Genomic DNA, 72,089 nt, shown 5'->3' on the forward strand with positions numbered 1-72,089 from the left:
TCAAGACCTGAGCCAAAGGTAACTGCTTAACAACTGAGTCACACAGGAGCCCGTAAAGCAACTTTTTATTTATAAATAGACAACCTGCAAATTCTTGCTAATAGTGATATAACTCCAAATAACCTATGAGTCAAAAAAGAAATAAAAATACCATTTTAAAGGTATTTTAAGTAGGTAATGAATGCATGTAGAAGTAAAACTTTTGAAATAAAGATAAAGCAGTGCATAAAAGAATATTTATAGCATTAAGTGGTATCTATTAGAAGAGATTAAAGGCCAAAAAGCTTTTATCTCCAAAACCAAAAGAAAAGAAAAGAAAAAATAAGGAAAGAAAAGAAAAGTAAGATGAGAAGTAAGATAATATTAAAGAAATATCAATCAATAAAATAAAAAATGAGCATGCAACAGCAAAAATTGGCAAAGCCAAGTGAGTTCATTGAAAAGCTTGAACGACAGATAAAAGAAAATCTGATTTCAAGAAAGAACAGACGTTAGGGTTCTGGAAGAGAAACAGTGATATGGACAGAGACTTGAGACAAAATGTCTAAGAAGTATCAGGGTAAAAAAGAGGTATAGGTATGTAAATTATAACAAGAGGATGGTCTGTATGATCTACCAAAATTTTGGGAATGGTGATGATAAATAAATAAAGCAACTTTGGTAAAAACTTTACAAAAGAAAAGAAATATAAAAACTAGAAAAATCAAAAATAAACCTAGGAAAATCTACTAGTAATTAAATTAATTTAATTATTTAATGGAAATCTTGAAAAAGAACACATTTAAGAAAATGTTTAGTAGGCTTCTGTAGTGAACATTTTGAAAACGTTATTGGAAGGAATTTGAACATGACCTAAATATATGAGTGATATATCATGTTCATGAGTCAAAGAACTAATATTTAAATGTCAGTTATCTCCCGATTGACAGATTCAATGTGATGCCAACGAATACACCAGCACTAGTATGTGCATTATAAATTTTTGTGTGCGTATTTCAAAATTGATGAGATCATGGGAATGCAATGGAAAAACATAACTGTAGTAAATTGTTTTCTAAGATAAGTATTTCAGTTCTTTCGCTCTTCATTTGATAAGTGGCTTTGTCCTTTTCTTACTCAATATAGCAGATCTGTTTTCCTTCCTCTTAACTTTGATCTATCTTCTTTATTTCCTTTGAGCAATAAAAAGAGATTGAAGTAAGAAACTCAGATTTAAGGAACCTCAAAGCTCCCACTTTTGTCCTCATGGAATGCTGCCCTAAATTTGTCACACTATGAAGAACTCCACAATAAATGAGAGGCTCAGCTGTACTAGCCATTCCCACTGAGTGCAGCACCTCATCTATCCAATAGAGTAATTTAGCCCAAACAAAACCAGCTGAGAAATACTTCAGGCAATACACAGAATCACAAGAAATAATTCATTGCTCTTTTAAGCAGCTGAATAAGAAAGACATGAAAAAGGAATTCATGCTTATAGTTGTATACCACTAAGTTTCTGAGTGATTTATTGTGTGTCATTACTTTGAATGTATCTGATTATACAGAAGTTGTCACAAATGCAATAAATATCGAAACTTATGTGATATTGGCATAAAACCAGTGTAAGGGGACACCTGGGTGGCTTAGTCAGTTGAGTGTCCAACTCTTGGTTTTGGCTCAAATCATGATCTCATGGGTCATGGAATCAGCCTCACCTCGGGCTCCACACTCAGTAGGGAGTCTGCTTGAAGATTCTCCTCCTCTACGCCTCTCATGCTTTCTCTCAAGTAAATAAAAATCTTTCAATAAATAAATAAATAACCAGTGGTGGGCAACAAGACAACTGTTTTAGAAATTTACAAAATGGGGAAAAAAGAAATTTAGAAAATGGTTCTCTGTGTTACGTAGTTGCAAAATATTTAGTAAAACTGTCAGCTACCTTAACTTGGAAGAAAATAACGTCTATCTAAAAACTCTTAGTTCCGTAGGAAAAAATTCATGATGATGTTGAAATATGAGTTGATTGCTAACTGATGGTAGGTGGTGGTATGATACTATAAGAAAGACATGATACCATTGTGTCAGCAGAATTTAGACAGAATATAAACAGGTCATAAATTTCAGGGTTGAAAAGAAGGTGCTTTTCACTAATTCAAAGGTGTGACCATTGTAACAGGAAAAATGTCGAATGCAAGGTGCTGCGGTAAAATAATGGCCTCAGAGTAAAGACCTAGTTAATCCATTTAGAAGTATTCTGAAAAGATCAAAATTATATCTACTAAATCTTTTTAATTGGAAATAAAATGCTCCTGGAAGATTAAGGTCATGATCCCACAGAAGCCTGATTTATTTCAGGTACCATAGTTAGAAAGTTGTGTTTCATATGAATTGTGGTTGGGACTATTTGTACATATAAACTGACTGTAATGAAATACATGGAATATTCACAATTTGTTTGAGATACTGATATAGCAAATCACCTCTGTCCCGGAATATAAGAAACCAAGGTTGTTTGAGGTTAAAAACAAAACAAAGACAATTCTGGAGCTCCAAATTTTTAGAGACAGGAAGCCATCCGAAAAAGCTGTTAAGCTACAGAACAAGTAGGGAGGGGGTGCTGTTTTCCAATGCTCTATTGTGAAGAGAATTGATGGAAAAGAGACCCCCCACACAATGTCCACATAGCAGAATCAAGAACTATAGAAACAACAGATGAAACATTGATATCTCGGAAGCAGAACTAAGGAATTGGAACTAAACCGAATTTCATATATGCTGTGGACTACTGACTGTTCTCTGCCATCTATTCTTTATCTTATAAATGAAAATATTTACCCCTGTTACCCTATTTTTCTTCTCTCATTATATAATTGGTACATGGGAAAGAGATAGCCCGTCTTTGTAGTTTGTGACTGGATGATATATTGGCGGTGTGTTTGTTAAGTACAAAAAATATATGTCAGAGGAAATGACATGATAAAGTAGTTCATCAGGATGAAAAAATAGAGTGTAAATAGTGATTTGTCATTAAGTTAATTGTTGTTAAGTCTCATCAAGGAGGAAAGTGAAGGCATAGGAGTAGATGCTTCATGACAGAAGAAATGTGATGTCACTGTGTTCAAGGTCTTAATAACGTCAAAGAAAAACTACAAGAATAGTGCTGGTACATTTGAGCTGCAGGGCTAGGAGATTGATATCTGAAAGTGAGATTTTTCTTTTAATGAGTGTATAGTAATGACAATGATATGACCATCAAGAATATAGCCATTGAGGGGTGGTGCATGGGTGGTGCATGGGTGGCTCAGTCAGTTAAGCATCGGACTCTCGATCTCAGCTCAAGCCTTGATCTCAGGGTCGTGAGTTCATGCTCCATGTTGGGCTCCATGCTGGGTGTGAAGCCTACTTAAAAAATAAAAAACAAATTAAAACCAAACCAAAAAAAACATAAAAAATATAACCACAGAAGAGGCTGAGTATGACTGAGTTAAAAAATATAATTAGAACCAAGTGCCTGACTTGTCCAGTGTAAATACTAAAGCCCCAGAAATGGTGAAGCATATGAATGTGGAAAGAAGGCAGAGAAAAATTGCTAATTATCTAGGAGTAAGGCAATGACCACATGGCCATGCTATCCCTGCAGATGGCAGCAACTCTAAGACAACGTAGATAATAAAGTGTGATGGCATGAAGGTGGATGAGGAAATATTTTGGGAAAAGAAATGGGGAGCGATACCTATTTTATCTCTGGGCTCTGAGTATGTGAAACTTTAGAGGGAATATAAATTCCTTCATTATAGTGTTAATAAATATTTGTTACTATTTTTGTCATTACTATTTCAGTTGTTCCTTGTTCTCTGTACTTAACACTACCTGACGTTATTGAAGAGAAACCACAGTGATACTGTTTTCTTTCATGCTGAATTTGTGTCCACAAACCTTAATAGGCATCCGCATTAGTTTCCTAGAGCTGCATAACAAGTTACTACCAAGAGGATGTCTTAAAACAAAAGAAATATGATTCCCTCACAATTCTGGAGGCCAGGAGTCTGAAATCAAATTGTCCTCAAGGCTGATTCCTTCGGGCAGCTCTAGGAGAAGAATTTTCTCCTGCTTGTCCCCTAGATTCTGGTGCTTGCTTCAAGTCCTTGGAGTTTCTTGACCTGTAGATAGATCCCTGCAATCTCTGTCTCCAACTTTGCATTGTCTTCTCTGTGTTTCTGTGTGTCCTTTTCTGTCTCTTCTAAGGAGACTTCCATTGCATTTAGAACCAACGCGAAACCAGAGCAATCTTATCTCAATCTTTATACTAACTCATATAGTGATCCAAAGACACTATTTCCAAATATAGTCACATTCTGAGGTTCTGAGTAGATATGAATTTTTGGAAAACACTATTCGCTGCATGCGGTCTGCGCGCTCACTTAGACAACCATGCTTGGTACCTTCATAACTCATCAGTTACTGTGTGCTATCGTGTAGCAGGTGGTAAGCTCAGCAGGGGCAATTGCAGTGCTGCCAGAATAACTGAAAGTATTTTTTTTTCACTCTAGAATGTACTTTATTAGCTGCTATCCATAAAGTTTTCTGATTAACTTTAGTAAATAAATTTTTTAAACATGTAGCATTATATACTTTCGGAAAATGCCTTTCTTCTAAATGAATTGAGATGTTCAGTGGAGAATGAGACTACCCTGATATGAGAAAACATATTGAATCTATTACAAATAGATGGGTATTCTAAGTAACTATACTAAGTATGACTGAGTTCAAAGTAATTCTAAGAAGTAAAAGAAAAAATAAAATAAATAAAAGAGAGGCAAGGCAAGCCATGGATGGTTCTGAGGGTGTTACAGAAAATGGTGAAAAACACTGAAATTTTATATTCTTATAACAGGAAGGGTATTTTATGATAAGTCTGGGAAGAAATAATTCATTATAAGATAGTCATCACCAAAAGTGTAAGACACAGCTGAATATGCCTGGCAAAAATATCAAAATTAGGAAAATTGTTTCTAGACCAGTAGGAGAAGAAAGATCAGTAAGCAACAGAAAAAAAAAAAAAAAAAGTAACAGCTGGATAGATAAATACCAATAAATTTTCATTCTTTACTTGAAAAAGGATATTTCAGAATGTGTGTAGATTATGAATTTAATTTTTAATGAATGTTGAGATAACGGATTTTGTGTTAGGTAAGTTGTTCAAATTTAAGATTTTTCCCAAATGGAAAATATGGCTACCACTATTTACTAGGAGACAACTAATAAAGGTAAGACATAACTACAGTGACCCTCTCTTCCGGAAAATGTGGGAAGTTGTTTGAGAAAAGATTTTTGTGGAATATCAACAAATTCAGGCTTGATGATATAAACTGGATCAAACACCCAGGAAATTTCTATTATTGTGAGGGAAGTGTGATTTGTCATTTGTCTAATTCAGTAGTGAGTCAATGCTTTGTGTGTACCAGCCTCAACAAGTTGTAATAAAGCTTTTAACTGTTTCCTGTGACTACTTGAAGCTCCTATTGTAACTTTAGGATATCTATCTGACTGTTTAAAGTCTCTTCTCTAGTTTGTATTGAAATAAAAAATGTTATAGGGAATATGAAAAGCATAAGCACCTCAAATAATTACCTTTAGCAAAAATAATTACTGTATAAAGTCTGCTAATACAGTTTTTAGAGCACACAAAGATACATCAGGCTATGCCTGGGTGATTCAGTTGGTTAAGCATCTGCTTCAGCTCAGGTCATGATCTCAGGGGTCCTGGGATGGAGTGCCACCTAGAGCTCCATGCTCAGTGGGGACTCTGCTTCTCACTCCCCTTCTGCCCCTCCCCACTGCTTCTGCTCTCTCTCTAAAAAATAAATAAATAAAATTTTAAAAAGAAAGAAATAGATATGTTAAGATATCTTGGGTTGAAATGTGGCTGAGTAAAACCATTAAAGACCAGGCGTTCAGTGGGAGATTTCATAGTACTGACATATTCTAATATATAGATAATATGTTACAGAGTTAGCAGAAAAGCAAGAAACACTGAGAGGCCAAAAATTATAAAATGCTTTTATTTATATAGGAAAATAGCAAGTGTGCAATATTTGTTCATGCAAATGAAGACAATAACATTATAGAAATTAATTTAGCCAATAAGAATTTTTAAAGTAATCCACAAACTAATATTACTTCACTGCTGAAAGAATAAAAAACAAAGTATTATGTTGGTTCATTATAAGTTTTAAAAAAATGCTATACAGTCAATCTACAGGTGCATTGAGAAATGTCTGAAAGTTGTTTTTTAAAATTTATATCAAGATACTGACAGAAATGACTACAATTCACTTTTATTTATCAGAATATTAATATGTCATTGTGAGGAATTTGCCACTGTTGAAACATCAAGTCCCCAGTGATATTTTATATTTCAAAGATGTTCTGCTAGATAGTTAAGACAATATTTAAGACAATGGATGAAATAAGTTGGTTTTGAATACTACTGAATTTTTTACTGAAGAATCCATCCATTGCTTTTTTTTTTCAAATGAACATGATATATCAAATTGAGGGCATACCCTGTTTCTTTTCTTCCTGTCTGTGAAAAAAATAAATAAACTCTTTATTTGTTTTTGTTGTTGTTGTTGTTGTTGTTTTTACAGTAAATACTTTGGAACGACTGATAATAAAATTCTTTAAATTTGGATGAAATAAAATATATTCTTACTTGTATCTATATATAGAACATATATACATATATACATATATATGAACATATATACATATATTCAAATTGGAAAATATCAGGCAATGTTTTTGTTTATAAAAAAAAATAAAAAAGCTTCATCATCCTAGTTAGTGATTGGAATATACAGAAAAATACCCAAAAGTATCACATGCCTTATGAGTCTGTGTATTTATAAAAAAAATTTCAAACTTTTTCAATTATGATATTAAAATTTATATAAAAATCTCATGTTTTTCCTGTCAAATATATGAAATAATGTTTATAACAGAATGGAATATACTTTTGAAACAAAATATATCCAGGCCAGTCAGTAATGAATATTAATTTCCTAATAAGTAGAAATAAAATGAATTATTCAAGAATTTAATAACTACTTAAGGTGTTCAACACTGAATTATATATGGAGTGGAATTCAGAAGAATACCCAAAATATGATGCTCATCTTAAGTTTATAAACTAATTATCAATTTAGGACTGGAAATATGAAGAGTGAAATATATAAAACAACATCAAGTTGCATACTACTGGCTATCAGTGCACTGAGAGATTGGAGAAATAGAATAACAAGGAAAGAAATGGTCAATGGTTTATCTCCACAAAAGTGGAATAAGTCAGGAGTGCATTCTAAGTAAGTTGCATTTTATGTTACTTATTCTACTGAAATTTGGCTAGAAAAGGACCAATCAATAAAAGTTTTTAAATATCAATGGAACAAAATAGAGAACCCAGAAATGGACCCTCAACACTACTAATCATCAACAAAGCAGGAAAGAATACCCAATTAAAGAAAGATAGTCTCTTCAACAAATGGTGCAGAGAACATTGGACAATCATAATGAAACTGGACCTCTCTCTTACACCATACAGAAAAATAAACTCAAAATGGTTGAAAAACCTAAATGTGAGACAGTAATCCATCAAAATCCTAGAGGAGAACACAGGCAGCAACTTCTGTGACCTGGGTCGCAACAACTTTTTGCTAGACACTTCTCCAGGGACAAGAGAAACAAAAACAAAAATGAACTATTGGGACTTCATCAAGATAAAAAGCTTTTGAACAGCAAAGGAAACAGCCAACAAAACTTAAAGGCAACCTATGGAATGGGAGAAGATATTTACAAATGACTTATCAGATAAAGAGCTAGTACCCAAAATCTCTAAAAACTTGGAAACTCAACATCCAAATAACAAACAAACAAACAAACAAAAACCCCAGTCAAGAAATGGACAGAAGACATGAACAGACATTTCTCCAGAGAAGACATACAAATGGCCAACAGCCATTAAAAAAAATGCTCATCACTTGACATCGGCGAAATACAAATCAAAACCACAATAATATACCACCTCACACTAGTCAGAATGGCTAAAATCAACAACTCAGGAAACAATAGATGTTGGAAAGGATGCAGAGTAAGGGGAACCTTTTTACACTGTTGGTGGAAATGCAAACTGGTACAGCCACTCTGGAAAGGAGGTTCCCCAAAAAGTTAAAAATAGTTTCCAATGACCCAGCAATTATACTACTAGGTATTTACCCAAAGGATACAAAAATACAGATTTAAAGGGGGCACATCCACCCCAGTGTTTATAGCAGTAATGTCCACAATAGCCAAAACTTGGAAACCACCCAGATGTCTATCCACAGATGAATCAGTAAAGGAGAGATCGTATATACGTACAATGGTATATTACTTAACCATCAATAAGAATGAAATCTTTCCATCTGCAAGGACATGGATGGAACTAGAGGGTATTACGCTAAGTGAAATAAGTCTGTCAGGGAGACAAATACCATATGATTTCACTCATGTGGAATTTAGGAAACAAAACTGATGAACATAGTAGAAAGGAAGGAAAAATAAAATAAGATGAAAATTGAGAGGGAGGCAAACCATAAGAGATGCTGAACTCTAGGAAACAAACTAAGGGTTGCTGGAGGGGAACTGGATGGGAGAAAGGGATAATTGAGAGACAGGCACAATTGGGAGGAAGAATACTTGATATAATAAATAGTAAGCATTATATACAACTGATGAATCACTAAATTCTACCTTTGAAACTAATAATAATAAAAGATTTTATATATGGGAACAACCCAAAAGTCCAGCAACAAATAAATGAAAGAAGAAAGGTAGTGTATACATACATGGGATATTATTTAGCCTTGAAAAAGATGGATGTCTTATCATTTGTGTCAACATAAAAGAACATAAGGGATATTACACTAAGTGAAATAAGCCAGTCACAGAAGGACAAATACCACATGATTCCACTTACATGACATATCAAATACTAAAACTTATAGACAAAGACCATAAAATGGTCTCTGTTAGGAGCTAGGAGAATAGGAGAATGAGGGAGAATGAGGAATTATTGCTCAATGGATATAAAAGTCCAGTTATGCAAAACAAGTATGTTCTAGTTATCTGCTGTATATCATAGTACATATATTCAACAACCATATTATGCACACTAAAATATGTTGAGGTCAGTTCTCATTTTAAGTGTTCTAACCACAAAAACAAGCAAACAAACAAACAAAAAAAAAAACACAAAGAAATTTTGGAGGTGGTTGGTATGTTTAGTACCTTGATTATGGAAATGTATGCATGTGTTGAAACTCACTAGTATGTATGCATTAAATACATGTATTTTTGTTGTTTTTTTAAAACTAAAATGAATACAATAATTACTGAATGAGCCAAATAAAATTCAAATCAATTGAAAATAAGACTATACTAGGAGCACCTGGGTGACTCAGTCAGTTAACATCTGCCTTTAGCTCTGATCATGATCCTGGATCCTGGGATTAAGCCCCGCATCAAGCTTCCCACTCAGGGAGGAGCCTGATTCTCCCTCTCCCCATTGCTCATGCTCTCTCTTAAATAAGCAAATAAAATCTTAAAAAAAAAAAAAGACTATGCTATCACTTACCATATTTGATGAAAGTAAATCCAGTTCTGAAAAATCAAAAGTACAGAGTAAAGAGGGCTGACATAAGTGGTTAGCAATTGAGTAGCATCTAGGTTCATATTTCCTGAGGATTTTATTCCTTCCTGGTAGCTACCTAGTTCACACAACTTAACAGCCGTTGGAAGAAGAAAGGGGAAACAGCCTTAATGCTTCCAATCAAACAAGGAAAGTCATGCCATAATAGAGACATTCCAGAGCACTTATGTTAAGAAAGTGATAAACACTAGCCAGGATAAATAGGGAGTGAGAGAAGGCACCGCTCTTAACTACCACAAACAGTAGTTGTCCCCCGCAAATGTTAACACTCACTGAAAACCAACTACTGTATATGCCATATCAAATCCAATGGCTTTTTCTCAGAGAGAAACATCCCTTTATCTCTTACGTAGTCATGGACCTTCCGATGGCTCCCAACTTTCTCACAAATCTGTCCACTGGTATACTTTATAGGACTCTACTAGCATTTATTTTATTTATTTTACTTTTATTTTTAAGTAATCTCTACACCTAACATGTGGCTCAAATTCACAACCCCAAGATCAAGTGTTTCATGCCCACTGACTGAGCCAGCCAGATGCCCTGGAATTCACTAACATTAATACAGTGTATGAGGATGTAGAACGAAGAAACCTTATTGTCACTATGACATCTATTCATGAAATTCTATGTATAAATCATTTCTCTTTAGTGTGATATGAGGGGGGAATATAACAATTGATTCCAATTAAATATTTGACTTAATGTTTGAAAATCTGAAACTTTCAAGATGTTTTTAATACTTCTGTCTCAATTTTTAATCCAAATTTTTATCTTATTGAAACAATGAAGGGGGAAATTGACATAGAGCAAGTGGAATGCACTATGAGAAATTATGGAATCTGGCAGATTACATCAGCATTCTTTTTGCCAGAATAATCTTCTACTGGTATCATGGCTAATAGACAGTAGCAGGTCTTCAATAATTAAACTTCAAATATTTCATATATTCAATAATTATACTTCAATTGAGAATGATCCCAGCAAGAAAGAGAGATCACCAGTGATTCATACAAAGATACTTTGATAAAGGAACTACTCCCTGATGGATGTGACTTCCTAATGTAGGTTATAAACACCCCTTGCAAATAACTTGGATCTAGTAAAAATGATTTTTTTTTTTTAAGTTTAGAACCCAGAGCTTTGGTATCTATTATAACTAAGTCTAGAACAGGTGTTTCAAATATCTTCACCAGAATAACCTATGGACCATTAAAATAATCCATACATACATGTGGCCAATCACAGAGTAAATTTGAATATCTGCTATGATCAGCCCTTATGCAAATCCAGGGTTGGAAATTCATGTTCTAGGAAATGTTTATGCCAAAAGCAAGGAGAAACCAGGCCCTGAATTATTCTTTCCAGATATAGAAAAAAAAAAAAAAAAAGAAGACAAAGCATCAAACCAGAAATATAATTTATTTCATTATCCTTTTAAAATATAAGCATCTCTTAGTATAATATTAATAATAATCCATATATAAATTTATTCATTAACATTTGTAATTATCAAATATATGCTGTTTGTTTTACAGTGGACATATAAAAGTTTAAGAAATTCTTCCTGTTTTTAAGAAATTCACAGTTTAGCAGAAAGATTATTAAATGCTATCTATATAAATTAGTTTGTGGGGTAGCATGATAACACCTAGTAAGTTACACTAAAATATTCCAAATCATAATGGCATAGTATTTGGGCATGTATTCTACTTGTCCTTACAAATAAGAATAAGTCAGATACAGAAAATTTTAGAGTATCATTATCTTTTTTTCAACTACCTAAATAATATTTGAAAATGGAGTCTATTATTTTACCTTTCTGGAAAAACAAAAACATTGCATTCTAAAGAATTTTGACCCATTAAATGTCCTTTCTGATAAGAAGTCCTTCTGTCTCTGACATTTTATTCTTTCTCTTTTCAAAAATATTCAGTCCTTATCTTTAATGTGTTTTTATCCATATTCCCACGTTTGAAATGGTTAACTGAGTTGATTAGAATTTGACCTCCAGTTTAATGGAAAATTATGTTCATATCTGAGGCAGAGTCAGTCAAATTCAAATGCAGTGAAAAAGGTACTGTCAGTCTGAATACATGACATAGCACTAATGACCTAAAGAGTTGCTTACCCTCTGCAGTATACAAAGGACAAAATCACAGGAACTATAAAACTAATTTCAGGAAAGAAGCAAGTTTCCAATAAAGGTCTGAAGACCAAACCACTTTGCTATATGGCATCATTAAACGTAATGTGCATGGATGCGGAATCACTTACTTCAAATTATTTTAGTAGCAGGTTGATGGCTATCCTCTTAACCTGTGGCTTCATAATGAGGATCTTCTCACCTTTAAAATAATCTTGAACCAATAAACACATCTGCAGATAATAGCATTTGAAAGGTAAGGTAAGAACATTTCTGGGATCGTGAAGGTTTAATTGAGGAGTTCTGCCATTAAATTCCTATTACTGTGCAATGGGGCTTTACAAACCACCTAGAAGAAAATGAGTCATTTCAAGGTAATGAGATAGTACGTTCCATGGTTCTTATCAATATTAATATTATGAATTTTGAAAATAAACATTTAATTATATAGACATCTAGAAGAAGAAAATAGATTTTATTTATTTTTTTAAATTTTATTATGTTATGTTAGTCACCATACAATATATCATTAGTTTTTGATGTCGTGTTCCATGATTCATTGTTTGCATATAACACTCAGTGCTCAAAAACAAAACAAAACAAAACAAAACAAAAAAAACAAAAAACACTCAGTGCTCCATGCAATATTTGCCCTCTTTAATACCCATCACTGGGCTAACACATTCCCCCACCCCCCCTCCCCTCCGAAACCCTCAGTTTATTTCCCGTTGTCCATAATCTGTAATGGTTAGTCTCCCCCTCTGATTTCCCTCCTTCATTTTTCCCTTCCTTCTCCTAATGTTCTCCACTCTATTCCTTATGTTCCACATATAAGTGAAACCATATGATAATTGTCTTTCTCTGCTTGACTTATTTCACTTAGCATAATCCCCTCCAGTTCCACCCATAATGATGTAAATGGGTATACATCTTTTCTGATGGCTGAATAATATTCCATTGTATATATGGACCACTCTTCTTTATCCATCCATCTGATATCTTGGCTCCTTCCACAGATCCTAGAGGAGAAAATAGGCAGTAACCCCTTCGACATCATCCACAGCAACTTCTTTTAAGACATGTCTCCAAAGGCAAGGGAAACAAAAGCAAAAATGAACTTTTGGGATTTCATCAAGATAAAAACCTTCTGCACAGCAAAGGAAACAATCAACAAAACAAAGAGGCAATCCATGGAATGGGAGAAGATATTAGCAAATGACACCACAGATAAAGGGCTGGTATCCAAGATCTATAAAGAACTTTTCAAACTCAACACCCCGAAAAACAAATAATCAAGTCATAAAATGGGCAGAAGACATGAACAGGCAGTTCTCCAAAAAAGACATATGAATGGCTAACAGACACATGAAAAAATGTTCACATGATTAACCATCAGGGAAATTCAAATCCAAACCACTGTGAGATACCACCTTACACCAATAGAAGGCAAAAATTGACAAGGCAAGAAACAACAAATGCTAGAGAGGATGTGGAGAAAGGGAACCCTCTTAAACTGTTGGTGGGAAGGCAAATTGGTACAGTCACTTTGGAAAACAGTGTGGAAGTTCCTCAAAAATTGAAAAAGTTAGTTACTCTATGAATACCCCACCAGCAATTGCACTATTGGGTATTTACCCCAAAGATACAGATGTAGTGAAAAGAAGGGCCACACGCATCCCAATGGTCATAGCAGCAATGTCCACAGTAGTCAAACATAGATTTTGTTAACAGAGTAATATATACTATATATTCAAAGATTGCTTTTATATGGCAATTTTTAAAAACTTCTTATCTGTATAAGCTTCTGGCTTAATGACTAATAACTCCAACTGATTAGAGAAAAACAACTGAAAGTGTTTCAAACATATCTCCAAGTACACAATTTTTGATATTATTTTTCTATCTTTTTTAATCTCCAGTGGGTAGAAAAATGCACTTCTAGGCAAAAATCCACATCCTAATTCCTGAACCCCGAGGATAATTTATACAGCAAAAGTCACTTTGAAAATGTGATTAAGTTAAGTGACATCTAATGGGGAGATGATTCTGGATTATCTATCTGAGCCAAATGTGTCCTTATAAGAAGAAAGCAGTAGGATTGGAGAAACAGATATAACAAAGAAAGTAGAGGTCAAGGCAATGTGGAGCTTCAAGCAAAGGAATGAAGGTAGCCTGGAAAACTAAAAAAATGTAAGGAAACAGATTCTCCCCAGAGGCTCTAGAAAGAATGTAGTCCCTGATGACCCATGTAGACTACTAACCTTCACAACTGTAAGATAGTAAATTTGTGTTGTTTTGGAATGCCAAGTTTGTGGTAATGGGTTACAAGAGCAGTAGGAAACTAATACAGAATCAGAGAAGCAAAATATGTGGCTGTGTATACATTTATATATGTGTGTATATGTATATAAAATATTTTATACAGAGTATTATATTTATAAATTACTATTTATATAGCATGTCTACAAAGTAATATATACTATGTGTGTATACCTATATGCATTAAATGTGTACATAATACATGAATTACTATGTACACATATAAATGTCTTAAATATTTAAGATATTATTATAATGATTGGGATGCCTGGGTGGCTCAGTTGGTTGGATGACTGCCTTCAGCTCAGGTCATGATCCTGGGAGTCACGGGATCGAGTCCCGCATCAGGCTCCCAGCTCCGGGGGGGGGGTCTGCTTCTCTCTCTGACCTTCTCCTCGCTCATGCTCTCTCTCACTGTCTCTCTATCAAATAAATAAATAAAATCTTTAAAAAAAAGATATTATAATGAAAATATTTTATATTCTAAGTGTGTACAAATGATAGGCTCTACCTTATATGTATTGATTTTGTTTACAAATTTTAATGTGTGTATTGATACCTTTACTTATAAGCAACAGCAGTTTAGGAGTCTAATATTACTTCTACAATGATATACGTACAGAGTCCCACACTGATATGTAAGAAACTCCTTTCATTCTGTTGATGAGGAAAAAGGAATTTGTCCTCTTCCGGCCTTTCCTTCCTGACCCAGTTGGAGTGGACAATTCCTCAGGTTCAAATCTTGCCTGAGCAATGTTTCACGGAATAGAACTGGGAAAATGAGCTGAGTCACAGAGGCTGTTTTCAGATGGAAAACAAGAGGAGCCTAAACAATGAGAAAAAGGTTTAAAGTGTAGAGTTTGGAAGCTATGGGATTTGACTCTTTGTAGTTCTCAGTCATTCCCTTTTGACCTGCTTACCATTTATATTTTCAGCCATGTTTTTCTTGTAGACACCTCACTTCATTAATTATACCCCTTTTTCTCGATTTTTTTTCAATTTTACTATGTCAAGCAAGACAATGACTATATTAGTTATATTATTGCTTGACTCCATTTGGGCTGCTATAACAGAATAACATTGACTAGGTGATTCATAAATGACAAATATTAATTTATCACAATTCTGGTGGCTGGGAGGTTCAAGATCAAAGCAGTGGCTGATTCAGTGACTACTGAGAACTCACTTCTGCTTCATTTACAACTGTCTTCTCACTCTGCCCTCATGTGGCAGAAGAGGAGAGGATGCTCTCCGAGGTCTCTTTAATAAGGCTCTAATCTATTCCTGAGGACTCCAACCTCATGACCTAATCACCTCCAAATGCCATCACATTAGGTGTTTGTATTTAACATGCAAATATTTGGAAAACACATTCAGTCTATAGCCATTATTCAATTGTGAGTCTTTCCCTAAGAACATATGACCATTCTTCATTCTCCACTGCTAACTTTCTTTTTCTTTTCTTCCACTGCCAACTTTCTAGAAAGAATTGAATGTACTCCATTTTCATTTTGATTTTTGTCTAGTACTTTCCACTATAACGAACAAATCTTTAAAAGAAAGCTAAAAACTTTCCAAGTGTCAAATTTAAGGGGGATATTCTTTCCTTTCTGCTTCAAGCATTTCTCATAGCTTTCTTTTAGAAAATCTTTTTACATCTGCCAAAGGCTTCTCTTACAGTTTTTCTCTATTATTCCTTATAATTTTCATTTCAAGTTATTTCCCGACTCTTATTAGTCCACCATCCAATTAAATAATTATATGCTTCTCATGGTTCAAATCTTGGATCCTTCCTCTTCTTCATATATCCAACATTGAGAGATCTGTGTCTCTACATGCTTATGCATTCCCTAAACTTTGTCTGTAGCTAAGATCCCACTTTATATTCCAGACTAGGTTTTCCAAATGTCTACCTGACATTCCGCTCAAGACTTGAGAAACATGATGAAATTTAATCTTATTAAACTTCTAACAATGTTCTTTTCTATTGTATTTCTTTTTTTTTAAGATTTATTTATTTATTTGACAGAGATCACAAGTAGGCAGAGAGGCAGACAGAGAGAGAGGGGGGCAAGCAGGCTCCCCGCTGAGCAGAGAGCCCAATTCGGGGCTCGATCCCAGGACCTGAGCCGAAGGCAGAGGCTTAACCCACTGAGCCACCCAGGTGCCCCTCTATTATATTTCTCTATTGTATTTCTTATTTGGATTATTTTTTTCTATTTACTTAATGGCCATTCTAAAGAAACTATTAAGACTCTACATGTCGCCTACACCTCAAAAATCTAATCTGTTACAAAACCATAATATCGATTCTTTCCTCTCAATTTGCCCTTCCATTGCCTAAGTTTAATATATGGTTTTTTTCCTTTGGAATTCTCTCTTCCAGCTATGAACTTTTTGGTATGCTCTTTTCCTAATTACTCCTTGACTATCTAGCTACTTACTTTTGTTAAAGACTGAACTCATAAGAAACACTTGGGCTGATCATTCTGTATTTCTAAAACAGGCAGATCCTTCTGAGAAATTGTATTCTTTAGTCCATTAATGTATTGCTTTAAAACACTTAGACTAGTAATTTTTTTTGTTGGTTGATTGGTTGATATGATTTGAATATGTATTTCATGTAGGAGAATGAAAAACATAAAGCTTAGAAGGCTGAAGTTTCTGATTATGAAGAAAAGTTGAGTAATAAACTAAATCATTTGAATTTTATACTGAAGGTCACAGTATTTAATGAATGACCCCAAATATGAGAATGACGTGTTTGGATCTGCATTGTGAAATATTGTACTTCTTTGAGAGAAATGTATAAACTGAATCATTCATAGGTGTACCTAAAAAGTATTATACTAAGTGAAATAAGTCAGAATGAGAAAGATAAATACCATACAAATTCATTCATATGTGAAATCTAAAAACCAAACAAACAAAAATGAACCCAAAGCAGAATCAGAGCTTTAAATACAGAGAACATTTGTCAACATAGGTTGACAGAAGGAAGGGAGGTGGGAAGATGAACAAAATGGGTAAAGCAGAGTGGGAGATGAAGTTTTCCAGTTATAGAATGAATAAGTCATGGGATTCAAAGGTATAGCATAAGGAATATAGTCAAAAATATTGTAATAGTGCTGCATGGTGAAATACGGTAACGACACTTATGAGCATAGATAATATAGAAAGATGTTAAATCACTGTGCTGTACACCTGAAACTAATGTAGTATTGTAGGCCAACTATGTCCAAATTAAAAAAAAAAAAAAAGATTTAAAAAAAAAGAAATAAAAGGGATGACATGTTAAAAGTTCATAGAGAAAATTCAAAGATATCACTTAGGAGATAATTCTTGACATCTGTATCAAAGTTTTAGATACACTAGAGTAATGGATATTGGACATATCCACATCTTTAATGCTGAAGAAAAGGGAAAAAAAATGTAACTGTCAACCTACAACTTAGATCCTCTTAAAATTATAGTGAAATAAAGATAGTTCAGCTAAGAAAAAGTTAAGAAAATTCATCAATAGCAGATTTGTACTACTAGAAATGTTACCGAAAATATTTCAAGATGAAGAGAGGTAATGAATATAAATAAACACTTGGAACTACACAAGGAATAAAAATACCAGAAATGAAAAAAATATGTAAATAAATATAAACAATTTTTCAACTTTTAAAATTTCTTTAAAAGACAAATAACAGGTGTAATGTTATAAAATATGAAGAGGTAAAGTGAATAGGAACAACTTATAGCAAAATGGAAGAATCTTGTTTTAAATTCTTGCAATACAGGGACACCTGGCTGACTTAGGCAGCTAAGCGTCTGCCTTTGGCTCAGGTTCTGATCCCAGGATCAAGCCCTACATAGGGCTCCCTGCTCAGTGGGTAACCTGCTTCTCCTTCTCCCCAACGCCTACTCATGTTTTCTCTCACTATCCCTCTTTCTCCCTCCCTCTCTCTCAAATAAATAAATAAAATATTTTAAACAAGCAAGCAAACAAATAAACAAATAAATAAATAAATAAATTCTTAGAGTATAGATGAAGAGATAAAATACTAAGTCAGGGCAGAGTGTGACAAATTAAGGCTGCATATTTTAATACATGATGTGATCAATCAATAGATAAATATGTTCAAATAAAACAAACATACAAAACTAAAAGTTAAATGCATATAACATAAGGAAAAAATGGAATAACAATATTTGATTGGTTCAAAAGGAAGTAGGCAAAAGAGAAAAAGAAACAAATACAGAAGGGATAAATAGAAAACATATAGTGGGACACCAGGATGGCTCAGTCAGTTGGGCTATTGGCTCTTAGTTACAGCTCAGGTCATGTTCTCAAGGGTGGTGATCTTGTGGATGGTGAGATCTGTGATCAAGCCTGTGATCTCAGATCAGGCTTTGCAGTCAGTGGGACATCTGCCAATCCCTCCACTCATGCAAAGGTAAAATGACAGACTTAAGCACAACCATATTAAATACTATATAAAAACTAAATGGAAAAATACTCCAATTAAAATCAGAGTTTCTTTGGGACGCCTGGGTGGCTCAGTTGGTTAAGCGGCTGCCTTCGGCTCAGGTCATGATCCCAGAGTCCTGGGATCGAGTCCCACATCGGGCTCCTTGCTTGGCGGGGAGCCTGCTTCTCCCTCTGCCTCTGCCTGCCATTCTGTCTGTCTGTGCTTGCTCTCTCTCCCTCTCTCTCTGACAAATAAATAAAAAATCTTTAAAAAAAAAAAATCAGAGTTTCTTCAATTGGATTATTTGTTAAAAATGGATAAACAGTTTTTATCTAGAAAAAAAGGCACTGTTTTTCAGTTAAGTATTATCTAAAAATGAACGTTCAGTATCCCACATTAAGATATTAGAAACTCAAGGGTTTTTTTTGTTGTTGTTTTGTTTTGTTTGTTTGTTTTACAAAGAAGAAGGAAGGAAAATCTCCCTTTCTGGTCTAAAGACTCGGGTTAAAAGGGTTAAAATATTGTATCATGCAAACACTACTGATGAGAAAGCTTGAGTGACTATATTAACAATAAACAAAAATAGGCATCTAGACAAAGAATGTCACCAGAGAGAAAGGGAGCATATAATTATGGTAGATGTTTCATAAAAAAATCCATTAGCACCATAATGTGGGGGCGCCTGGGTGGCTCAGTGGGTTAAAGCCTCTGCCTTTGGCTCAGGTCATGATCCCAGGGTCCTGGGACTGAGACCCCAATAGGGGGTCTCTACTCAGCAGGGAGCCTGTTTCCCCCTCTCTCTCTGCCTGTCTCTCTGCCTGCTTGTGATCTCTCTCTGTCAAATAAATAAATAAAATAAAATAAAATAAACCATAATGTGTTGGCTCCTAATAACAGTGCCAATTTACAAAGAACTGGTACATTCAAGGATTATAGGATTTAGTTAGGAACTTTCACTATTTAAATAGAAAAAGATTACAAGGCTTCTGGTAACACAAGTTCTAGTTTTATTGTTGTGCATTATTTGAAATTATAGTATGAAGCACTATTATGATTTCAGAAGACCGTGTCTTGTGGTACTTGTGGCAGCCCTTGAAAAAATTAGTGTTGACCTCCCAGTGCCAGGAAGAGAGCTCTGGTAGCATGTGATGTCTCTAGAATCCTTTGCAGTGAATTATTAATTTTGGGTTGAACAGAGAGTATCTCAATATCTTATAATGGTTTACAGTGCTATTGTTGTAAGATGCATAATCTATTTTTTTTCTTTTATTGAGCATCTTACTCCCTAAATATATAAATTCAGATTAAGTGCTATAGGTAAAAAATGTTAGTAACATGATCCAGATGGTCCAATGGTTCTGTGGCTCTCTGCTTTCTATTTCCGTGGTGAGACTTGAGCAGTAGCATTGTATTGATGCTCTAATTAAGGTTTATATTTAATCACTTAATTTCCTATATTGGAAACATACTTTTGCTATTTCCCCTAGCTTTTTATCACTGCTGCACTAATAACTGTATCCCAAAAAAGCCAGCTTAACATCTTTATTGATCTATGTAATTAGCACTGAAATCACATTATAGAAAATCTTTTAAGACTCAGGTTGCATCATGCATAAAGAACTATTTTTTACTTATTGCTTTTTTAAGCAATTAGCTTTGTGACCACTGTGCTATTTCCCCACAGTATAACAAATATAAAAATGATGCAAAGAATTTATTACCTCTTTTGGACAAGATTGAAATAGTTTACAGTGTTTATAAATGATTTGCAAGAAATTTTACAGTAATGAAAGTCATAAATTATATTCCGATTCCATGTCTACAATGTTGAGGAACAATGATAATCACCATTTTTGTTCTTCTTTCAGCTTTTGATAAAGAACCATATAGTGTTCAATGTACATACCCTCAAGTGATTTAGAAAGCAATAATGCACAGCAATAATTAAAACACCATAAAGTGCAGCCTTCCAAACAAACAAATGCCAGTGTTTTATTAGGGAGTTTTGTAAAGAGTATAAAGGTCTTTGGATCATTATCACAAATGCCAGTCCAGGTTGAATCAACATGTAAATGAGATTGCAAATCTCTGTAGGATGTTCAGTGCATTGATGCCCATCCGAGGTTTTAATATTAGAGAATTATAAATAGAAACTGATGAGCCTCACATATTACTGAAAGTAATTTCAAGCCCTTTGCAAAAATAAGATAAAATTTCATTTGAGGAAGTTATCAGGAAGCAGAGCATAGCTAAAAAAACTCATTGGCCTGCTCCATCATGGAATCAGTAATAGGTTTTGTAATTTACTAGAAAGACTTTTGCCTTATTCAAATGTCTTCCAATAGTTTCAAAGGCTCGAATGAAAGTAAAACTCCCTCTTGTATAAATTATCCCTTCCATATGTTTCCTAATCCCTCAGTGTAATTTTAGAGGTCAAATCACCAATTTGGGAAGTTTTCATATAGTGAGAAGTAGATCCAATAGCTAGAGAAAGTGGTTATTTTTTTAAAGATTTTGATTATTTATTTGAGATCACAAGTAGGCAGAGAGGCAGGCAGAGAGAGAGGAAGAAGCAGGCTTCCTGCTGAGCTGAGAGCCTGATGCAGGGCTCCATCCCAGGACCCTGAGATCATGACCTGAGCCAAAGGCAGAGGCTTAACCCACTGAGCCACCCAGGCACCCCAAGAAAGTAGCTACTTACATGGAGATATTTTCACATGTAAATGAGATTCACTGGAAAATATTTAAATTAGTGAAAATAAGCCATTAGAAAATTGCAGAATCTAACCTAATCATAGAAAGGCATTTGATTAAATGGCTATGTTACAAACAATCTGTTAAAAATAACTGTATAATAGAAAAATATGCAAAATATGGGAATTTTCATTTTATAAGTGAAATTATGTCATGATCAGGATTTTTACAGTTGAAAAAGACCAAACTCAATTTCAGCTGCTCTTAACTGAGAGAGGATTTATTTGAAACATAATGAAAATAATAGATACATTAAACAATCAAAAATATTCATCTGATAAGTATAAATAAAAACAGTTTTAAAAATCAAGTTTTCCTCCTTTTTTAGCAAACGGATTTTATTTAGCACAAGTTGTACATAGTGACAATTTTTTTCAAGTGTTGATTGACACTTAGTATTTTAAGTGAAACTCCAGCATTTTTATGTCATTTTATATTACCAGTTAACCAATAATAAGTTATAATAAGTGATCATAAGTTAACCAATTTTATACATATCTTGTGAATATAAAAAAAAAAGGATTTGCAACTATTTTTAAAACTATGTATTAACCTCTTTCCAGGAGCTCTGCCTTATAAGACAATTAAATAAGAAAGCCAGAAATTTGCACTCATTATTTTTCATAACCTCATGAAAGGGAAGATAAAAGGAAGGAAATATTGGCTAATAGAACAAGAAAAAAAAACCTACATAGAGAAAAGAACATATTCTGGTAATTTTACACTTAGGCATATCCTTGATAACCACTTTTGGTGCAGTCTTCAATAAAGGAAATTATTAGACATTTGATTTCCTCAATTTCTCTAATGGTAACAATAATTTTAATACTACATCACTCTTGTTCTAAATAATTTATTAAAACAGCCAGCCATTGACTGGATTTTACCCTTCACTCCAGAACCATTTGATTCAATCCTGACTTACAGTAATCTGCCCTGAAAAGCATTTTTTCACTCTGATTCTTGTCCTTAAGATGTTCTTCTGAGGAAAAAAAAAAAATACCCTTATGAGCCAAAAATGTGTTTTAGATGTAGTTTGTTTTCCTAATTTTTGAAAACTAAATGGGAGTGTTATATGTAAATGCCACCTAAATGTAAGTTACAAAAAGCAAGCAGGTTTCCCTGTTATAGATTTGCAAGATTTTCTGCATTTTCTCTTTCTTTCTTTCCCCTCTCTTCCTCCCTCTTTCCTCCTTTGTTCTTTCTCACTTATTTTTTTCTCTCTTTCTTCCTGTAGACCTAAACAACCTTATCTTATCTTCCTGCAGGCTAAGCAATCTCTTTCCATCTTGATTAAATAAATATACTTGATTATAGAGTTATTCTATAAGAACAAAATTTTTATTTAGGTTAACTATAAATTAATTTTAATTTATATTTTAAAGATCCTAATTTTCTTTTTTAAGTATTGAAATCTCTTTTAAAAAGAGACTTAATTATTTGAGAAATAATTTGAAATATAATCTATAGGTAAAAACTTATGTGCAAGTATTGATAAGGGAAAAACTGTACTCCAAGATGGCTGACCAAATCAAGGGAATTCCAGTCCCTCTCTTAAAGCACTTCAGGGTTCCTCTTTCCTACCCTGTTCTCACTCATGCCAAGTATGTAGAAGTAGAAGGGTATAAATTCTCCTCCCTGCCTGTGCTTGGAGCTCAGACCTTTGAAGAACAGCTTCCTCAGAGCCCACCTGTATTAAATAAACCTCCAATCCTCCTAAGTCTCTAAATGCCTCTTGGTTCTTCCATCAGGATCCAGTCCAGTTTCCGTAACAGTATAGTTGATTCTCGATACAGAAAAATAATTTACAAAGTTATTAATAAATCACTGAGGATCTGTCAGTGTAAGTTGATATCATAATCTTAATCATAGACAAATATCCAGTGATTCTAACCAATCTTTTGGGATTTTTGACCAAAGATTGATGAAACAAACATTCAGTTCTCTGAATTATCTAGGTTGTCTTGTCAAATCATGCAAGTATATCATATAATCTCATGCCTTTTATTCACTTAGTTTTATATATACTAAGGAAAGATTATTCTACATGAACACATTTTTCTTAAAGCACGTTTTTTTTGAAACATAACAAAAGTGTAGAAGATATGTTTTCCATTCAAATTGGAAATAAAATAAATATCATTGGATAAATCAGAGATCTGAAAGAATTGTTATTATTAATTAAATTCAAGTATCTCAAGAGAAAATACAGTGTGTGTGTGTGTGTGTGTGTTTAGGGAAGAGTGATAACTTATTATTTTTTAAAACTATCTCACATTAAATGCAAGTAAATAACTCACAAATGGTTCCCAAAGAATCACACTTTTTTTTTTTTAAAGATTTATTTATTTATTTATTTGACAGACAGAGATCACAAGTAGGCAGAGAAGCAGGTAGAGAGAAAGGAGGAAGTAGCCTCCCTGCTGAGCAGATAGTCCGATGCGGGGATGGATCCCAGGACCCTGAGATCATGACCTGAGCCAAAGGCAGAGGCTTTAACCCACTGAGCCACCCAGGCGCCCCAGAATCACACTCTTTAGAGTACCTAAACACTCACAATATTCAACAATAAAGTTTTATTTTGTTTTAATTAATTAATTTTTTATTTGATAGAGACACAGAGAGAGAGAGCAAACAAGTAGGGGGAGAGGCAGGCAGAGGGAGAGGGAAAAACAGACTCCTCGCTGAGCAGAGGCGGGATCGCAGCGCTGGAGCTGAAGGCAGACGCTCAACCCACTGAGCCACCCTTGTGCCCTAATACTTTTATTGTTAATCAAAATTTCTTCATTGTGTTCAACTCACTGTTTACAAAGCCACAGGGGAAAAATCATAAAGGAGAAGAGATTATTATTTAATAATTTTCTTTAATTAAGGCTTACTCTTTAGAATTTTGACTCTGCTTACAGCAGTCTTATCTAATGTGTATTAATTTAAGCTGATTCCTATTTTATATATGTATATATACAAATAAGTAAAAATATATAGCCAAGATAAGTAGCTAAGAATGATTCCATGAGAAATTCATATTGAAATTTTTTTTTTAAAGATTTTATTTATTTGACAAAGAGATCACAAGTAGGCAGAGAGGCAGGCAGAGAGAAGAAGGGGAAGCAGGCTCCCTGCTGAGCAGAGAGCCAGATGTGGGGCTCGATCCCAGGACCCTGACTGAGATCATGACCTGAGCTGAAGGCAGAGGCTTAATCCACTGAGCCACCCAGGTGCCCCCATATTGAAATTTTTTTTAAAGCCCTTCCTAATTAAGCATGACTTTTTGGTTGCAAAGTACATTTTAATTGCAGCCTATATTATGTCATCAAAGGTAATTTGCTGATTTCTACAATCTATCTGCTTTTGCAATCTGGCAAAAGCCATTTCAAAGGAATGGTAGAGATCCTGAGCCCTCACAAGATGGCAGTAGTGTAACATTAATGTTAATAATGATTATCATTCATAAAACAAAACGGGTTTTCAAATAGTAAAAATACTTTGAAATACTAACCATGGGAGTCAGGCCTGAATATAGAAAATGATCAGAAAAGTGGAATTTGATATAAACATAATATATTAAGCCTCGGAGAAGCAGCTTAAATGTAATGATTCTTTCTTGTACCAATTTATTTTTTACTGATTTGTTTTTTCATGAGGAGGTAATACCAAAGAGTGCTCCTTCTCATCCTTCTTACTGCAAGCAGGTTAAAAGAGAGTAAATTCTGGAATCTATTTTCACAATTTATTTTTTCGTAATTCTAACAGTCATGGTCAATTCTGTATTTAAAAAACACATAAAAATATATATACTTTGTTTTCAAATTTTGATAGCTTGTAAGAATATGAGAAATCATACATATTGATATCAGATAGACCCATATAAAAATAGTGGCTCCTCACTTTAGGAGTGTTACTTAAAATTCTCTTAGTTTCCACATTCATAGTATGAAAGTTAAAGTACCTACCTTTCAGAACAACCTTGAGAAACAAATGACACATGACTGTTACACTGTCATTGCCTTTAACACTTGATGAGAGTTTACAGAACATATTAAATTGATGCATTTCCTATCAGCCTCAAGTCTTTTTAGCAAATATTATTACATTTCTATATACTTCTGTGGCAAAAATTTACTACATTGTTCCCCTGGGACAACCCCACTCTTTGTGTGGTTACCATTTCTCCAATTTATTCCTCTATTCCCTCTGAGTTATTGGTCTAGTCAGATAGGCTCCAATATGTTGTTATCACAAAGCCTTCCAAGATTGGCTTCTTGTCAATTCTTTACTATTTATCTGCACTTATCTTCTCATTCCTGTTGACCGCTTGTTACTCTGAGCAACATTGCTGACTTTCTTTCTCCTTTTCCATTACATTTAGTCAATCACAGATTTTGAGGGGAAAAAAAAAACAAGGTTCTATTTTGATATTTATTATCAAACTGTCCTATTCACATACATGTCCATGTTGACAAAAATTAAGGAAAGAATTTTGTGTATTCCTGTTCTTATACACATGTTCATATAAAATATCTAGTGTACTTACGTAATGCTGGACTTAGAGGCATATTTTTCTATCTAGTTGGAAAAAAACCCAAGTATTGTTAAATATCAGTTATTGAGGTGTGACCAATATACAAAAAAAATACACATAGAAAAATAATTCAGTTCAATTAAATATCATAAAATGAATGTATGTGTAACAAATACCAAAATCAAGAAATAAAAAATCAACCCACAAACACGCTTTGTGCTTAAAGCAATTTTTATACCTTTCTTCTCCCCCAAAATAATCCCTACTGATTTTTCAAGCTGTAGATTAGTTTTTCCTGTTTGTGAACTTCATATAAATGGAATCATACCTTACTTAAGCTTTTATATCTGGTTCTTTTTAGTCAATATTATGTTCAGGTGATTCATCTTGATTTTGTATAGCTACAGTCCATTCCATTTCATTGGTGTATAATAGTGTATTAAACGAAGAGACCACAATATGATATCCATTCTACAGAAATTTAGGTTGTTTCAAGTTTGGGGCTATTATGAATAATGTTGCTATGAAAAATCTTATAATTACTTTTGTGAATTTCTGTGTGTTCACCTAGGGGTGAAATTGCTATATTCATAGCATATTGCATATGTTCAGTTCAGTTAGAAAATATTAAGATTCCTCCAGTGTTGCAATATCAACTTGTGTTCTTGCAAGCAGTCTATGATAGTACAAATTGCCCGACAGATAGCATTTTTAATTTTAGACATTTGGATGACTATGTAGCCTCATCCTTTTGGAGTTTTTTAGAACATTTTTTGGAGTTTTTAGAACATTTTTTATAAAAAATATTCAAATATTCAAAAAACTAGGAAGAACTATACAGTTAATTCTCATGGAGTCACTACATAAATCCTACAAATAGAATTTTACAGTATTTGCTTCAAAACATATCTATTCCTGTAGCTATCTATCAGCACATCTTAAATTTTTAATGACTTTCAAAGTAAGTTACAAATACCAATATACAACCCCTAAACACTTTGGCAATGGTTTTCATAAGCTAGGTTTGCTATTTGTATGTTCTTTAAGGAGAGAAAAGTAAAAATAAATGAAATCCTTAATTCTTAAGTTCATGGATGAGTTGACAATGAAGGAATTATATAAGTCAAAATACGATAAAGATATAGAAGAGTACAGTCACTCCAGAATGTTCTCTCATACCTCTTCCCAATAATTCCTAGTCCTACACCCTCCCATAAGAGGCAAACATTGGCTTGCTACTAGAGAATTTCAAATAAATGGAGTCATACTCAATACTTTCTTTGTTTATGACTTATTTTCCTTAACAAAGTATTTGTAAGAGTTTTACTGAGCTCTTTCTGAGAGTTTAACTAAGATAAAGAAATTGCACATAACTTGATAAGTTTGACATATCTTAGTCCCCTTTTGCAATGCTCCCCCTTGCCTATTCCAAATCCCCATCTCCATAGACTGTGTGTTCATGGTCTAGAATTTCATGAAAAGGAGATCATACAGCATGAACTACTTTTTGGTCAGACATCTTTCACTCATCATAATAATTCTGAGATTCATGGGATGCCTGGGTGGCTCAGTGGGTTAAAGCCTCTGCCTTCAGCTCAGGTCATGATCCCAGGGTCCTGGGATTGAGCCCCACATCGGGCTCTCTGCTCAGCAGAGAGCCTGCTTCCCTTCCTCCCTCTCTATCTGCCTCTCTGCCTAATTGTGATCTCTCTCTGTCAAATAAATAAATAAAATCTTTTAAAAAATAATTCTGATATTCATTCATGTTGGCATCTGTATAAAATTCATTCATATTCATTGATGACAAATATGCCATTGTATATATGTGCCACCATATATATATTTGTTTACCTATTATAGTTGACATTTCCAGTTTTTTCTCTATTATGAATAAAGCTGCTAAGAATATATACTTTTATTTTTGTTGAATAAATATCTGGTTATGAAATGATTGAGTCATATGGTAGATGCGAGTTTAAGTAAGAACCTACTGAATTGTTTTTCAAAAGGGTTCTAGAATTTTCAAAAAGGTTCTGGCAGTGCTGGAGACTCTAGTGCTCCGCACTCCCACCAACACATGCTGTAATCAGTCATGTTTTAATTTTAATCCTCCTAAAAGATGTAGTAAGAACTAATTGTGGCTTTATTTCATTTTTCTAATGGTTAATAGTGTTGAGTACGTTTTCATGTGTTTAGTTGCTATTTTTTGTTTGTTTGTTTTGTTTAAGATTGTATTTATTTATTTGAGAAAGAGCGAGAGCAGAAGCAGAGTGAGGGTCAGAGGGAGAAGCAGACTCCCTGCTGAGCAGGGATTCCCAACGCAGGACTCCATCGCAGGACTCTAGGATCATGACCTGAGTTGAAGGCAGACACCCAACCTACTGAGCCATCCAGGCATCCATCTTGCTGGCCATGAAGAGCCTGAGTCCTTTGCATTCTTTCCTCCAGACTGGAGCTAAGATCAGCGTTCACAGCTGACATCCGTGTTGAATTGCTCATATCAAATTCATCACTTTCTATGGAACTTTCATCCTCATCTTGTGATTTAGCAGCTGCGGTTCCTGTGCTTCATATAGGCCATGGTAATCTGCATGTTGTAGTCAATCATGCTGGTCACCAACCAAAGTGGGAGGTTTTCCATTATCTTTGTGATCTGTTCCATCTGGGTTTAAATGCATTCTTTTCTGGCACTCTGAGCAGCTCATTAGAACCCGTTTTAAAACGGTTGCAGTTTTAAAACTAGTTTAGTGAAGTATGATTGACATGTTAAAACCTTGTACATATTTATGCATACAACTCGATGATTCTGGGGTTAAATATACTCTATGAAAACATTGCCACCACCAAGGCCATAAACCTATTCATCACTTCCCAAAGATGCCTCCCATCCCTTTTATTATTATTATTATTACTATCATTATTAATGTGTGTGGTAAGAACACTTAAAATAAGATCTACCTTCTTAGCATATTTTAAGTATACAATGTAATATTAACTATAAGCAATGTGCTATATAGTAGATCTCCAGGACTTATTTTTCATAACTCTGTACCCTTTAACAATCTCACCCACATTTTCTTCTCTCCCCAGCCCCTGGTGAACACCATTCTATTCTCTGTTTCTATGAGTCTGACTATGAGAGCATACAATATTTCTCTTTCTCTGTCTGGCTTATTTAACTTAACATAATGTCTTCAGACCCATCCATGTTGTTGCAAATAGCAGAATTTCTTTTGTTTTTAAGGCTTAATAATATTCCATTGTATGTATATCCTACATTTGCTTTTATAAATATATATTATATACATAATATATATTTTATATTCAAATCATGTGCCCATTTCTTAAAATTTTGTTTCTTTTGGTTAAGATTCTATTTTCTTTTTGTTAAGTTTTAAAATGTTCTTTATTTATTCTAGATATAAATTGTTTGCCACATATGCAAGTAGTAAATATATTATCTGTCTGTTCATCCTTGATCTGTTTTTCTATTTTCATGTCATACCATACTACATTTATTATATTTATAATAACTTTGCAGTCAGATAGTATAACTCTATATTATTTCGTCTTCATTTGGAATATGAATTGGTTGTTCTAAACTTTTCAATATTCATGTAAATTTTAGAATAAACTTTTTAGTTTCTACAAAATGAAAGAAGCCAGATTTTTCTTAAATATTAGGAATTTCAGATTTTTCCCAATATTAGGTATTTTTGATGTTAATATAAATGCTATTTTTATTTATTTATTTTTATTTTTAGAGGATATATATATATAGAGAGATATTATTTATTTATTTAAGATATAGAATGAGTGAGAGTGAGAGTACAAGTGGAGAGATAGACGGAGAGGGAGATGGAGAAGCAGATTCCCCACTGAGCAGGGAGCCCAACATGGGGCTCTCTCCCAGGACCCTGGGATCATAACCTGAGCCAAAGGCAGACACTTAATTGACCAAGCCACTCAGGTGCCACATAAATGCTATTTTTAAATCTCAACCTCCAGTGTTTACTACTAGTATATCAATACATAATTTATTCTTATACATTGATATTATACCTTATAACTTTGCCAAATTTATTAAATATTTTTTGCAGATTTTTTTGTCAATTTCATTGGATCGTCTATAGAGATAATTCTGCAATCTGTAAATATAGTTTTCTTATTTTTTTCTGATCAAGATAATCTTTATTTTTTTGTCCTTGTTTCATTGCAATGGTTAGAACCACCAGTATAATACAGAAAAGAAATATTAATAGTGGTTATGCATGATTTGTTTCTGTTCTTAGGTGAAAAACATTTAGCTTTCATCTTAAAGTACAATGTTAATAATTGGTTTCCATACCTTCCAGAAATTTACTTCTATTCCACGTTTGCTAAGAGGTTTTTATTTTATTTTTTTTTAAATCACGATACATATAGGATCAATTATATGTACAAAGATGAATATGAATATTCTTTTTAGTCTTCTACATTTATGAAATAACACCCACTTAGTAAATAGTTGATTTTTGTACTTATGTTTTATAATATCAATGTGAACACTGAATTAATGGACACTAAACACTGCTTCTATGGAAAATGCAAAATTAGGTTCCTGTAAACCTCTGATCACAACTATTCATTAAATGATCAATATATAACCGTGGTTTATGTACACTTATGCTTAAAGACTATTTAATACATATTGTTGATATATTAACATTGAATTCATGACTAACAGCATTATAACTCACCTGATGAAATCATAATACATGCATATTTTCCATCACAACCTTCTTGCAGTTAACAACACAAAACAACACTTCAGTACCACACTCGGAGTCATTTTAAACAGCAAAATCACCAACAGAAATGTCAAAAATGTGACACAAATAGACCAAGAAAAGGATACTTGTTTACAAGATAAGAGCTTAAACAAGAACACAGGGCATTGCTTTATTTTATCTCATTGGGAATATGACTGTCCTTTGAGTCAAATTTCTGGCAACTCTGTCCGTGTCGGGAAGTGAATGCGGAAGTACTCCAAGTATAGGTTAGGGGGTTAGAAATAAAATTTAGCCAATAAGCAAAATAGTAAATTAAAAGTTCATGAACAATGAGAACCAACTGCATTTATTTTTTGTTGTTGGAGTTTGCTAATTTTAGAAAAAAAAATTTTAATTTTATTTATTTGACAGAGAGAGAGATCACAAGTAGGCAGAGAGGCAGGCAGAGAGAGAGGGGGAAGCAGGTTCCCCACTGAGCAGAGAGCCCGATGTGGGTCTCGGTCCCAGGACCCTGAGATCATGACCTGAGCCAAAGGCAGAGGCTTTAACCCACTGAGCCACCCAGGCGCCCCTATAGGAAGTTTTTTAAGGATGAATTCAATATTCCTCGTAAACCATTGTCTATGCAGTTTATTTGTTTTGAATGAGTTTTGGTAGTTTATATATTTCAGTACTATTACCATTTTCTATAAATTGTTAAATTTACAAAATTTTCATATTTTCTTCTTATTCCTTTCATATCTGTAGAATCTGTAATAACAGCTTTCTCATTTCTACAATTGGCAATTTTTGTTCTCTCTCTTTTCCTTATCAGCCTAAGGAAGGAGAGGTTAATAAATTTTACTAATTTTCTCAAATTACAGGCTTTATTTTTCAAATTGACTTTCTTCATTATTTCTATCTTATTGGTTGCCACTCTGTTTTTTAAATCCCCCCCCCCTTTTTTTTTTCTTTTTGGTGACTTTGGGTTTCTATTTTTCTTAAGGTAGAAACTAAGGTTGTTTCTTTGAGACTGTTCTTTTCTAATGCAGGCATTTATATTATAAATTATCCTGAAGGTACCAGTTTAGCAGTTTCCCATTAATTTTGGTATGTTTTTGGTATGTTTTATTTTCATTTTCATTCTGTTCAAGGTACCTTTTGAATTTTCTCTTTGAATTTCTTCTTAGATGCATAGTGTTATGGGCTGAATTGTATCCCCCTCTTCCTGCCTCCGAAATTCATGTATTGAAACTCTCACTCCCAGCACTCCAGACTGTGACTGTGTTTGGAGATGGAGCTTTCAAAGTGTTTACATGCAAATGAGATCCTATCTGTGGGCTCTTTTATAATCTGATGGTTGTCCTAATAAGAGAAGTAATTATGGACACACAAGTTATACCAGGAATACACATGCACTTATCTCTTGGAAATATGAGTATCAGGTGAGTCAATTTTTTGCCACTTGGCACCTGAAAAGGCCATGTCAGAACACAGCAGAAAGGTGGTGTTCTGCAAGCCAAGAGAGTCCTCAGAAGAAGCCAAACCTGCCAATGCCTTGATCTTGGATTTCTAGGCTCCAAAACTAAAGAAAAAAAAAATTCTGTTCTTTAAGCCACACGGTTTTGGGTATTATGTTATGGCAACCCTAGCCCAGGATATTTAGAAATGTGTTTCGTTTCCAAATTTGGGAATTCTGCTGCTAACTTGTTATTAGTGTCTCATTTAAGTCCACTGTGGTCAGAGAACATACTTTGTATGACTTAAATCTTACTCTGGTAATTGACAGCAGTTTCACTCTACAGCATGTGGTCTATCTTAGTAGCAATTGTTCAATATTGGGTAGAACAGAATATATTTCCATGCATTTTATGTTGAGTATTCTATAAATTCAGTCAAGTCACGTTGGTCGAAAGTGTTGCTCAGTGTCCTATGTATTTGCTGAAACTCTACTTGTTCTATTAATTTTTGATATAGATGTTAAAATCTCTGACTACGGATTTGTCTATGTTTTCATATAGTTCTTTCAGTTAATGCTTCACATACTTCGAAATTCTGTTACAGACGCAGAGTCTTTTGGGATTATTAGTCTTTAGGATTATTAGGGTCTCCTGATAAGTTGTGCCCCCTTTTATGGATTTATTATAGACAGATTTAATATATTTAATATAGATATTAAACAGGTTAGCTATAGCTTTTACTCTGGGATCTGACGCTGGGCCTTCAAGTCAGCAGGGCAAATAGTAGAGCAAGAAATAGGGACATAAATAAAGTGGGGCAAGCAACACCAAACTGGAACCTATGAAGACGAGCTGGACCCTGTTGGGTTCTCTCACCACCTCCAAGCTACCAACTTTGATACTGTAGGGGGCAAGGAGGAGAAACTGGAGCTCTTTGACATGGAGCTACACACACACCTGGCCCAGGAACTTCAGAAGCTGAAGGATGTATCTGGGAGGAGCTGGAGAAACCTCTGGGTGGCTGCTGCCTTACACCTACAAAGTGAACCACAGTTTAATGACATGTGAGCTACAGTAATGTTGGATGCTCTGAACAATCTTTGTGAGTACAAAAAAGAATGTGGCTGTTGCTTCATGTTGCTTTCCAAATCCCATATAAAGTATCTCATGTGGGCGCAAGCAAACCTCAAACTTTGCAGGGATAGAAATTCTCCAAATTTTGTGGTTTGCTAAACCACTGCGATACAATTAACTACCATTCCTCCTCAAGGGAAATGGCAAGATTTCATCAAGAGCAAAATGCAGGGATGTCTAGGTAATAAAATAACCTCTTTATCTATAATCTAAAATTATATATATATATTTATTTATATATATAATTTATATAAAATTATATATATTTATTTATTTATATATATAATTTATATAAAATTATATATATATATTTTTGTTAATATATATGTAAAGTATATATAATCAACATATATATTATATTCAGCAAAATATTTATATATATATTGCTGAATATAATATATATTTAGATTTTAGCAAAAAATTATATATATTATATTTAGCAAAATATTTATATATATATTTGCTAAATATAATATAGTGAAATATTTATATATATATTTGCTAAATATAATATATATATATATATAATTTTTTTTGCTAAAATCTACCACATCTGATATAACATCGTCTTCCTGTCTTCCTTTAGTATGCTATTATCATAGTACACTTTCTCCATTCTTTCAATTTTAACACATTTGTGGCTTTATTACTTTAACGTAGTTTTCATATAGCAGTTTATAACTGGATCTTGCTTTTTAAATCTAGTCTGAAAATCTCTGCCTCTTAATATCACCTACATTAAATGTGGTTTTTGATAATATAAATGAGTTTAAATCTAGTGGTTTCTATGTGTTTTCTATTTTCCCAACTATTTATTTCCTTTTCTCTGACTTCTTTTGGAAAGTTTCAATTCATTTCTCTCCTGCCTCTCAGGGATTACTGTTCTTTATTCCCTTTTGTCCAGCATTTGGGAAATGGTTGTTTTATATGTTGTCTCTTTTTTCTTAATTTGTTTCAGGATGCAGGATACATTTAGTCCCTATTACTTTATCTTGTCCAGAGGTGGATTTCTACCTAGACAATGATTTAAAGCAGCTACTATAAAAATATTCAAGGATTCAAATTGATAAATGAGCATTATAAAAGAACAGATGGGAATCCTAAGCTGAAACAACAAAATGAAAAATCTAAACAGGAAAAATTCAATATTTAAAGTTTTTAAAACTTCACTAGTTGGGCTAAACAGATGATTGGAACTAACTAAAGAAACCATAAGGGAAGTTAAATATGGATCAATAGATAATATCCAATCTGAAGTTCAGAAAGTTAAAAGTTTGAAACAAAATACAGATCCTTAGAAACCTGAGATACTATATCTAACAGGCTTAAAATATATGTTCATTGGTGTCTCAAAAGGAAACTAATGTGGTAGACTACCTTTATTGTTAGGTATATTAGTCCCACAGGCATTCCTAGGATGTGAATATTTAGGCATCTTGCCAGTTTTTGGTTGGTTTGCCTCTGTTTTCTTATTGATTTATAGAAGATCTTTATATTTACAGAGCACAAGCATTATTTTGGATATATGTGATGGAAATCTCTTCTTTGATCTGTTTTTCTTTTTCACTCTTAATTTGTCTTTACATTTTAATATATATAACCCATCTCGTTCTATATGTTACTGCATTGTGTAAGATATTTTTGGCTCTTTTGAGTCCTTAACAGTATCTTTCTATTCAAAACTGTATTATTTCTTCTCTTGCATTTAGGTCTACCCTTCACCTGCAACATGTTTTAAGTACTATGCAACATATCACTTATTGTTTTTATTTTTGGTTTTGGGGGGTCTCATATTTTCTTTTCTTTTTTTCATATTTTTATTTAAATTCTTAGTTAACATACAGTGTAATATTGGTTTCAGAAGTAGAATTTAGTGATTTCTCACTAACATAACACCTAGAACACATCACTTATTGTAAAGACTATGCTTCCCCTACTACTCTATCATAAATCAAGTGTCCTTGCACATATGCACCTATTTCTGTGCCCTCTATGCTTTCCCATGAGTATATTGTCTGCTATCATACTAATACTACAATTCAAAGTCAAAAGATTTTAAAATAAGACTTGGTATCTAGTGGAGTAAATCCCTTACTTTTGTTCATATTTTTAAAGATATTGTTAGCTATTTTTAGTCATCTGCTTTCTATGTACACTTTAAATCGAGAATACTAAATTTCACAATGAAAGTTCCTTGGGATTTAAATTGAGATTGTATTAAATCTTTTTTTTTTTCAAGTTTAAATTTGAATTCCAGTTAGTTAACATGTAGTGTAACATTAGTTTCATGAATAGAATTTAGTGATTCATCACTTATATACAACACCTAGTACTCATCACAACAAGTGCCCACCTTAGTACCCATCACCCATTCAACCCATCCCCCCACCCACCACACCTCCAGCAATCCTCCATTTACTTTTCATAGTTGAGTCTATTTTATGGTTTGTCCCGTTTCCCTCCTATGTTCATCTGTTTTGTTTCTTAAATTCCACATATGATTGAAGTCATACAGTATTTGTCTTGCTCTGACTGAGTTATTTCACTTAGCATAATACCCTCTAGGTTCATCCACATCATTGTAAATGAAAGATTTCATTCTTTTTTTATGGGTGATTTAATATTCCCATACACATATGTCTTCTTTATCCATTCATCAGTCCATGGACATTTGGGCTTGGCAATTGTTGCTAAGTTTTTGAGGAACATCCATACTGTTTTCCAGAGTGGCCGCACCACTTTGTATTCCCACCAATGGTGTAAGAGCGTTCCTCTTTCTCTGCATCCTTGCCAATACCTGTTATTTATTGTGTTGTTAAACTTAGTTGTTCTGGCAGGTGTGGAGCGCTATCTCTTTATAGATTTGATTTTTCCTGATGATGAATGAAGATTGAACAGTGACATTTCAGGTGTCTGTTAGCCATCTATATGTCTTTGGGGGTAAAAAAAAAAAGTCTCTTCATGTCTTCTGACCATTTCCTAACTAGATTATTTGTTTTTGGGGTGTTGAGTTTCATAAGTTCTTTATAGATTTTGTATACTAACCCTTTATCAAATATGTCATTTAGAAATATCTTTTCTCATTCTGAAGGTTGCCTATTTAGTTTTATTGGTTGTTTCTTTCAATGTGCAAAAGCTTTTATCTTGAAGTCTCAATAGTTCATTTTTTGTTTTTGTTTCCCTTGCCCCTGGCCCCATGTCTGATAAGAAGTTGCTATGGCCAATGACAAAGAGGAGGTTGCTGCCTGCCTTCTCCTCTAGGATTTTGGTGGTTTCCTGTGTGACATTTAGGCCTTTCATCCATTTGAATTTATTTTTGTGCATGGTGTAAGGAAATGGTCCAGTTTCTTTCTTTTGCATGTTTCTGTCCATTCATCCCAACATTTGTTGAAGAGACTGTCTTTTTTTCATTGGATATTCTTTCCAGCTTTGGCAAAGATTAGTTGACCATATAGTTGCAGATCCATTTCTGGGTATTCTGTTCTGTTCCATTTACCTATGTGTCTGTTTTGGTGCCAGTACCATACTCTCCTGATCACTACAGCTTTGTAATATAACTTAAAGTCCAGAATTATATGCTTCCAGCTTTGCTTTGTTTTTTTCAAAATTATTTTGGCTATTCAGGGTTCTTTGTGTTGCCCTACAAATTTTAGGATTGTTTCTTCTAGCTCTATGAAAAATGCTGGTGTTATTTTGATATAATTGCTTTAAATGTGTAGATTCCTTTGGGTAGTATAAACATTTTAACAGTGTTTGTTTTTCCAATCCCTGAGCATAGAATGTTTTTCCATTTCTTTGCATCATATTTTCTTTCATAAATGTTGTATAGTTTTCAGATCAGAGAATAGATCTTTTACTTCTTTGGTTAGGTTAATTCCTATGTGTCTTATGGTTTTTGGTGTAGTTGTAAAAGGGGTCAATTCCTTGATTTTTCTTTCTATGGCTTCAATTGTTGGTGTATAGAAATGCAACTGATTTCTGTACATTGATTTTTGTATCATATGATATTGTTAAACTTATGTATTAGTTTTAGGAATATTTTGATGGAGTTGTTGGGTTTGGGTTTTCCACATGAAGTGTCATCTTAGACCTAAAGACACCTGCAGATTGCAAGTGAGGGAAAGGAGAATGATTCATCATGCTATTGTATGTCAAAAGAAAGCTGGAGTATCAATGCTTATTAGACAAACTAGATTTTATACCAAAGACTAACAAGAGATGAAGAAGGGCACTCTACCATAATAAAGGGTTCTATCCAACAAGAAGATCTAACAGTTGTGAATATTTATGCCCCAACTTGGGAGAACCCAAATATATAGAACAGTCAATAACAAGCATAAAGGAACTCACTGATAATAATACAATTATATTAGGGGATTTTAACACTCACATCAATTGAGTGATGATCTAAGCAGAAAATCAATAAGGAAGCAATTTATTTGAATGACACACTGACTTAACAGATAATACTCATGACATTTTATCCTACAGCAACAGAATACACATTCGTTTTGAATACACATGGGCTATTGTCCAGAATAGACCACATACTAGGTCACAAATGAGACTTCAACAAGTACAGAAAGATTGAGATCACACCATGCATATTTTCTGACCACAAAATTATGAAAGTTGAAGTCAACCACATGAAAAAAGTTAGAAAGACCACAAATACATGGAGGTTAAAGAACACCCTCATAAAGAATGAATGGGTCAACCAGGTAATTAGAGAAAAAATTTAAAAATACATGAAAACAAATGATAATGAAAACATGATGGTCCACAACCTTTGAGATACAGCAAAAGCAGACGTAAGAGGGAAGTATATAACAAATAGAGACCTACCTCAAGAAGCATATATTAAATCTTTAGATATATTTGGATATAACTGACACCTCTAGAGTACTGAAAATTCCTGTTTCAAAATCTGCAATATGGTACATCATTCATAAATATATATTGAATTAAGTTTAATGCTGCCAGTGTTAAAGGAATAAAAAAGTTAAGATAACATTAAGAAGAGAGTTTTAATCAATTTCATGAATCTAATTTATGGGTTAATACATATACAATGTGGTTTTCTTTTCAATCTGTAAAGTTCAACATCACTTATTGTTGTTTGGTAATTTTTTCTATGATAAAAAATTACTTCATAATAATTAAATGTTTCAAATTTTAACATTATGCTTTGGCTTACTGATTTTTCAATGATGTACATGTTACACATTTTTTCATAATTCCCCCTTCCTTATGTGGAGGCCACACACATATAAGAGACCAAAAAAAAAAAAAAAAGTGTGTTCTTTTTATGTGTACATTTTTTTTTTCTTCATCTCTGGAGTTTTAAATTTTATTTAGTTTATCTTATGTGATGTCTTTAAATTAAATGCAATACTATCAATGTTGCCACAATCCTGCAACTTACATTTCAATTGTTTGGCAATAATAAAAATTTTTATAAGATTGTGAAAAAATAGGCAAAATCTATTTCAATATTTGATGCTCTATCTAATTTTTACTTTGGCTATTTCTATATATTGTTCTCATGTTGCAAAGATAATTCTATCTGAAGTCATCTCAGAGAATAAAACTAATCTAAGGTAATATTCTTTTGAGAATGAAAATTGGTCATCTTTCCTAGGTATCACATCTTGTTTAGATATTTGCGCATGTTAACATACAAAGTCAGATTATTATGCACTCCAGGAAATCCTTTTAATGTTAACAGATATGTTAACCAGTGATAGGCTAAATTTTAAAACATGTGATTCTTATTTCTTTTCCTTTATTTCTTTACATTCAGAAGTTTGTACTATTATTTTGTTATAGACAAAGTTGGATCTTTTTTGGAAAATCACAGTAGCTCTGGAGATGGTCTTGAACATATTTCCAATAGCTTATATTTAAAACTGTACACTTTCTCCGCCCACATGTTTCTCTCTACACCATTAACAAGGTAAAATCTTGGTATCAACACATACCAAAAGCTTGAAAAGATAATAATAGCTAATATTTTTAAAAGGCCATGTGCCTGGTCCAGGTTTAAGCACTTAGCATGTATCAATTTACTTATTCTTACAGAAATCCCATTTGGATATCAGTAGTATTATCAGATTATCAATTCTAGTTAACAGATGAGGAAATGGAGTCAGGAAGAGCTAACATAATTTCCCCAAGGTCACACAATTTGAAAGTGACAGAAACATAACTCAAACCCAGATGGTCTGGCCCCAGAGATAGCACTTTTTTTTTTTTCCACTAGCTTTTTAAAGTTTTAAATTATGTTAATGGAGACACAAAATCCTGTTGTTACACTGAAATGTAAATGTTAACATGGCACATAGGAAATTAACAATGACCTTACCATTGTTTTTTGTACCATACCAGAGTACTGAATATGATGTTGATAAGTTGTACTTAACTTGGGATAAAAATGTTTCTGTTATATACTTTTGCTGTGTGCCTACAAACTCCAGAGATAATCTTAATTAGGAAGTGTACACTGATCATTCCGGTAGAGAAGAAAATAACTATCTACTTGAATAACTAGCTTTATGCTGTTCCATCATTCTATGTATTTGTGCCATACTAACTTTGAAGATTATGATGCTATAAAATTAAATCCTCTAGTTTATAATTATACTAAAAATTCATAGTTTCAGCTTTGCTCTGCTTAAAAAGAAATGGTTACCAAAAAAGCTGGTTGAATAGTGGACAAAAATCAGCTGTTTGATATAAAAATTTGTAATTAAAATATATATTTACCAGGGCATCTGGGTATATATAATATATATATATATTATATATATTATATACCAAATTGAATATTTTGTTCTTAAATTACTAAAATAGCTATTTATGTAATTTGTCTATTACTCTCAAACTTGACAACTGAGTTTAAAATGTCTGTTTTGAAGTGCCTGTCTGGCTCAGTCAATAGAATATGTGACTCTTGACCTCAGGATTATGAGTTTGAGCCTCACATTGGAGGTAGAGATTACTAAATAAATAAATTAATTAATTAATTATTTTTTTTCAAGCTATTCCAATCTGGTTTATGATACATTGCAATTACCTATAAGGTATCAAATATTATACATAACTATTGCTATATCTTTCTAAAACCCAACATATATATTTGATAAAAAACAAGCAGAAATATGAAATTTATGGTTTGGAAGGCAGCATGATAGTGAGAAAACAGCTCCAAACTTAGGGTATGTGAGACTTTGATTCCGGTCCCAGTTCTGTTAAGTGTCTGTGTGGATTTGAGAAGTATCCCCTAAACACTCTGCTCCTTAAACTTCTTGTTAAATAAAACACTTCAAGGGCACCTGGGTGGCTCAGTGGGTTAAAGCCTCTGCCTTTGGCTCAGGTCATGATCCCAGCGTCCTGGGATTCAGCCCCGCATCGGGCTCTCTGCTCACCAGGGAGCCTGATTTTCCCCCCTTTCTCTCTGCCTGCCTCTCTGCCTACTTGTGATCTCTGTCTGTCAAGTAAATAAAAAAAAATCTTTAAAAATAATAAAAAATAAAAACAAATGGCAAGATTTCATTCTTTCTTATGGCTGAATAATATTTTACTATATATATATATATCTATATAACACACACACACACATACATATGTATATATGTATATATGTATGTGTGTGTGTTATATAGATATATATATAGATATATACATATATATCTATATATATATAATATCTCTAAAATTGTCTTATCCATTCACCTATTGACAGATACTTGGGCTGCTTTTGAATTTTTGTATTTTCCCAGAAATAGTGATATGCAGTATGATAACTTTCTCATGATGTTGCTGAGCAGCAACAACAGTAAGCTGTAGCTCCCCATCAGCAACATGATCACAAGGGTAAAAAAAAAAAACAAAACTTAGAACCATTTTGTATCCATATAGTCATTTTGTTTTTCCTCTTTTATTACAGTTGTTAATAAATTACATAAAATACTCAATACTTTATTATAAAATAGACTTTTCATTAGATGATTATGCCTAGCTATAGGCAAATTTTAAGTGTTCTGAGCATGTTTAAAATTAGCTAGGCTATAAGGTGCTTGGTGACTCAGTTGATTAAGTGTCCAACTCTTGAATTCAGTTCAAGTTATGGTCTCAAAACTCTGAGATGGAACCCCCCCACCGCCACTGGACTCTGCACTGAGTATGGAATCTGTTTATGATTCTCTCTCTCCCTCTGCTCTTCCCTGATGGTCACACTTTCCCCTCTTAAAAAAAAATGGCTAGGTTAAGCTATGATATTTAGTAGGGTAGGTATATTAAATGCATTTTTTACTTATGATATTATCAACCTATGATTATTTATTCAGGATATAACCCCAACTGTAAGTTGAGGAAAATCTGTATTATGTTACATCAATCCTATTTCTTTCAATCTATTCTGTAAAGACTGCCCAGCAAAATACCATTTTCATAGCTCTTTTTTTGCCATGCCTTGGAGGTAGTACACGATTTCAAGATGAAGCTGAACATCTATTTCCCAACTACTGGCTTCTAGAAACTCAATGAAGTGGATGATTAATGCAAACTTTGTACTTTTTATGAGAAGCTTATGACCACAGGAGTTGCTGTGATGCACTGGTTGGTTGAAGGCTAGAAGGATTACATGGTCTGAGGTAGTGGCCATGATGACAAACAAGGCTTCCTCAGGAAGCAGGGTGTCTGACCCATGGCCATGCCCTCCTGCTGCTGAGGAAGGGGCATTGCTGCTACAAACCAAGGAAGACAGGAGAAAGAAAGTGCAAATCTGGTCAGAGTTGCATTGTGGATGCCAGTCTCTGTGTTCCCCCTCAACTTGGTCATTATTTAAAAAAAAAAACAAAAAAACAGGTGTGGGGGTGGGGGAGAAGAACATCCCTGGACTCACTGATACTACTGTGCATCATCACTTGGGGCCCAAAAGAGTTGGCAGAATCCTTAAACTTTTCCATCTCTAAAGAAGATGATGTCCATCAATATGTTGTGAAAAAGCCCCTAAAAAAAGAAACCTAGAACCAAAGAGCCCAAGATTCAGCCTCTTATTACTCCGTGTGTCCTCCAACACTAATGTCTGTGTATGGCTCTGATAAAACAGAGTACTAAGAAAAATAAGGAAGAGGCTGCAGAATATGCTAAACTTGGCATCAAAAGAATGAAAGAGGGCACAGAAAAACACCAGGAACAGATTGCTAAGAGACAGAGGCTTTCCTTTCTGAAAGCTGCTACCTCTAAGTCCGAGCACAGTTAAAAATGAGATTTTCTAAAAGTGACAAATAAATAAGATTAGATATCTAAATAAATAAATAAACAAGCAAATAATAAATAAAATTTTTGTGATTTTAGTTTTTTTTTCATAAAATCCAAAATCTGACATTTTCATTGTTCTTCCACAACTTTCTCTCTTTAAATATCTTAGAATATTAGATAAAACACACACATAAAAATTTAAATTTTTAATATATATTAAGGGAATATAAATGTTTAGAATATGTACAACAGTAAAATAGTAAGCATAAATGCACAACAGTTTAAATTATCTTATGATGCAAATTTCATCAGGTTTTTATTAATGTGTCATCATTAGGAATTATCATAACCCCTGCTGGATTTACATTTAAGATTACTGCTTCATGATCACCTTCAGAGTGATCAACTCAGCAGGTTTTTAATAATCTACAAACTTGATAAAATCCACTTTCTACAGAATGTCTATTGCTTTTATAATGAAAAAACAATATAAGTTATTTTATTCAAAAAGGAGTGTTTTTTAAATTCAAAACTCATATTAATGATAGGTTCTAGATAAGAACTATTTCTTTCAATGCATGGAAAATAATTTAATGATATGTTTAAAATATTAAAGAAGAGTCACTGATTTTCTTTTTTTTTTTTTAAAGATTTTATTTATTTGACAGACAGAGATCACAAGTAGGCAGAGAGACAGGCAGAGAGAGAGAAAGGAGGAAGCAGGCTCCCTGCTGAGCAGAGAGCCCGATGTGGGGCTTGATCCCAGGACCCTAGGATCATGTCCTGAGCCGAAGACAGAGGCTTTAACCCACTGAGCCACCCAGGTGCCCCGAGTCACTGATTTTCTTAATGATGCACTAAAGCTCCATTTTCTGAATGTTTATAAATATGAATAATTTATTTCCAATGATGTGGATTATAGAGGTAAATACATGTGTCCAAATTATACACATTATAAAGAACTACAGGTTTTTTCGTGTACTTGCTACTTGTGAGAACAGATCATAGTAACCTCTCCATATGTCACCCAAACTAAGTAATGATATAGAAAACTCTAGCATTCTATATATGCTTACACACTTAAATTAATATCTTCAATTTTAAAATCACATATGAGCAATATTTATTGAAAATGTATTATGTGACATAATATGCTGGAAAAAAATGGAAGCTGACAACATATTTTCAAATTCTGATACATAAGCATATTATCCTTACTTACTTCCTTAAAATTAGAACTTTATACCCATCTTAGCACTTCTAAATTTTTCTATAAACATTTGGAACAAAAGTATTTTAGTGATTTTTACAAAGATTGGTGTTTTCCAAAATATTTCTTTAAACTAGCTACTCTGTTTTTTTTTTTTTGGTTGTAATTTTATAGAAGATTTATGTATATTTTATGTTTATACCCTACATAGCTTGATTATTTTCAATGTAAATAATTGATTATTTTAGGATTTAGCTTATATTTACTTGATTATATTTGAAACAAAAAAGGAACATTTGTTATGTACTTGACCATTTAATTATATTGAATTTTTAAAACTTGTAGTAGATCTTGACTCATAAAAGACTACCACATACTTTAGTTCCTTACTTAACCATTTCAAAACCAACAAAACATTTTCTGTGATCATAGAACATATTTTGAGCTTCATAGGTAGTTATAATTCCTGCATAAACTTATTTTGACAGGAGTATACTTTTCTTTGCTTTTTCACTACAAGGAAGAAGGCAGAAATGGCAGAGCAGATATAGATTAGTGAATAAAATAAATTAAAAAAAAACTCCATCATGTGTAGTATCTTTTTTATAACAAATCTTCTTGAATTTACAGAGTAACTAAGGGTAGAAGTTAGAATGAACCAGACCAAAATTATGGCTTTCTATTTAATTATAGAATGGGTGGAATATATTTGCATTATTAGAGAAAAGCCCTAGTAAATTTGAAAGGCTCTTTCTCTTATTTTTAATTTTCCAGGTGCAAATTTCAAGGTTCAAAAAGCACAATGAAGAATTATACTTTGGTAAGTACCAATGTGTTTTTCAACATTTTAAGCATTTCAAAACCAGAGTAGCTGGAATTTATGTGCTAAAGATTTATTTTTGGAGAGAATAAGTATAGTCCTTCATTTCTGTGCTTATGAATTTCTCAGCATTTAATAGGCCTAAAGAATCTGACTTAAATTTTGATTTTCAGTCATTTTGGTATTACACTGATACAATAATGTTTGTATTCAGATAATATACTCAGATACACAGTTTAGGTGTACATTTAAATTAACAACATATATTTAAAATTAAAACCTTTTTTTTTTCCATTTGAGTTAAGTACTTTAATGAGTAAATACATTTTTTTTTGAGAAAACATTATGGGTAACATTTTCTGAAAGCTTTGCCAGTTGAAAATTCTTTTACCTCTCATAATTAAGCCAGATATAAAAGCCTTGGGTCATAGTTTGTTTTCTTCAGGCCTTTATAAATATTTGTATGTTTTTTCTTACTTTTCAATATTACAGATAACAGTTTATTAACATCTATTACTCAGTCATTTTAGGTTAAAACTAGTTCTCTTTCTCTGAAAGTTTTGTATCTAATCACAGAAATTCTTACTAAAATAAGTGACTTTAAATATTCTTTTTCAGGGGTGCCTGGGTGCCTTAATAGGTTGAGCATCTGACTCTTGGTTTTAGTTCATGTTATGATCTCATGCATCATGAGATACAGCCCGAAGTGGGGCTCTACACTCAGTGGGGTGTCTGCTTGGGGAATTTCTCCCTCTGACCTCCCCATTCACGCATGCTCTCTCTCTCAAATAAATAAATAAAACTTTAAAAAATTAAAAATAAATGTTGTTTTTCATTAAAAAATAAGGACTTTAAAATAACTCTATGAAAGCTGTCTTTGAATCTGATTTTACTCCAAATTTAAATTTTTATTAATATTTTATTCCTTCCGCAGTCATCTTTTAGCAAAAAAGTACAATTTAATGAATTATGATTGTTCCTATTAATAAAGTTCTTTTTAATACATTTCTATTAATATAACAAATTTTATAAATCACTATTGCTATTTTAACATATTCAAGAGAAATAAGAAAACTAAAATGTAATTAGAAAGTGAAATATTCATTGACCACCTACTTTTTATTAAGTTAAAATATAATTTTGAATAATAAGGTGAGCACTCTTTTTTCTTTAATTAATATTTGCTAAATGCCAGGTATCATACTGCAGGCACTATGAAAGCACTGAGTCAATACAGTGGTATATATGTAAGGTCTCTTATCTAAGTGTGTAGCATCCAAATGGGAAGAGATAGACAATAAATATATTAACAAAAACAACACCAATAATAAGATATTTTCAGACAGAAATAAATAATAGAAGCTTAATTTTCTCTTAAAGATAATTTTTTTCATATATAGGCATAGGTAATTTGTTTTTTTTGAGATTATATGATTTTTGACCCACCTGGAGTATAATGGAGGTTTGCCAGGTGGATAATAAATAAAATATCCTTTAAGATGGGAGTGAAAAACATGTGTTTTGTGTATATAACAAAAATGCATTGATTTTTAAAATTTTTCTTTTTGTTTTTGATTTATTGAGTAATAAAAATTCTATTAATTATCTTAGTTAAGACAGAAAGAGAACTACTATAATCTCTTCAATTATGATTTCACAACCTTTTGTTCAGTTTCCCTAAAGACAGCTTTCTTAGAAATACACTTTGATTGGATTTGTTAATATGGTTGCCATGTACAGTTGAGATTTGGGGAAATAACTCAAAATTCAGGCAATGTCAGAGGCTGCTGGAAAGAGTATGTGGCCCCTGGGCTCACCTCATGTGTGTGGCCACCTAATCACCTAAAGAACACTCACATCGACATAAAAAACCAAGGAAGTGACCTGAAGACTGGCAGAACAGACCCTCCATAGGTGGTTGTAGACAAAAGGCCACAGTGAAGCAGATCCAACCCCTCTGCTATGCTCTTAGCAAGATTCCATCAAAGCAGTGCCATGGGCCCAGTAGTGTGCAAGCAGCCCAGAGAAGAGTCAACACCATTCCAAAGTGAGTCCTCCTCCAGCACAAAGGGAAGATAACCACACACCTAGCAGTGGGCTGGTGGCAGGCAGTGGGTCTGAATGCAGGCCCCAACCACCAACAAAAGCTTCTCAGGGGACAACATAGGGAAAGTGCCCTGCAGTTTGGTGCTACTTTGTCTCTGGTACACACCTGGTCTGGCTCAACTCAACCCCAAGGCAGCCCCAGACTGGCCCTTTAACACCACAGGCACCAGACTCTGCCTACAACAGAGAACCATCACAAACTGGACTGAAGGCAAACACACCTTTACCACATTAGTAGAACACCCCTGTAACAACATACATAGGAGACACCCCTGAAGCATCATTTTCTGGTGGAAAGGAGACATTGTACTGGGGCACTGCAGGAACTCTTCTTCATAAAGCTGCTACTTTTAAGTGCAGGAGACATAGCTGACTTTCCTAAAACATAGAAACAGACACAGCAATAGACAAAACGAGGAGACAAAGGAATATGTCCCAAGTGAAAGAACAGAACAAAATCATAGCAAGAAACCTAAACAAAATGGGGATAATATGTGTGACAGCAAATTTAAAGTAATGCTCATAAAGATACTCCCTAGAATTGAGAAAGGAGTGTAGGACATCTGTGAGACCCTCCACTAAGAGATAGGAGACCTAAAAAAGAACCAATTAGAGATAATGAACTCACTAAATTAAATTAAAAATAGACCACCTGAATAAATACCAAACAAAAGGAAGTAGAAGAACATATCAGCAATATGGAGGACAGAGTAATGGTAAATAATCAGTCTGAGCAGATGAGAAAGGGAAAATGTGCAAAATGAGAATGGATCCAAGGAACTCAGTGACAATGTAAACAATAAGAGTTGCATTATAGGGATCCCAGAAGGAGAAAAGGGGGCAGAAGATTTATATGAAGAAATAACAGCTGAAAACTTCCTGAGTCTGGGGACGGAAAGAGATCCAGATCCAGAAGGCATAGAAAGCCCCAACAAAACCAAATCAAAGAGGTCTGCACCAAGACACAAATTAAATAAGATGGCCAAAAATAGTGAAAAGGAGAGAATTTTAAAAGCAGCAAGAGGAAGGAATGCACTTACATATAGGTGAAACCCCATAAGGCTATCAGTGTATTTTTTTCAGCAGAAACTTTGCAGGCCAGAAGATTGTGGCATGATATATTCAAAGTGCTAAAAGGAAAAAAATCTGCAGTCAAGAATACTCTGTCCAGCAAGTCTTTCATTCAGAATCGGCAAGATAGAGTTTCCCAGGGGAAAAAAAAAATAAAAGTTAAAGGAGTTCATGACCAGGAGCAAAACAAGCCATGTCCCCATCACACATGATGCCATCCACCTGTGGGTTCCAATTCAACAGTCCAGCCACCCTCCTGTCCCAACCATCATGCACTGCTTGCCTCCTGCTCAATGCCAAGTCAACACGCCTTCACCTCAGATTGACAAGAACTCAAAATGACACTTGTCCCCTGAAACTCCAACCTCTGTGCTAAAGTTTGTGCACGAAAGTGGGCATAATAAAAACAGTAGAATAAAGCAACCCCAATAATGTCACTAAGTCTATGGAATAGCGAATGGATAAAAAGAGTGTGCTAGGCTGAGAACATCTCTATGAAACATATCAAAGAACAATGTATCTAGCATGATTCTGGTTACTAAAAGAAACCTGGGTAAAATAAAACAAGACAAAATCAGATAGGGAGACAAACCATAAGAGGCTCTTAATCATAGGAGACAAACTGAAGGTTGCTGGAGGGTTGTGGGTGGGGAGATGATGTAACTGGGTGATGGACATTAAGGAGGACACATAATGTAATGAGCACTGGGTGTTACATAAGATTGATTAATCATTGAACTCTACCTCTGAAATTAATAATACACTATACATTAATTAATTGAATTTAAATAAAAAAAGACTTCCCCCCCAAAAAAATATTCAGGCAACATTAATTCATCCGAATTTAGTTTCTATTAGGTATTTAACTAATATTGTGGGGAGGGTGATTGGATGCCAGAAACACCTTTGTCTATAAAGACTTATATTTTTGACAAAATAATAGATAAAAATTTAAACGAAATTATTCTCAACTAAAGAAATGAACATAGTAAAATTTTTGAGTTCAACTTTTGTAATATAGCATCTGTATGAATATATGTCATTTTTATTGTAGGTTTTATGTAAAAATAAATTTAAAGGCCATAATCTAAAGGTAATAATTTTGCAATTCTTAGGCTCCAGTATAACTATATAATGGATGTTTATTTTACTAAATCTTAGTCAAAATTATAATGGATGGAATTGATTTATTTATTTATTTTTTTAAAGATTTTATTTATTTATTTGACAGAGAGAAATCACAAGTAGGCAGAGAGGCAGGCAGAGAGAGAGGAGGAAGCAGACTCCCTGCTGAGCAGAAAGCCCGATGTGGGGCTTGAACCCAGGACCTGGGATCATGACCTGAGCCGAAGGCAGCAGCTTAACCCACTGAGCCACCCAGGCGCCCCTTGGATGGAATTGATTTAATACCATAGCTATCACTAACTAGATCCTGAATGTCGTTCCCTTTGGACATGTTGGGTATTTAATAGGTGCAAGTGTTTGAATCTGAGACTTGGCTGGAAGGACATTGCAACTTTCCTCAGTATCATATCACTGTCATTGCCCAGACAGCAGTAACATGAGCATCAACCACCTGCCTGAACACAAAATGGGGCCCATAGGCACATGTACAGTATAAACATTTTAACGTTCATTCGGAAAGAGCTGGCAAGCAGCAGCAATTTTCCATGATAAAAATCCCTTGATCTTTTTAGAGGAAATGTCTTTTAATTGTATCTAGGAGTTCAAATGGACCACAAACCACTATAGTATATTAAGTCTCTATACAATTGTACTACTGTTTAAGTGTAGCATTTTCATTACTTCTAATTTAGTTAATTACACTTTACCTACCTAAATTCCCATGGCAGTTTTCATTGGAGGCAACAGTTAATTGCCTTGTTCCAAAGAGGCATTTTTGTGAGCTATTAAACTACTACTGTTCTTAGTTTAGGAATGATTGCTTCCATTCTTGCTTTTGATGGATTCCTGAATCAGTGTCTTAGAAGAAATTTAAGACTAACTTAGTTCAAATATTTTTAATGTATCAATTATGATGTATAGTAATTCTTACAATTTTTTATCAATTGTCCCTTTTTTGTGCTAGGGCAATATAATTTGAATTTCTATATCTTCTCTCAATTAGGACACAAGTGTATAGTGTACATGTGTGCACAAGTAACTAACAAATAAGCAAAAAATTACATAAAAAATGAAAGTTCATTAATAGATTATAATACTGAAATTAAACATAATATATAGCAATGGTAATCTGACACAGGTTATATTTATTACATGGCGATGAGAAGCCTATATAGGACACACTTCATCTAAATATGATGATAATATCATTTTCAAACAAAAAATAGAAACAAAGTGTTTTGAAAGCCATGTGTAAAGAAAAACATTGACCTATGTCAAAAAACAAAGAAACCGCTCTTATGACCCCTTAATCCATGCCAATGTAGACAAATGGACTTCTCCACCCCAGTAACCAGTAGTAAAGTATATAGAAACACGAAAATTAGGAGTGCCTAAGTTTTGGAAGTTATAACCTCAAACTGATCCTCTTCTCTTTCTCCAGAGCTCTTAGCCATAGAGGACAGTCGCATCAGCAATTATTTCCATTATTGTCACTATTTTGTTAATGCCTGGGACACAGTCTTCTATAAACACAGTGTAAAGGAAATGACAACTTCTGAAATTAAGGAGAAGTTGTCATTTGTTTGGGTTTCTAGCAATTGCCCTATTAGATATGACAGAAGTGCTGTCTCAATTTTAAATGCCATCTTTGATATCAGCTCTAGGAGAAATTTAATAATAAATCATCTTTCCTTCCATAGCAATTTCTCCCTCCTCTTATATTTTTTGTTGATTAATTTTAAATTAATATGGAAACTTTTACCTCAGCATTCAAACAAGGGTGGTCATTATTTTCTCTGGTTCCATTGTTATTTATTTGTATGTTCTATAACATTTACCAGTTTTCTGGCTTATATTATTTGTGCATAAATCTTATCTCTCTTCCTAGATTAGAAGCTATCACAGGACAAGTATTTCCTCATTTTTCCTTTAATAGACACTAAATCCATATCAATAAATTGATGATTAATTACCTTTTTTAGATGTATTTAAGGGATTATTAAACTACATGTGTCCCCCAAACCATAGGCTAAATTCTAATGCTGGTCTCTGGCAATAGACTCGTTTATGAAATGTATGTAGCCCTATATGACCATCATCTTTTGGAAGCCCAGTTTCTCTTTTCAGTTAATACTGGAATCTGCTATTATCTGCATTTTACAGGGTAAAAAGCTCACTCAGAAAGTGTTGTTTTACTAATGGTGTTTTTGGGTAAGTAGGGATGGGTTTACAGACCAAAGCCAATAATTTAGGTCAAAACCAAAACTGAGAAGTCTCTTCAAATCAAATCTTTCCTTTAGCACCTGAGGCACAAATTCACATCCTTCCTCCTCCTGGGCTACCTTCGGTTAGAATTCCAGGGACACTGACCCTGAAATAATTATCTGGCAAGAGATATACCAGGGAATGCTTTCTGAAGAAGAAAAAAAAAAAATGACGAAGAGAGAAACTAGGTGCAATTCAAACCTAAGAAAGCTCTCAGTTGATCCAAAATTCCCCTTGAATTAGGATGTCCCTTGAGTCTCTAAACTGAAGAGAGGGGAAAGAGATTTTGTATTCCCAGTTCAGTCATCTCAAGATGGGAACATCCCTAAGTAAAGAAACTTTTTTTAGCAGGAAGCCATAACTCAGGAAGGACTCAGGAGCCAAACCTCTTGAAAGCTGAAGAAAGACTGCTGGGTTCATTCTGAGCAGCCATCTGGTAGCACCACATAATACCTACGGATTGGGCTCCACCTAACCCACGGGAATCACCTCCCATCTCCAAGCTTCACCACTTCTGGCATTTGAAACCTGGGTTCACCCACATCTCCATCAATTCCACAGGGGATAAAACACTCTTTATGTTTCACCACACCAGGTTTCACCACTCCCTTCAAGTTGGGCATGACCTTTAGGAAGACAATAACACTTTATTAAAACAAAAACCACACCAACCAACCAAACAAACAAAAAAAACCCTTTGCCTAACAACACCCCTGGTGGGTGGTGCAAATTATATCTAATAAATTACATTTTCTTTTTTTATATTACAGAATATTTTCACAAACTAGAATTTCTTTTATATAAAATCTTTACTAAGCATGGTTTATTTTTTGAATATACATATCCAACTAACTTAGATAAAGAATGCGTTTTAAATCTGTCCTCTTTTTTGCATCTTGTTGTCAGAAAGGAATCTAGATATCTGAAAGAATGTCTCTAGACTACCAGGAAGATAGGAGTCAGTGACTTTTTTCATGAGTGACAAAGCCAAATTAATAAAATAACATACCTATTTGTGTGAAAATCATTTTTTTCTGAAAGCCTAAATATTTGTCTTCATTAGATCATTAGAAGTATGGGAAGAAGAATCTCAAATTAGGTTCTAGCAGGGTGAAATTGTACTGGTAAATTATTTACGGATCTAGATAATGACTCGTAGTATCAAGCTAGTTCAGACAGTATGCGTATTTAGTATTTCTACAGGGAAGCAGTTAAAAAAAAAAAAAAAGAATGCTGCAAATGATTGCCTTTCACGAAACATCAGATAAAAATGGGTCCAGAAATATTAAAGTACAATTTAGACAGATTCCAATTTGTCTTTTCCAAAGGGATGAGCTAAACCCCTTCTTGAGAGAAATTTGCTTTTTTGTTACCTGTGCTGTTTCTGTCCATTTCTGTTTTCAAATTTGGTGTGTGATTTTTTTTTCTTCTTTTCCAGCTAGGCAGCTAATTTAATCCTGAATATTTTAATGTAGCTCTCAGTACAAATGTGTAATAAGAGGTCCCTTAAGTAGACCAATTCTACTCTTTTGCAGATGTACTCAACCTTGTTTTTTCTTTGCTAGACACGGCCTTTTTCTTTCTTATTCCTTGATATCACATTAAACAGCCAAGAGTAAATGTTCAGTCCCAACCATCTGGCTCTTTTTGTCTAACAAATAACAAACCATGATTTCCCTTTGATTCTCTTTTAACGTTAAAAATATTTTAACATTTTTTGCATATATAGCAATTATTAAGATATGTTTCGGCTCATGACACAATAATATAAACTGCAATTAAGACATATACTCTAGGGGCGCCTGGGTGGCTCAGTGGGTTAAGCCGCTGCCTTCGGCTCAGGTCATGATCTCAGGGTCCTCGGATCGAGTCCCACATCGGGCTCTCTGCTCAGCAAGAAGCCTGCTTCCCTCTCTCTCTCTCTCTGCCTGCCTCTCCGTCTACTTGTGATCTCTCTCTGTCAAATAAATAAATAAAATCTTTAAAAAAAAAAAAGACATATACTCTAAGAGTTTACTTAAATTATTATTTATGTTTGTGGTCTTATGTTACATTAACTCGTTGCTGATTACTCGAAGAGCTGCACGGGCGAGCTTCCTGTCTCAGAGGTTGCAAAGCTCACTATCTTTGGTAATATTTGTGAACTGGATTATGATTATCAGATTAATGACAGGGCACTGGGTCAACTGTTCTCTACTTTATCGAGTCACCAAGGAATTTTGAGGCCAACCTCCACAATGTTGGAGGTTGACATAGATTCACTGGATATCTTGTTAAGACTCTGGTCTGCAGAAGCCTGAAAACTGAACTTTTCTTAGTTTACAATCATTCATCTCTGGATATTAGTTTTCAGAAATTCTAATCTATACTTTTTAGTGTGTATGTGTGTGTGTGTGTGTGAGAGAGAGAGAGAGAGAGAGAGAGAGGATGAGAGAGAAAACATAAACAAAGAAACATTTCCCTTTTTTCTAAGGCTTAAAGACCCATTCAAATTCGAAGCTAAACTTCAATTCCTATGTGCTCAAAGAGTACTTTCAAATTGAGTTGTGAGTGGTTATGACAGGAGACATGTTAATTCTGCATTTTTTAAATTTTAAGTGATAAGAATCAATAATGAAAAGAATTAAAAGAATTGGAAAATAGAAATTGGTCTTATGTTTTTCTTAGTTTTTTTCTGTCCTGCATATGAGAAAATAGATGCTAAATTTTTCACCACTGTCTACCAAACAACAAACGAACCAGTATCTTCAGATATTTGAAAGGTTGTGTTATGTGGACTACTCTATCCTGATTATTGAGCTTTTAGAAAATCCCAATGCTTTTCAATTTAATAATTCAGGATCTACTTCATATAAGTTCCAATTTCTTTTAAATTACAATATTAAAAGCACATCCCACATATATATGTTCTTCTTGAAGATGGAAAGTTACTTAATTACCTAAAATAATGTTTTATCTGTATGGGCAGCTTATATATTCACATCGAGGTTATCTTTCCCTTTGAGAGATTCACTGCGTTTATGACATCACTTTACCCTCTCAAACTGATACACATTTGACATTATAAAATTATGACATTTTGAGAAATATATTTTAAAAAGTAAACTCTCATCAAATCTCCTAGTTTCCACTATTTTAAGACAAATTCAATGTAATAAAATATATATAAAAGCATCTAGTGGGGCGCCTGGGTGGCTCAGTGGGTTAAAGCCTCTGCCTTTGGCTCAGGTCATGGTCCCAGGGTCCTGGGATCGAGCCCCACATCGGGCTCTCTGCTCAGCAGGGAGCCTGCTTCCTCCTCTCTCTCTCTGCCTGCCTCTCTGCCTCTTGTGATCTCTGTCTTTCAAATAAATAAATAAAATCTGAAATAAAATAAAATAAAAGCATCTAGTTATTTTCTATTCATATTAGGACAAAGTAAATTAAAACAGAAATATCAAGTTCTTATTCCTGCTAAGTGTTTAACACAAGTAATTTCATTAGGTCAGAAGGAGTCCTGTACAGTGTTTGATATACAAAAGATTGGTTTCAGGTAATTAAATAGCTGTATAATTTGGAATAATCATGCATCCCATGTATTTCATGTTGTTTTAGACTATAGCAGTTATTGTGATTAAAAGTTAACCTTGCATGACTTACAAGTAAAATTATTTGATCTATTTCATAGAAAATGTATCTACAATTCCACTTGAAAAATATATATGTTTCAGAACTTTTACTTTTTATTTAATTGATACTACGGAGAAAGAGAGGTTTTGAAACTAAATAGAAGATGAAATAGCCTTTTAAAGAAATCTGGTCGTGGTTTTAAAATAACTTTTTTTTAAGATTTATTTATTTCATTGAGAGCAAGCACCCATGGGCCCATGCACACAAAGACAGAGAGAGAGAGAAAATGTGAGTGGGGGGAGGGACATAGAGAGAGAGGAGAGAGAGAAGTGGTAAGCAGACTCCTGGCTCGGCATGGAGCCTGATGCAGGGCTTGATCTCACAACCCTGAGATCATGACCTGAGCTGAAATCAAAAGTGGGACACTTTACCAACTGAACCATCCAAGTGCCCTTTCAAATAAATTTTAAATTTAAGTTGAAGTTAAAGTAACGGAAGCCTTGAAATACAACATGTTTAATTATATTAGTTATTCATATACGTGCTACCATGATCAGACAATGGCCAAACTTTCTAGGATCAGAATTTGGTCAGATTCACTAGACTCTGTACCTTTATATATTATAAAGCATAGCTTCAGTATTGTAATTATTGAATACATGTCAAAAATACCATAACGGGGAAAAGAGATCTCTATTGGAAAACAAAAAATTCATACTGGATACCTCTAGAAATATCCATGTGGTCATTACAGAGAAAAACAGAGCAACATTTGACGTTTTTATATATTATTCCAGTTTAGTATTATTTTATTCTGAAGTATGTGGCTGAGGATTGGTGTCTATTTCCAATGTTTAGAGTTGCTAAAGGTTTCCTGGTAGCCTCACCCCAAACATCTTTCTAATTCTGAATATGCAGTATCCCTACATATTTTCATGCACTTGTACACTTGTTTTTTGTTTTGTTTTGTTTTGCATTTTCCCCTCTATAAAATGTCTTTTTCTTTAACCTGGAATTTTTTTTTTAATTTAAACTTAAAAGTTCAGTTCAAGTACTGATATCATCTTTGCCTATCTCTGCTTAAATTATCTTTTTTCACACCTGGATTCCTCAGTAGACTGACTACAATGGCTTAACAATAAAATTTTATTTCTACCAGAAAATGTAATAAGTGACTGGTGCCTAGTGACAAACCAACATACACTGAATAATGAGTGTATAAGTGGATTAATTAATGAATACCTAAATGAATGAAAATTGAAAGGATAAGTACATGCATAAGTAAATGAATTTAGAGAATAAAGCAATTTATTAGTTTGGTCTATGTTAGATTATTTCCTTTTTCCTCCTCTTATTTAAAAAAAAATTATTTATCTATTTTAGAGAGGGATTCAGCACAAGTAGAAGAGGCAGAGAGAGAGAAAGAGAGATTGCAAGTAGACTCTGGCTTAATCGACTCTGCTACCCAGGTCCCTTTCCACTTCTTATTTTTAAAAAAAATTAGGTAAAGATGAAAGAATCTTATGTTGGAAGTTTCTTTGGGGCACCTGGGTGGCAGTCTGTTGAGCTCCTGACTTGAATTTGGCTCAGGTCATGACCTCAGCATCGTGGGATCCAGCCCCACATCCATCTCTGTGCTCAGCGTGGAGTCTGCTTGACATTCTTTCTCTCCTTCTTCTTCTACCCCTCCCCCCTGCTTGCTCTCTCTCTTTCTCTCAAATCAATAAATAAAAATCCTTAGGGAAGAAAAATAAGTTTCCTTAACATTCTTTGATTCCACTGGGGTCCATTTTACCACCTGTATGTCCTTTTTAGATTATATGAAATAGGAAATAAAATAAGTAGAAATAATAAAAAATCATATTTAACACTTAACTAAAATTTTCAACACATATGCAAGCTTCCATATGTGTGTTTATGTATGTGTATATATATGCATATATAGATATAGATATAGATATAGATATAGATATATCTTAATATATTGAGTAAATCTGAACAGAGAAATGTATAGAAATACAATAAGAGATAAAAGGGCAATTGCAGGGCACCTGGGTTAAGACTCTGCCTTCGGCTCAGGTCATGATCCCAGGTCCTGGGATCGAACCCCACATTGGACTCTCTGCTCAGCGTGGAGCCTGCTTCCCCCTCTCTCCCTGCCTTCTGTTCGGCCTACTTGCAATCTCTCTCTGTGTCAAATAAATAAATAAAATCCTTAAAAAAAAAAAAAGAGCAATTGCTTAATTGCAAAAGTTATTATTATAGCTACATACAGTGTTATAATTCTGGTTATACTATAAAATGAGAAAGGTAAATATATCTTATTAGCATTGTTTCTTACAGATCTTCTGAGGAGGAATATGTATAGAGAAAATATGCTAAAAGGCAAATTTTGAGTAGATTATTAGGTGATGAAATATTCTGTTTTTTCAATGAAAATGAAAATGTAGTGTATAGCTTTCAGTTTCACCTCAGCCTAAACCTGCTCACGTACAAACCTGGCTTGTTGATTGAGTTGTTTCATTAACAATATGAAATGAGACATGAGAAGCACTTGGGAAAACAGTGAGATTTAGAAGCAAAGAGTAAATTCAAAGAGATGATTTGAAGGTTATATAGTAAAAATTCAGTTTTTCCAACTAATTAGGGCTGTTGGGACTATTACAATGTTTAGTTTCTAGGTCAAATTAAGTTTAGTGACTTATAAACAAATGAAAAATAAAGTTAATAAATATTTTATAATACAGTATTTTCCCTTTGTAATCTGTCACCATTTGTTATATCCTTTTTTTCCCTTTTCTTTTTTTCTTTTTTTTTTTTTCTATTTTGGCAAACAGAAAAGCAGATTGTTAAAAATTAAACTAATTTGAACTACTAAATTTGCATATTTTGAATTTCCATTTTTAAGAAGTTTATTTAATAAATTTTTAAATATAGTATATCACTTAATTACTCACTGTACTTTTATGGATACAATCTAATTAAGTTACCAGCCATCAATTCTTTGATACCTCAGTATTTTTTATCAAATAAAAATAGGTTGTTGGGGCACTTGGGTGTTTAGTAGGTTAAGCATCTGCCTCAGCTCAGGTCATATTTCTTTGGCTCAGGTCATACTCCCAGGGTCCTGGGTTGAGCCCACATACCCCACATCAGTTCCCTGCTCAATGGGGAGTCTACCTCTCCCTCGGCTCCTCCCCTCCACTTGTGCACTCTCTCACTCTCTTAAATAAATAAAATTTTTAAGAAAATAGGTTTTATGGGATGCCTGAGTGGCTCATCCAGTTAAGCATCTGCCTTTAAATCAGGTCATGATCCCAGGGTCCTGAAATTGAGTCCTGCATTGACCTCCTTGCTCAACAGGGAACCTGTTTCTCCCTCTGCCCCTCTCCCTACTCATGCCGGCTCTCCCTCTCTGATAAAATCTTAAAAAAAAAAAAAAAGGTCATTATAAAGAAGAAGAAGAAGATAAGTTGTAATGGAACTAAACCTCAAACGGTTCTAATACCTAAGTAATAATTTTATATCCAGAGTTGATGCACTAGCAAAACACTTCACTGGATATGATTGGTGAAAATTATTTTGATCCCACCACATGTGTCTATGTTATTTTTATGGGGATTGTGTATTCCTAATTTCTCTGTCATTCTATTTATTTTGTTTTCTAACACGTTTTTACAGGAACACACATATAAAAAAAGACATGAAACATAAGTTTAACAAATTATGTTAAAGCAAACACCCATGTAACAGCCTCTTGGGTTAAAATATGAAATATTGGCAGAATTCCAAAATTTACCCATAATCTTTGACAGATTTCAAAAATATCTAACAGAGGTTATCATAGAAGTCTTTTTGGTAATCACTTCCTTTGACTGCCCAAATAGGCATTCTTATGAAATGTAGCTTTGTTTTTGCCAATTTGATAAATGGTTTGGCCTCTTTATACTTTGTAGAATAGAATCATTGAGTATATAGATTTTGTGTGTCTGACTTAGTTTCCTCAACACTTATTCAAGTGTTTCATCTTTCTTCTATTGGGTTGACTACCTGTATCAATCTTTTCAGAGATCTATTAATTTTATTAGGTTTACATTTTTTTTCCAAAAACTATCTTTTAATTCTATTGATTCGTTATATGGAGTGCTACTTACCTACTTTCTAGTATGTTCTTTATAATTTTATTCCTTCCACATTCTTTTTTAACATTTCACTTTTTATTAATCTTTTGAAATAGAGTCTTATTTCATATAGGCTTATTAAATATGAAATATTTGGTACTTCCTTTTTTAAAATATAAATATTTAAAATAAAATTTAAAATAAATATTTAAGTACTGATTTAACTGTAGCCAAGTTTTTATGTATAACTATTATAATTCAATTCCAAACATTTTTCATACACATTTTTCTGAAAATGACATTTTTACATATAAAATTTTTGATTTGGCAACCTGGGTGGCTCAGTAACTACCCTCAGCTCAGGTTATGATCCTGAGGTCCTGGGATTGATTCCCACATAAGGCTGGCCCTGCTCTACAGGAGCCTGCTTCTCCTTTTCCCTCTGCCTACCACTCCCCCCTACTTGTGTTCTCAATCTCTCTCTCTCTCTCTGTCAAATAAATAAATAAAATCTTAAAACTTTTCTTAATTAAAAACAAAATTTTTTATTTACCTATAAATGATTCTTTTAAAAATGTCTAGCTTTATTGAGGCATCACTAACCAAACTATATATATTTAAGATATACAACATAATGTCTACATACGTACATATTATGAAATTGTTACCATAATAAGATAATTAACATACCTCTCACTTCACATAGTTAAAATTCATTTTATTTTATTTCTTTGGGTGAGAACACTTGAGACCCACTCTCTTAGCAATATTTTTTTTAAAGATTTTATTTATTTGAAAGAAGAGAGTAAGTGAGAAAGCACAAGCCAGGGGGGAATGGCAGTTGGAGAAGCAGACTCCCTGCTGAGCAGGGAGCCCCATGCGGGGCTTGATTCCAGGACCCTGGGAACATGACCTGAGCCAAAGGCTGATGCCTAACCAACCAAGCCACCCAGGCACATTCTTAGCAAATTTTAAGTATATAATGCATTATTATTTCTGCATTATTATATGACTTAAGTATAAATCTATTACTTAATTTCCAACAATATATGAATATTTTGTGTATACCATTAAATTAATTTCCTTGTATAATTTTGTCATCAGTTATTATTAATTGTCCTCAATCATCCCTTGTATCATTCATTATTTTTTATTTTAAGGTACTTATACTACCTGTGAAACAGTATAATGTTATTTGAAAGTTGCCTCATATTAGTTGTAAATATATATTGCAAACTTTAAGACAACTACTAAAAAAAGTTAAAAAAACACATAACTGATATGCTAAGAAAATGGAATTTTATAAAATGTTTAATTAAAGCCACAAATGGCAGAAAAAGAGTGGAACATGAAATAAGAACAAAGAACAAGGGCAACAAGTAAAAAACAGTGATGAATACAGTAGATATTAATACAGCTATATCAATAATCTCTTTGAATAACAATGGTCTAAATGCACCATTTGAAAAGAGATTGTTGTGGTGGATAAAGAACTGTGATTCAATTATACGTTTTCTAAAACAAATCCACCTTAGATATAAAGACATATAGAGATCAAAAGTAAATGAATGGATAAAAAATATACTATGCAAAATTAATCAAAAGAGAATAGGAATAGCTATATTATTTCAGACATAGTAAATTTTGAAGAAAGGAATATTGTCAGGGTATTACTTAATAATAAAAGGAATTTCTCATTTTCACCAAGATGTAATATTCTTAACATGAATGTGCTTAAAAACAGATTATCAACCACATGAGGCAAAAACTGATAGAAATGCAAGAGAACATGATTGGAGACATCAACACTCCTCTGTCAGAAATGGGCAAATCCAGCCAGCAAGAAGGTCAGAAATGATATAGTTGGTTCAGCAACATCACTAATCAAGTGTATACAACTTACGTCTATGGAATACTGGTACACCTAAAACTAATGTAACACTGTGTGTCAACTATACTCAGATCAAATAAATAAATAAACAAATGAATAAACAAACTATGTTCTCTAAAGACATTGTCAAGTGAATTAGAAGATAAGCCACAGACTGGGAAAAATATTTTCAAAAGACACATCGAATAAAGGACTTATCCAAAATATAAAAAAGACTCTTGGGTGCCTGGGTGGCTCAGTTGGTTGTGTATCTTCTGCTCTGTCATGATCCCGAGATCCTAGAATGGAGTCCTGGGTGAGGAGCCTGCTCAGCAGGGAGTCTGCTTCTTCCCCTCCCCCTTCCCCACAGCTCCAGCTCTCTCTCTCGCAAGTGCTCTCCCTCTCTCAAATAAACAAGTAAAATCTTTAAAAAAGGACTCTTAAAACTCAACAGTAATATAACAAATAACCCCGTATAAAAAAGGGCTAAAGACCTTAATAACCACCTCAGTAAGCAGATATAAGGATGGCAACTAAAAAAAGAGGTTCCACATCGTATGGTGAATGATGTGGATAAAGCAGAAGGCTATACATGTATGGGAGTGAGGGTATATGGGAAATCTCTATACCTTCCTCTCAATTTTATTGTAAATCTGAAACTGCTGCTAAAAAATGATCTTTAAAAATTCATTAGTACGTAAAATGTAATTTTATCTTTCCATAGTCCATTTGGGAAAAGAAATAATATAATCATGAACAAAATAAAACTGGAAAGGTAGTTCCTCAGAGATATAAAACCTAAAATCATTAAAACAAAGATAAATAAAAATGAAAATACTTAGTTTTTTACTGAGCAATCTGGACATCTACTAAAAAGAATTGAGGCTTCTTAAGTAATTCAGAACCTCTATCATATAGATTAATTTTAAAATAAGTTATTTCACTCATGTAGAAATAGTGATAAACTTTAAGCATCTGGATTCCCTTTTCTCAAGAAATAATCTACTCATTTTTATTTTATTTACTTCATTTTATTTTATAAATTTAGTTTATAAAGCCACTATAAATTTTTCAGTGAAATTAGAGGCATCTTCATGTAGTTAAAATATTTTCATATTTCATATTTTCATCATGATTTACTGCTTTGAATTTATTGTTGATATGGTATAGAAGTCTTGAATACCAAAGGCAGTGAGTCTCAAGTGAAAAACACTAATAACAGGAAAAAAATACTTATATAAATATGTCTTAAATTTACAGGGTTTTAACATATTTTTGGAAGGTATTTTCTAGTTTAAATCAACTTGCATTTAAAAATCTAGATCAGGGTGACTGGGTGGCTCAGTTGGTTTAGCTACTGCCTTCAGCTCAGGTCATGATCCCAGAGTCCTGTGAATGACCCCCACATCTGGCTCCTTGCTCAGTGGGGAACCTGCTACTCCCTCTCCCTCTATCTGCCACTCTGCCTGCTTGTGCTCTCTCCCTGTGTCAAATAAATAAATAAAAATTCTTTTTAAAAAATCTAGGTCAGAAATAAATCAATCCATTGAATTCAGATCATTTGATTTTGCATAGGATAATTTTGAAAAAAATGATGTCTTTTACCTACAGAGCTGATCCTAAAATTTCCAAAATCTTACCTTAAATTTTTCCTATTGCATTAATTAAAAATGTATGAGGCATTTTTCCAAGTTCCTCATTTATTGAATTATACTTGCAAAAGGCATAAATTATACTACTCCATATTAAATAATTCTACTTACTGTGCTTTGAAAGTATCTATTATTCTTAATAAAATATTAATTTACTATATAAAGCCTCATTTTAACTGCATGACTATGGAATCACACTGTATGTTAATTTAAACATCAAATACATATTTTAAAAATGCATAGAATTCTGTATTTAAAAATCAATATTTTATTTAATAGAAATTGAGAATGCTGTTGTATTTATAGTGCCAGATGAAGGCCTAATAAATCCTTTCAATTATTTATTATTTTAAATTCCTTTTCCTTGGAAGAACAATGTAAATTGATAGGTGTCTTACTAGTTAGAGAGGAAAAAATACAGATACATTTATAAACACATCTATTAAGTTTGTTCCAAAATGTTAATCAGAATTATTATACTACTAAATACATATATGAAAAAAGTGTGTCAAAAAAAAGTTACTTTGCCATTGGAACTTACATTGAATTGTTTGTGTTACTTTTTGAAATTGCTAAGCCTTGGGCTTTTTTTGGGTCTATTTTCCATGTATTAGCTTGGCCATCTGTCTAACTCAGCCTAGATTTCTTGTGAATTTGTTTATGTGATACTATTTTAATCATGTTCAAATTCTCACTGATTTTTGACCTCCTAATTCCTACTCCTGGGTGAATTTTCAATGAGTTTCCCCTTTTACCACTCTCAGATTGACAGGAGCTTCAGGTAAAAGTGCGTAACTCTGACTTCTGAAAACAAACACACTGATGCATAATTTCTAACTGCTATTAAGCATTCCATATTACTCACAGATCTTTTTTTTTCTTTAAAGATTTTATTTATTTATTTATTTGACAAAGAGATCACAAGCAGGCAGAGAGGCAGACAGAGAGAGAGGAGGAAGCAGGCTCCCTGCTGAGCAGAGAGCCCGATGCGGGGCTCGATCCCAAGACTCTGAGATCATGACCCGAGCTGAAGGCAGCGGCTTAACCCACTGAGCCACCCAGGCGCCCCTACTCACAGATCTTTTTAACCCCACTCACCTCTTATGTTATTACCATAGTCCCCATCCTAATATATTTCCTATCACGAAAAGGCCCCTCTTTCATTCCCACCTTCTTACACTTTTAGAGCCATCTAGTCATGCAACTAAAAACAAGAAAACAAGCAACAAAAATTTTACCAAGTGGAATTGTTCTAAATGTCCCTCTTCTCTTCTTCACTGCGTCTATGTTAGCATTATTCTCTGCTGCTCTCAAAGAACCAACCGACTCATAATTTAGCCTAACGTGATCATGAAATCTTCCAAAGGAAAGTGATAGAACATTTTAAATCTTTCAGAATTGGCTGAAGGAATTGGAAAAGATCATTTAAGCAGAGGTACGAGAAAACATGGCACATTCAGGGGATTGAATACCATATGTGCAGTGTGTCCTTTTGTGTATATATATGTTATTGTGCTGTTGTGTGTGTATGTGCTAGTGTGTATGACCAATGGATTGGAAGGGGATTGAGGGGATCACTAATGTCAGGATAGCCAGGATACTTTCAGTTGAGGGAGGTTTGTGGGGATGTAAAGGATCCTTCAGAATAAGGCAACCCACCTCAGATAGCCTGCCTCAGAACACTGGAGTATTTTTCAGTTCAGAACAGAAGTTGAAAGTCAGATACATTTAAGAAATTAAAATAATTTTTACGTTGAAAAGATGTGAGAAAATAAGAAAAGAATAGGGTATAGAGTGAACTCTATTTTTCTGGTTTGGGTGAATATGAAACTGGGAAGCAGAAGAAGTATGACTTTTGGGATAAAGATGGTGAACTTGGAAATGGACATTTGAAAAAGATTTGCAAAACCTTGCATGGCAAACTTAGAATTGAAGATAACCCATAATATTCACTCTTTCCTCAATTTACATTTTTCTTTAACAAAGCATACTAATTTCCAATCCAATTTTTTTAAGGAAACCAGAAATGCTCAGCATACCCAAGATATCAAATCTACAAATAACAATCAGCATGCCCATAATGATGGAAATAACCTAAATATACATTTCCAGTTTTGACTAAAATTCACCAAGTCATGGTATCTATAGATAGAATAAATATATTTTCAACATGCTTTATTTACCTAAAATACTTAATTTACTTACCTATATTGCTATATACTAAGGGACAAGAAATCTTGTTTATGTTCTTGTCCAAGTTTGATCAGAGCCTGATTTTAAAAGTGAAGTTACAAAGAATGAGTGTCTCCAAAAATTTAAGAGATAATTGCATGACTATCTAAAACTATATTTTAATCTGCTCTGACCTCATGTTTTACCGCTGAATTATAAGTGTATCTTAAGTTGGAAAGAATTGTAGGAATATAATAGCCTGTGTATATATCATTTAGAGAGAGATTTTTTTTAAGCTTTCATACTTGGGATTCTAACCACTACACTGGATTAGAATATTGGATTTGTTATGTTTATGAATAACATCATACTAGATTTTGTTCAGAAATCATTATTGTGGATTTATTGAAAGTTTATTGGGCATCAATGAACTTGGTTATATGAACTTGATTATATTATATGAGCTAGGGATAAAAACTATTATTTAGAAATAAGTTGGATAAGAGGGCACGGATTGCATGGAGCACTGGGGGTAGTACAAAAACAATGAATACTGTTATGCTGAAAAGAAATTTAAAAAAAGAAAGAAGTTGGATAGCATAAAGACAAAGAAGTGTTTTAAGTGTTTATATGGAATGTTTTTAATCCTGCTAAATATATGTTTTACGATTGTTTATGTTTAAGTAAACTATATTTTTAATAGACAAAAAGCTTGAGAGAGAAATATGGTTTTAAATGTGGGTTATGCACTGCTTATATTTTTTAGAACAGCAATTTTATAAGAGTTTACTCATAGCCTAAATTTGAAGTAGACATATGAAAAGTTTTTTAAAACTGTATCTTTAGTAGGATCACAATAAAGTCTACTAAGGTCCAAATATTTTGAAGTTGTAAACCCTTTATTTTATTTGAATTTGTGATACAAAATATTTCTTATATTAGTTACTATTAAAGGTAAGCGAATTCACATTAATTGTATTGTTTAGGATTTTAGAGCTCTCCCATGATGTACCTACTACAGAGTATATTGTTAAAAATATTTAACAATTGATATGACATGGGATCTTGTAACAATTCAGAAGAGATAACAGAGAATACCAATTCAGATTAACAAATACACAAGTGAAAGAAATTTGTAAAAAGTCAAATTTGTATTTCCAAGTTTCCTTCCTTTTTATTGGTACACCAGAACAATGCAGCTTAGTGAAGCTTGAAAATAATATGATCTCTGTCAAAATTAAGAGTTTTATTAAGTTTACAAAGCACTTTACCATAAATATTTCAGCTGTTTGTCAAAACTCCCTCTATTTTTCTTAACTGAAATTTTACCCATATCTCACCAGATTATCTCATTTTAAGAACTAAGATTTAGAGAAACTACTGTGAACTCATCTGCCCACAATTTTAAATTATTTGTAGCTGCTGAAATTAAAATGATAAATTGATTTCTATAAACTTATTCTGATATATATTCTTTATATATATAACATATGTAACATTTTAATTAATACAGATGGATCATTTATCTAATATGGTTCATTAATCAAATTACCAACCAAGTCAAGAAAAGAAAAAACTAAAAATGCACTTCCAAAATTGTGTTTTTACTAGAATTGCCTGAGTAATAATCTTCCTCCCTATTTTATTATTTTTGGTCCTTAGATTTCTGATTAGCTCTCCATATAAGACAAATCTACCAGATAATTGCCAATGACTGTATTCATAACATGTCCATAGATTGGCTTTAATATATTATACTTCTTTTGCCTGTTTCAGTGGTACTGTATTGGCAGATTGTCTTGAACTCAAGGGCATCAATTTGCATAGTAATTTGCATAAAGAATTTAATCAAAAATAAAATCAATTCTGAAGTCTATTTGCATCTTCATGATAAATTTAAAAAATTACATGGTAGATGCCTACCCCAACAATTAGAACTGGCATTTGGTCAGCATTTTTTTTCCACTTTGTTTTCCCAGGGGATAATTACCATGACCTGGGATAAGGGGACAGTAGGTTAAGTCCCAAAAAGAGTCATTAAAATCTTAAAAACCTGACAATTAAACATCACTAACAAATAGAACAGAAATTGCAAAATTGTTATTAACTTTTCTGTAAATGTAGTAAATAACTTTTATGGAAAGATAGTTTATTTTAATATTCTATTTCATATATATATATGTATCACTCTAAGATATACATATACTCTATTTCATATATATATATAATGTGAAAAATACATGTATCTTTCTGGGATATATATATATATGTATATATATATATGTATGTATTTTTCACATATATATAAAATTCTAGAATATACAAAGAAGAGTTTTTAAAAAGTCATGGCCATTAAAAGCCTTAAGTTAAAAATATATAAGTAGTAATTAATGATGCCTCTAGTTTATGAATTAAAAAGTTTAACTATATATTTATTATATATATAATATATATAACAAATTAAAAAGTTTAACTATATATTTAAATCATCCATTATAAAATACCAATTTTTCTAATTTCTATTTGTATGTCACAACTCTGATCTTTCTACCGTTTAATGTTATCAGGTGAATAGAACAAACACAAATATATACAATTAGAAACGATCTAAATTCAGTCTTTTTTAACATAGGAAAAAACCAAAACCACAAAATTTCTTACCAAGTTAATAAAACTAATATCCACTTTGCCATTTGTCATATACAAAATTTGAAAATATTCATAAACACCAATATTTAATAATTTGTTTATATAGGATATTTTATCAAATCATCTCTATAGAGTTACTCTGGGCTCTTCATATCCTATTTCTTCACTAGCTCTGTCATACTTTTCATATTTGATTGACAATGTCCTATGCCTCTACAGATAGAACAGTTTTTGTTGATAAAACAAGTTTACAAATAACTAAGCAAATATAAGAATTTTTTTTTTTTATCATTTAGTCTCTAAAGTCACATTCTTAAAACTAATTTCTAAAGTGGATAACTGAGCTCACCATTTCCATGACCAGAACATGTATAGAAATTGGCAAGAAAAATAATCAGGTGGAATAAAATTATTATTAAAAGCAAGCTGCAAACATAAATGATAAATATATGAGTATTAACCTCTTTTAAATCAGTGAAGGTGAATACGAAAGTATTTTAAAATCACCATTTTGAGGATTAAAATTTTTATTATAACCATGGATTTGAATAATAGTAAGCTACTTGTTTAAAAAATCTAATAAATAGTGTTTCATGAAATATACTAAAAATGGTGATAACTTTTGGTTAAAAATTTTGACTTACAAAAACTTGTGGCTTATTATCTGACATTTTTGTGACATAATTCAGAGTGGGACATGCTATAAAAAATGATGGAGACATTGAAGAGTTATGGTTAAGAGAAAATACTCTGGAGCCAGATGCCTTAAATATATATATTTATATGCATTTAAATATAAATATATATATGCATATATATATATTTAAACTCACCCAATTACCATTTTATTTTTTTATTTTATTTTTTAAAAATTTTATTTATTTAGAGAGAGAGAGATCACAAGTAGGCGAAGAGGCAGGGAGAGAGAGTGAGAGGGAAGCAGACTCCCTGCTGAGCAGAGAGCCCGATGTGGGGATCGATCCCAGGACCCTGGGATCATGACCTGAGCCGAAGGCAGCGGCTTAACCCACTGAGCCACCCAGGCACCCCAAATTACCATTTTATTACAAATGATATTAAAGTTTACAAATCAATAGCCAGGTGATTAGATACATAAAGTGAGAACTTAAACAAAGGAATTTCTGTCCTTGTGGAGTTTGGGGTTTAGCATGGTGGCATATGGAAGCACTCTGGTTCCCCAACCTGGAAGTTCTCTGAACTTTTATTAACTCAGTAATAGCCAGATGGAAGAGATGTGTGGTACAAGGTACAGGGAAGGGCGTGGAGCTCCCATCCCCTCTCCAAGCACACTCATCTGCCCCCATCTCCACATGTTCACCAAACCAGAAGCTCTTCAAATCTTGTCCTTTGGAGTTTTTATGGACATTTCATTTCATGGCATTATTGATTAAATCAGTGGCCATTGGTGATTGACCCAACCTCCAATACCTCTCCCCTTCCAGAAATCAGGACCAGATGGTTTAGATTTAAATCATAGCTTCGCCATGAACCAGCTAAGTAACCTTGGGAAGTTCATAATAATTACTGTCTTTTGTCCTCATCAATCTCTATATAAAATGAGAAATAATAAAATATATATATATATATATATATATATATATATATGCTTACTTCATAGGGTTATTGTGAAGATTAAATGGATAATATATCTAACTTGCTTCAAAGATTGCCTGGAATAGATACAACCCTATGTAAGTCACTACCCCGTAAGTGACGATGATCACTTTTTACCTTACAGAAAGAACCTGGGAGTAAGAGTCAGGAGCCCTAGTTTCCAGTATCAATTCTGTATCTACATAAGGCATAGTTATTTAGCTATCAGAAACACTCTGATCTGTCTGTACTTCAATTCCTTGTCTTTATTTTTTTAAGATGTTATTTATTTATTTGATGAGGAGAGAGAGAGAGAGAGCAAGCAAGCATGATTGGGGGTCTGGGAACAGCAGGCAGAAGGAGAAGCAGGCTCCCTACTGAGCAGGGAGCCCAGTGCAGAGCTCAATCCAGGACCCCAGGATCATAACCTGAGCCAAAGGCACACAGCCAACCAACTAAGCCCCCCAGGTGCCTCTCAATCCCTGTCTTTAAAGTGAAAGAAATAGTTCAGTGTTTTTCAATCCTGCATGTAATTAAAATTTCTCAGGATTCTTAAAATTAAAAAGCAAATCAACAAACAAGACCTGAACATATTTGAAATCAAATAAATCAGAACTCTGGTCTGCAGCCCAGTCATCAGTGATTTTAAGAACTCTATGATGCGAAAGTGTCTTCAGGATTTTTAACATAATGTAGATAATTAATCATCTCTTTTTCACTCCCATCATTCTGAGTAATTTAATTTGTCTTTCCTGTGATAATTTACCTTATAAAATAATGTATGAATATATCATATATCTCACAGAAATTTGCTGAGGATAAACTAACAGATGTAAAACTAATAACAAAGTAATAATGGATTAACTACGTATTGTTAAGTAGCCTTATGTAAATAATGATATTCTTATTACTCCTGTTAAAGTCTCTGTGCTCTAGGGAGGTCAGTCATCAATCCAGACTGTAAAGGTTGATAAGTAACCTCCTATTTTGAGATCTCACTTTAGCTATCTATTAATACCATTAACCTTTGCAAAATAAATATCTGAAAAAATATTCCCCATGGAGAGTATGGCTAGAACTGGGGGCAAAGTGCAGAGCAGGTTCAGGGAATATCAAGTAGCACGGTTATCAAGTCATTCAGATCTATGTAGCAGAGTAGATTAAAAATATAGGCTGTGAACAAACTTAGACTAAAATATTTAAAATTCATTAGATGTGAGCTACACATTTCAGTTGGCAAGTGCTTGAAGAAAATCCCTAAATGAACAGGACACTGCCTCAATGTTAATAGAGTTCACAACCTTCACATAGGTGTTGTTTGCACACACACAGCACATCCAAAGACTTGAACAAAGTTTTATGTAAATGAAACTGATTTGTACCCTTTTTATAAAATAATAGTTCATATTTATTGAGCAGTGTCTACATGCCAGGTGCTACCCATTAGTTTATTTACTCCTAACAACAAAAAAATTTGCTAATCCTTGTGTTAGTAGTCTGCTGGCTGGTATGTGCTTAAATAAAAATATTCACAATGGACCTATCAGTCCAGAGATGGTACCAAGAATCTACATAATGAACCTTACAAAATAGCTCATCTTCCACTTGTTTTCCCCATATATTTACCTTCCCTGTTAGATACCCTTAAAAACCTAAACCCCTTTTCTTTTCTCTTTTCTTCTCTACACGTTTTGAGGTTTTTTGTTAAAATGCCATGAAAACTCAAACCTAAGCACTTTTTTGAGTTACTCATAACTGGGTTTCTCCTCCATGTACTTGCTCAGCACACGTTAATAAACTAACTATTGTTAGTTTGTGTCTTGTAAGTATAATTTGTAGGTCCCCAGAATGAGAACCAAGGAAGGTAAAGGAAAATATTTTTTCTACATTACAAAGACTTACTTTTTTTTAAATTATAGGACATTGACTTTTTTCTTTTTGAAAATATTACCAAAAAACCCCGCAAGTTTTAAAATTGATGATTGAAATGCATCTAGTGTTTTCTCTAGATGTGGTTGGCATCCAAATTGTTTCTCAAGAATAAGTGAATTATCATTGTTTTCAGAACAGCCTTCCTAATGTTTTGAACTCAGATTGTGTGGAATTCCTGATTGCATATGCTGTCATTCTTGGTGCATTTTTAATCCTAGTCTTTGTTCTAATATACCCTATACTGTTAGAGGATTTCTGTAATTCTACATTAGTCAAAAAATGGACCCATTTTCTGCTAAGATTTAGATATAGAATAAGTGCCAGAAATCTTCTGAAGCTAACAAAAAAATTCAGATTTAAAATATACCCAACCTAGCCACTTTAAAATGATAGCACTGTCAGAACAAGCCTCGGGGACTGCAGGAGTACTCTATAACAATGGTGAATATCTCAAACTAGCAAAGAAATAAGAAAAGACATTGTTGTATTAGAATGAGCAGAAGATTGGAGTCAGAAAGGCCCAGATTTGAATTCTTATTAATAACTAGGTAAAATATCCTATTTCTCTGAGATTTAGCTTTTCTACCTTCAAAAAGTGAAGTTCAATAATTGGGCCTAATGTGTTAGTATATGGCACAATATATTTAAAGGTATCCAGCACACCCTTCCTACATTGTCCTGGATGTGCTCAGGACACATCGATTTCTTTCACTTTGTCCTCATTAAAGAATTCCATTCTTTGGCTCATTAGCCTTAGTTTGGTTTCTGAGATATTTTACATTAAGCATCTAGCTATGCATCTCTATGTATTGCTTTCATAGGTGAGCAAGGTAAATGATTATGAAAGATGCTAAATTTTCCAAGATGAGTCATGTACAATGTTTCAATTAGCCAGACTTGTTCAATAAAGTATTCACAGCATTAAAATAAAAAAAATATATATATTGACCAAGTTTCCAAATATCTTGAAAGAAGCTTACTTTAAGTTTGTAACATAGACATACTATATATCTGATACAAAAAATTACACTAATTAGAAAAAATGAATTATAACTTTATGTTTTGTTGTATGCAAAAATTAAATCTTTAATATGCAATTATTAGGAAAAATCTAGTAATGTTGCTTCGTTTGAAATGACTTTCATTATGATCACATACCAGAGGCAAATCTAATAACTGTTTTATAGACTATAATTAATAATTCTCTCAATGTGTAAGAAATTCACAAAAGGAAAAGAAAAGTGAAGATTACTTCTGAAATTTTATATACAACTATTTTTAGATTTAAATAGTTTAAGGTTGATTTTCAAAATGTGCAACTACCTTAAACTCA

The 72,089-nt window shown here is 33.3% G+C and overlaps 1 pseudogene; it reads left to right on the top strand.

The window, feature by feature from the left end:
* Nucleotides 1–41,773: 41,773 nt before the first annotated feature.
* On the top strand, nucleotides 41,774–42,541 carry LOC125094182 (40S ribosomal protein S6-like; annotated as a pseudogene).
* Nucleotides 42,542–72,089: the final 29,548 nt, after the last annotated feature.

Source organism: Lutra lutra, chromosome 2 (genome assembly GCF_902655055.1).
Source record: "Lutra lutra chromosome 2, mLutLut1.2, whole genome shotgun sequence".
Taxonomy (NCBI): domain Eukaryota; kingdom Metazoa; phylum Chordata; class Mammalia; order Carnivora; family Mustelidae; genus Lutra; species Lutra lutra.